The sequence below is a fragment of the Pristiophorus japonicus genome, chromosome 28 (genome assembly GCF_044704955.1).
Source record: "Pristiophorus japonicus isolate sPriJap1 chromosome 28, sPriJap1.hap1, whole genome shotgun sequence".
Taxonomy (NCBI): Eukaryota; Metazoa; Chordata; class Chondrichthyes; family Pristiophoridae; genus Pristiophorus; species Pristiophorus japonicus.
The window spans coordinates 116,758-188,846 of record NC_092004.1 but is presented as its reverse complement, the minus strand read 5'-3'; the positions used below and the strand labels follow the sequence as shown (position 1 = coordinate 188,846).

Here is a 72,089-nt window from a genome sequence, read left to right as displayed (position 1 = left end):
AACAAGAGGCTATCCAGCCTAATCTCACTTTCCAGCTCTAGGTCCATAACCCTGCAGGTTATGGCACTTCAGGTGCACATCCAAGCACTTTTTAAATGTGGTGAGGGTTTCTGCCTCTATCACCCTTTCAGGCAGTGAGTTCCAGACCACCACAACCCTCTGCGTGAAGAAATTTCCCCTCTAAACTTTCGACCAATTACTTTAACTTTATGCCTCCTTGTTGTTGACCCCTCTGCAAAGGGAAATAGGCCCTTTCTATCCACTATATCTCGGACCCTCATAATTATATACACCTCAATGAGATCTCCCCTCAGGCTCTGTTCCATGGAAAACAAATCCAGCCTATCTAATCTGTCTCATGGCTAAGATTCTCCACTCCCGGCAACATCCTCATAAATCTCCTCTGTACCCTCTTCAGTGCAATCATGTCCTTCCTGTAATATGGCGACCAGAACTGCACGCAGTACTCCAGCTGTGACCTAACCTGCCCCACCGACCCCATCTCTTGTATTCTATACCTCCGCTAATAAAGGCAAGCATTCCATATTCCTTCTTAACCACCTTAGCTACCTGGCCTGCTACTTTCAGGGATCTGTGGACATGAACTCGCTGGATTCTGGGGAGGAGCCAGCAGATTGGAAAACAGCAAATGTAATGCCCCTATATAAAAAGGAGGCAACAAAAAGCAGGAAACTACTGACCAGTTAGCCTTACATCTGTGGCTGGGAAAATGTTGGAATCCGTTATTAAAGAAGCAGTAGCAGGACACAGAAACATAGAAACATAGAAAATAGGTGCAGGAGTAGGCCATTCGGCCCTTCGAGCCACACCACCATTCAATAAGATCATGGCTGATCATTCAGTTCAGTATCCCTTTCCTGCTTTCTCTCCATACCCCTTGATCCCTTTAGCCATAAGGGCCACATCTAACTCCCTCTTGAATATATCTAACGAACTGGCATCAACAACTCTATGCGGCAGAGAATTCCACAGTTTAACAACTTCTGAGTGAAGAAGTTTCTCCTCATCTCAGTCCTAAATGGCCTACCCCTTATCCCTTAGACTCTGACCCCTGGTTCTGGACTTTCGCAACATCGGGACCTGTCCAGTCCCGTCAGAATTTTATATCTTTCCATGAGATCCCCTCTCATTCTTCTAAACTCCAGTGATCTCTCGATCCCTTGATTCCCCGAGACTCCAAAAATCTATCGAACGCAGCCTTGAATATATTCAGAGACTCAGCATCCACAGGCCTGTGGGGCAGAAAATTCCACAGATTCATAACCCTCTGAGTGAAGAAATTCTTCCTCATCTCTGTCTTAAATGGCCGACCCCTTAACCTGTGATTGTGCCCCCTGGTTCTAGACACTCCAGCCCAGGGGAAACAACCTCTCAGCATCGACCCCATCAATCCCCTTCAGAATATTGTGTGTTTCAATGAGATCACCTCTCATTCTTCTGAACTCCGGAGAGTATCGGCCCATTCTACACAATCTCTCATGACAGTCCTCTCATCCCAGGAATCAATCTGGTGAACGTCTGTTGTACCACCTCCCAGGAAAGTGTATCCTTCCTCAGATAAGGAGACCAAAACTGTGCGCAGTACTCCAGGTATGGTCTCACCAGGGCCCTGTACAATTGTAGCAAGACTTCCTTACTCTTGTACTATGGGCTATATATTAGGTACTGTGGGGCGAGTGCCCTGTTTTTTTGCTGATTCGATGGTTGTATAAAAAGTTATTAAAATTTGACAGTTGCTCGGCAAACATATTTGTATTTCCCTCAGTGTGCTCCTTACTATTTAAGGGCTAGATTTTCCCCAAGCAGTTTTGTCGGCGCACTGACCTCAAGCGCACCGACATTGCGCGCTGGAAACGGCTCGGGGAAAAACTCGCCCCATCCTGGCCGCTGTGTACAGTCCCCGGAGTCCTGGCGTGGTGTCGATGGTGAAGTGGGGGGCGGAGCCAAATGCCTGCGCCGAAAACACTGCCGGCACGTTCGTGCATGGGCAGTAGGGAGAGAAAACTTGGCACTCTGCCATTTTTAAACAGTGTCAAACCCGACGAAAAGCACAGCAGCTTCTCAGCTTCTCCGGTCGCTCGGCGGGCTCTCCCCCCGTCCCTCCCCGATAAAACGCACAACTCCAGCAGCTGCAACTTCTCCGGTCCACAAGCTCACACTTCTCCGGTGTGTCTTCCCTCCCCTATCCCAGGGATATCGGGACCGAGTGTAATGGAGCTAAGTTTGCTGATGATACAAAGATGGGTGGGAAAGCAAATTGTGAGACAGCAAAGAAAATCTCAATTCCGGAAGAACAATATGGAAAAGTACAGTGACCCCGTCGTGATATAAACACGCAGCCTTCTGATCTGGAGTCAGACACACGACCGTTGTACCACGAGGTCGACAGTGCAGAGTGCCCATGTTTGTATACATGAAGGTTCCTGAAACACAATTTCATTTACCCTGCATTGGTGCAATGAAAGGGCTTTAAAATCCCCGGCCACTTCCACTGTGGGTCAGACAGCATCAGAAGCAGTGCCCACCTGTCACTCACCCTCTCACGCCCGCTTTCATCACCTGCTGCCCGCGGACTGCAGCAAATCCAGTTCATCATCATCATAGGCAGTCCCTCGAAGCGAGGATAACTTGCTTTCACACCAAAAAAGGATGAGTTCACAGGTGTTTCAATGATGGAGCTAATATTCCAGGTCCCGAACTGCATGTTGAAGGGTGGAAGATGCCTGTGCGTGGATTTTTTTAACGTGTGGTGGCCGTTGCACCCCGGCCATCACACGGGCTTTACAGAGCGAGGTCTTGGTCCAGTGGCAAGGGTTATCAAAGACGACTGGAGACCAGCTCTGCTGCACGGACCGAGTGCCCACACATATCGCAGCGTGGGCTGGCCCGTGCTGCCCCTGGGCCCCTGGCCCTGAACTCACACCACCCCTGGGCCCCGATCACATCCCTCCACAGCCTCTCGCTGCTCCTGCTGTACCTGCCCACGCTCCAATCACCGACCTGGACTTTGATGACATCACTCTTCGCTGCCGTCGCCCTCCTGCACCAGCTCGCGCTATACCTTGCCGTGGTACACCACCACGCTGCTCCCAGGCCACCGCTCACCACTTCTTTTATGGCCCCGAACTGCCGCTGGTGTTCTCACGCAGGTCGGGGCCTCCACGCTGCTCCCAGCAAATCCAGTGACACCCCGTGTCACCGCACAATTCTCAGCTGTGATTGTAAGCTGACTATATTTAAAGCTATCGCAGAGGCTGCAAGCAATATTCCCTGGTAGTCTAGTGGTTAGCATTTGGTGCTCTCACTGCCGTGGTCTGGGTTTGATTCCTGGTCAGAGAAAGCATTTTTACAGCGCAAGTTGACAAAAATAATTAAAGTCTGTGAGATACTGAATAATTGTTTCAATCATCATTAATCCACCCACATGTGTTGCACACTGAAGGAAATACAAAAATGTTTGGTGAGCAACAATCGAATTTCAATACCTTTTTATACAACCGGAGAATCAGAGGAAAAACAGGATATTCGGCCCATAGTACCTAATATATAGCCCATAGTACAAGAGTAAGGAAGTCTAGCTACAATTGTACAGGGCCCTGGTGAGACCGCACCTGGCGTACTGCACACAGTTTTGGTCTCCTTTTCTGAGAAAGGATACACTTGCCTTGGAGGTGGTACAACGGAGGTTCACCAGATCGATTCCTGGGATGAGAGAACTGTCCTTTGGTTCGAGATTGTGTAGAATATGCCGATACTCTCTGGATTTTAGAAGAATGAGAGGTGATCTCATTGAAACGGACAATATTCTGAAGGGGATTGACAGGGTAGATGTTGCGAAGCCTGGCTAGCCCAGTCGGTAGAGCATGAGACTGTTACTTGCAGGGTCGTGGGATAGAGCCCCAACGTTGGGCGATTACTTTTCCTTAAACTTTTATGTTGCTTTCAGAGGAAAACATCATTAATGAACCCATGATCTTCTTTTGCACAATGAAAAAAATGCAAACTGAGGGACAGTTGATAATTTAATCAAATAATGAAAGCAGCGCCTGAGATCGCTTGGCCATCCTGACTGTTCGATGCTGAAGTTGCAAGTTATTACTCTGGAACGTTTCAGATCGGGCGCTTATTCACTGCTGCTGGAAGGCCCAGTGACCGTGATACCATCTCCCCCGGGGTTTTCCTGAGCCTGTGCTCGGTGCACGGGGAGCTTTGGCCCGGGTCTGAGGTAGCTTGTATCCCAGGGATGGACAATAACCCTCTGAGCTCTGGAACTGGAGAAGAGCGAATAATTAATGAGTTGTTTGCAGGTTTCAAATACAGCTTAGAGCTGCTGGTATAAACTGATCGTGTTGTTTCATAGAATGAAAGAAATGCGAATAGAGACAGTTGAAACATCAATAACTGAATTTCAATAATTCATGAAACTTTAATCCTTGAAGAAGTTTATCCCTTTTCTGATTTTACACACTCTGTATTTGAGGAGACTGGTTTTAAATGTTCATTGGTCATGCAACAAGGTATTCAAAACAAGTTTTCTTCAATTTTATTGCACACAAGTTTTTGTTTGAGAAATCATGTTTCTGCCCAGGCTTGAACCAGGAACTTTTCACGTGTGAGGCAAATGTGATAACCACGACACGACAGAAACTGCTGCTGTGCTCAGTGCCCAGAGAGAAGTGTTCACCAAAAAGTTCCTTTCACAAACATTTCAAACCCACGTATTTCAGAAGAGACTGCGATCTGAACACAGCATTTTAGACCGCTCGGCCATCCTGACTGTTGGCTGCGACAGTTACAAGTTGTTACTCTGGAAAGTTTCAGACTGGGCACTTGTTCATTGTTGCTGGAAGGCCCAGTGACCGGGATATCCTCTCCCCCGGGGTTTTCCTGAGCCTGTGCTCAGTGTACGGGGAGCTTTGGCCCGGGTCTGAGGTAGCTTCCATATCAGGGATCGAAAATAACCCTCTGAGCTCTGGAACTTGGGAAGAAATAACAATTAATGAGTTGTTTGCGGGTTTCAAATGCAGCTTAGACCTGCTGGTATCAACCGAAAGCGTTGTTTAGCAGAATGAATGAAATGCTAACAGGCACAGTCGAAACTTCAACAACTGAACTTTTATAATTCGTGAAACTTTAATTATTGATGAAGTTTTATCCCCTATCTGATTGTACACACTGTGCATTTGAGGAGACTGGTTTTAAATGTTCATTGCTCAAGCAACAATGTACCCGGACTGCTTTTGTTCAATCCTATGAAGAATTGTGTACGCTGATCCGGGAGCATCTAAATCCTAAAGAAAGCGCTCTGATGGCGAGGTATCGGTTCTACATGTGCCAACGGTCGGAGGGCCAGGATGTGGCGAGATATGTCGCCGAATTAAGGCGCCTCGCAGGACATTGCAAATTTGACAGATTCCAAAACGAATGCTGAGAGACTTTTTGTGCTTGGCATTTGCCATGAGGTAATCCTTCGCAAACTGTTGACTGTTGAAACTCAGAATCTGAGCAAAGCCATAACGATAGGTCAGACAATTTCCACCAGTTTCTTAAACACAATAACGTAATTTATTTCTGGTGGACTGGATGGAGGAACATGATCCATGTAAAAAATTGTCATCATTTTACTTGAAACTGAATGTTCATAAAAGTATTAGAGTGGGAACTCACTGGATAACAGCACAGCTGGCAATGTTTGCGGAATATATTCCTGCAGCCAAAACGCAAAATGACAACCTGGAACTGTGCGGCACCGAATCCTCGGCGAAAAACAGTTAAAGGCTTCGCCCCTGGGTGGGCACAAACCACCAATGTTAAGGTTAAAAGCAGAACGCGCAAACCCATTGCGCCACTAACTTAAATATACATTGCAAGACACCCCAAAACAGGGTGTCATTCAGTTAAAGCTTCAGATTGCTCCGACCGGGATGGAACTTGTCCACTCTCAGTTGTACTTTTCCCAAATAAATGGAGGGACATTCATTGTGGATGTGTGGAAGCAGTCTGGTCCCGCACAATGCAGACACTTCCATGTCACCACCAACCAGCTCTCCCGCAACCGGTGTGATCTACCTTCCAGCCTTCCGGTGCCTTGTATGTGACAAAGTATTCTGATTGTCCCGAAGTCGGTCGTAGGTTTTAATTCCTTTTCAGCTCCTGACTGCAGATATTCCTGTAATTAAACCCGAACAAAATGCTTACAGGAACAGTTGGACTCAACATATCTTCGCTTGGTGAAATTTCAAAGATTGAAAGCGACACACATCAACCCCAAATCTCGTCACCTACTCGCTAACCGCGAAACGCTGCTCGCGTGAGATGGAAGCCCAGTTGCTGTTTCAAGCTTGAATGCAGGTACAAGCAGAACTCATTCAAACAAAGTCCAAGTCCCTGAGGCACCTGATTATTTGCACCGAACTCCGTCGCAAAGAGTTGAGGTTCGTATGGGGTGATTTGGGCACATCTTTCCCCACACTGCAACACTTCAAACATAACTCAACGGCTGTAAAGCGCTTTGGGGTGACATGAGTTCCTGAAAGGCACTGCAGAAATGCAAGTCCTTCTTTTAACTGTTCTTCCCCGAGTATTCAGTGCCGCACAGTCCCAGGTTGTCATTGTGCGTTTTGGCTGCACGAAACTATTCCGCAAATGTTGCCAGCTGTGCTATTATCCAGTTGGTTCCCACTCCAATAATTTTATGAGCATTCAGTTCAAGTAAAACGATAAAAAAATTTTACATGGATCATGTTCCTCCATCCAGCCCACTGGAAATAAATGAATTTATTGGGTTTAAAGAAACTGGTGGAAATTGATTCTATTGATACATATATAGAACTGGAACTCTGGTCTCAAGTACTCCTCCTATCAAGAATAGACACACACACAATCAATGGTTTTACAACTGAGTCATAAACACTTATAATTTTAAACCATTCTCATACAGTGTGTAAATGAGATAGGGATAAAACTTCATCACATGTGAAGAGAAAATGAATGATTGAGGATACCACTGTTCCTCAGTCATTATATTATTATTTATTTGATTCTGAATAAGGTTATCGGCTAATTAACGGTGATTAAAAGAATTCTTACTTTTGCACGTTGGCTGCAAGTCGTCATTTTATAAGGTTTTGAATTTAAAAATGGTGTTACAAAAGTTATCGCCGAGACCTGGAAACAAAGCTGTTTTTCGGTGGCATAAGGAGTGGTTTTACCCAATCATTAAAAGGTGATTTCAAAGAATCACGTGGCGATAAATTCACATCACGGTTACCATTTGTTTCGGTGTGAAACAAGTGAATTGAAAAGGACAATAATGTTAAATACAGAGTAAAGCGACCACGACACAGTCACATCAAAGTATCCCAGGGCAGGTACAGTACGCGTTAGACACAGAGTAAAGCTTCCTCTACATTGTCCCATCAAACGTCGGCGAGAGGTGCATGGAGAGGCGTCGGGAATTCGTTGGTGAGGCCTATAAAAGGCACAGCAGGGAGTCCGGGGCCCAGCGTCGGCGGCAGTCGGGAGCAGCATCGAGGAGGTCCGTTGGTGAGGCCTATAAAAGGCACAGCAGGGAGTCCGGGGCCCAGCGTCGGCGGCAGTCGGGAGCAGCGTCGAGGAGGTCCGTTGGTGAGGCCTATAAAAGGCGTGACTTGTGAAGCTACAGTGAGAGGGCAAAAAAGAAGAAGAAAGAAACATAAAGATGACGTCACAGCCAAGGGGGAAAGTGATTGGCTGGTGATTGGTGAGTCGTTTTTCTTTTTTCTCTTCCATAACATTGAGTAAACTTTAACATTGTTGTTGCCTATCTAAGGGTTAAGTCATGGCAGGAGAGCTCGGTCACGTGTTATGTTCCTCCTGTACCATGTGGGAACTCAGGGACGATTCCAGTGTCCCTGACGACTACGTGTGCGGGAAGTGCATTTGCCTCCAGCTCCTGACGGACCGCGTTGCGGAGTTGGAGCTGAGGGTGGATTCACTCTGGAGCATCCACGATGCTGCGAATGACGTGAGTAGCACGTGTAGCGAGTTCGTCATACCGCAGGTGAAGGGTCCACAGCCAGATAGGGAATGGAAGACCAGCAGGAAGAGCAGTGCAAGCATGGTCATCCCCCTGCAAAACAGATACACTGCTTTGAGGACTGTTGAGGGGGATGACTCATCAGGGGAGGGTAGCAGCAGCCAAGTTCATGGCACCGTGGCTGGCACTGTTGCACAGGAGGGCAGGAAAAAGAGTGGGAGAGCGATAGTGATAGGGGATCCAATTTTAAGGGGAAGAGATAGGCGTTTCTGCGGCCGCAACCGAGACTCCAGGATGGTATGTTGCCTCCCTGGTGCAAGGGTCAAGGATGTCTCGGAGCGGGTGCAGGACATTCTAAAAAGGGAGGGAGAACAGCCAGTTGTCGTGGTGTACATTGGTACCAACGACATAGGTAAAAAAGGGATGAGGTCCGAAGAAACGAATTTAAGGAGCTAGGAGCTAAATTAAAAAGTTGGACCTCAAAAGTCGTAATCTCGGGATTGCTACCAGTGCCACGTGCTAGTCAGAGTAGGAATCGCAGGATAGCGCAGATAAATACGTGGCTTGAGCAGTGGTGCAGCAGGGAGGGATTCAAATTCCTGGGGCATTGGAACCGGTTCTGGGGGAGGTAGGACCAGTACAAACCGGACGGTCTGCATCTGGCAGGACAGGAATCAATGTCCAAAGGGGAGTGTTTGCTAGTGCTGTTGGGGAGGAGTTAAACTAATATGGCAGGGGGATGGGAACCAATGCAGGAAGACAGAGGGAGACATAAAGGAGACAAAAACAAAAGACAGAAAGGAGATGAGGAAAAGTGGAGGGCAGAGAAATCCAAGGCAAAGAACAAAAAGGGCCATTGTACAGCAAAATTCTAAAAGGACAAAGGGTGTTAAAAAAACAAGCCTGAAGGCTTTGTGTCTTAATGCAAGGTGTATCCGTAATAAGGTGGATGAATTGACTGTGCAAATAGATGTTAACAAATATGATGTGATTGGGATTACGGAGACGTGGCTCCAGGATGATCAGGGCTGGGAACTCAACATCCAGGGGTATTCAACATTCAGGAAGGATAGAATAAAAGGAAAAGGTGGTGTGGTAGCATTGCTGTTTAATGAGGAGATTAATGCAATAGTTAGGAAAGACATTAGCTTGGATGATGTTGAATCTATATGGGTAGAGCTGCAGAACACCAAAGGGCAAAAAACGTTCGTAGGAGTTGTGCACAGACATCCAAACAGCAGTAGTGATGTTGGGGAGGGCATCAAACAGGAAATTAGGGGTGCATGCAAAAAGGGTGCAGCAGTTATAATGGGTGATTTTAATATGCACATAGATTGGGCTAACCAAACTGGAAGCAATACGGTGGAGGGGGATTTCCTGGAGTGCATAAGGGATGGTTTTCTCGACCAATATTTCGAGGAACCAATGACGGGGGAGGCCATCTTCGACTGGGTGTTGTGTAATGAGAGAGGATTAATTAGCAATCTCGTTGTGCGAGGCCCCTTGGTGAAGAGTGACCTTTATATAGAAACATAGAAACATAGAAACATAGAAAATAGGTTCAGGAGTAGGCCATTCGGCCCTTCTAGCCTGCACCGCCATTCAATGAGTTCATGGCTGAACATTTAACTTCAGTACCCCATTCCTGCTTTCTCGCCATACCCCTTGATCCCCCTAGTCGTAAGGACCTCATCTAACTCGTTTTTGAATATATTTAGTGAATTGTCCTCAACAACTTTCAGTGGTAGAGAATTCCACAGGTTCACCACTCTCTGGCTGAAGAAGTTCCTCCGCATCTCGGTCCTAAATGGCTTACCCCTTATCCTTAGACTGTGACCTCTGGTTCTGGACTTCCCCAACATTGGGAACATTCTTCCTGCATCTAACCTGTCTAACCCCGTCAGAATTTTAAATGTTTCTATGAGGTCCCCTCTCATTCTTCTGAACTCCAGTGAATACAAGCCCAGTTGATCCAGTCTTTCTTGATAGGTCAGTCCCGCCATCCCGGGAATCAGTCTGGTGAACCTTCGCTGCACTCCCTCAATAGCAAGAATGTCCTTCCTCAGGTTAGGAGACCAAAACTGTACACAATACTCCAGGTGTGGCCTCACCAATGCCCTGTACAACTGTATCAACACCTCCCTGCCCCTGTACTCAAATCCCCTTGCTATGAAGGCCAACATGCCATTTGCTTTCTTAACCGCCTGCTGCACCTGCATGCCAACCTTCAATGACTGATGTACCATGACACCCAGGTCTCTTTGCACCTCCCCTTTTCCTAATCTGTCACCATTCAGATAATAGTCTGTCTCTCTGTTTTTACCACCAAAGTGGATAACCTCACATTTATCCACATTATACTTCATCTGCCATGCATTTGCCCACTCACCTGACCTATCCAAGTCGCTCTGCAGCCTCACAGCGTCCTCCTCACAGCTCACACTGCCTCCCAACTTAGTGTCATCCGCAAATTTGGAGATACTGCATTTAATCCCCTCATCTAAATCATTAATGTACAGTGTAAACAGCTGGGGCCCCAGCACAGAACCTTGCGGTACCCCACTAGTCACTGCCTGCCATTCTGAAAAGTACCCATTTACTCCTACTCTTTGCTTCCTGTCTGACAACCAGTTCTCAATCCATGTCAGTACACTACCCCCAATCCCATGTGCTCTAACTTTGCACATCAATCTCTTGTGTGGGACCTTGTCGAACGCCTTCTGAAAGTCCAAATATACCACATCAACTGGTTCTCCCTTATCCACTCTACTGGAAACATCCTCAAAAAATTCTAGAAGATTTGTCAAGCATGATTTCCCTTTCACAAATCCATGCTGACTTGGACCTATCATGTCACCTCTTTCCAAATGCACCGCTATGAAATCCTTAATAATTTATTCCATCATTTTAACCACTACCGATGTCAGGCTGACCGGTCTATAATTCCCTGTTTTCTCTCTCCCTCCTTTTTTAAAAAGTGGGGTTACATTGGCTACCCTCCACTCCATAGGAACTGATCCAGAGTCAATGGAATGTTGGAAAATGACTGTCAACGCATCCACTATTTCAAAGGCCACCTCCTTAAGTACTCTGGGATGCAGTCCATCAGGCCGTGGGGATTTATCGGCCTTCAATCCCATCAATTTCCCCAACACAATTTCCCGGCTAATAAGGATTTCCCTCAGTTCCTCCTCCTTACTAGACCCCCCGACCCCTTTTATAACCGGAAGGTTGTTCGTGTCCTCCTTCGTGAATACCGAACCAAAGTACTTGTTCAATTGGTCCGTCATTTCTTTGTTCCCCGTTATGACTTCCCCTGATTCTGACTGCAGAGGACCTACGTTTGTCTTTACTAACCTTTTTCTCTTTACATATCTATAGAAACTTTTGCAATCCGTCTTAATGTTCCCTGCAAGCTTCTTCTCATACTCCATTTTCCCTGCCCTAATCAAACCCTTGTCCTCCTCTGCTGAGTTCTAAATTTCTCCCAGTCCCCAGGTTCGCTGCTATTTCTGGCCAATTTGTATGCCACTTCCTTGGCTTTAATACTATCCCTGATTTCCCTTGATAGCCACGGTTGAGCCACCTTCCCTTTTTTATTTTTATGCCAGACAGGAATGTACAATTGTTGTAGTTCATCCATGCGGTCTCTAAATGTCTGCCATTGCCCATCCATAGTCAACCCCTTAAGTATCATTCGCCAATCCATCCCAGCCAATTCACGCCTCATACCTTCATAGTTAGCCTTCTTAATATGGTGGAATTCTGCATTAGGATGGAGAATGAAACAGTTAATTCAGAGACCATGGTCCAGAACTTAAAGAAGGGTAACTTTGAAGGTATGAGGCGTGAATTGCCTAGGATAGATTGGCGAATGATACTTAAGGGGTTGACTGTGGATGGGCAATGGCAGACATTTAGAGACCGCATGGATGAACTACAACAATTGTACATTCCTGTCTGGGGTAAAAATAAAAAAGGGAAGGTGGCTCAACCATGGCTATCAAGGGAAATCAGGGATAGTATTAAAGCCAAGGAAGTGGCATACAAATTGGCCAGAAATAGCAGCGAACCCGGGGACTGGGAGAAATTTAGAACTCAGCAGAGGAGGACAAAGGGTTTGATTAGGGCAGGGAAAATGGAGTACGAGAAGAAGCTTGCAGGGAACATTAAAGCGGATTGCAAAAGTTTCAATAGGTATGTAAAGACAAAAAGGTTAGTAAAGACAAACGTAGGTCCCCTGCAGTCAGAATCAGGGGAAGTCATAACGGGGAACAAAGAAATGGCAGACCAATTGAACAAGTACTTTGGTTAGGTATTCAAGAAGGAGGACACAAACAACCTTCCGGATATAAAAGGGGTCAGAGGGTCTAGTAAGGAGGAGGAACTGAGGGAAATCTTTATTAGTCGGGAAATTGTGTTGGGGAAATTGATGGGATTGAAGGCCGATAAATCCCCAGGGCCTGATGGACTGCATCACAGAGTACTTATGGAGGTGGCCTTAGAAATAGCGGATGCATTGACAGTCATTTTCCAACATTCCATTGAATCTGGATCAGTTCCTATCGAGTGGAGGGTAGCCAATGCAACCCCACTTTTTACAAAAGGAGGGAGAGAGAAAACAGGGAATTATAGACCGGTCAGCCTGACCTCAGTAGTGGGTAAAATGATGGAATCAATTATTAAGGATGTCATAGCAGCGCATTTGGAAAATGGTGACATGATCGATCCAAGTCAGCATGGATTTGTGAAAGGGAAATCATGCTTGACAAATCTTCTGGAATTTTTTGAGGATGTTTCCAGTAAAGTGGACAAAGGAGAACCAGTTGATGTGGTATATTTGGACTTTCAGAAGGCTTTCGACAAGGTCCCACACAAATGTTTAATGAGCAAAGTTAAAGCACGTGGGATTGGGGGTAGTGTGCTGACGTGGATTGAGAACTGGTTGTCAGACAGGAAGCAAAGAGTAGGAGTAAATGGGTACTTTTCAGAAAGGCAGGCAGTGACTAGTGGGGTACCGCAAGGTTCTGTGCTGGGGCCCCAGCTGTTTACATTGTAATTAATGATTAAGACGAGGGGATTAAATGTAGTATCTCCAAATTTGCGGATGACACTAAGTTGGGTGGCAGTGTGAGCTGCGAGGAGGATGCTATGAGACTGCAGAATGACTTGGATAGGTTAGGTGAGTGGGCAAATGCATGGCAGATGAAGTATAATGTGGATAAATGTGAGGTTATCCACTTTGGTGGTAAAAACAGAGAGACAGACTATTATCTGAATGGTGACAGATTAGGAAAAGGGGAGGTGCAACGAGACCTGGGTGCCATGGTACATCAGTCATTGAAGGTTGGCATGCAGGTACAGCAGGTGGTTAATTAAGCAATGGCATGTTGGCCTTCATAGCGAGGGGATTTGAGTACAGGGGCAGGGAGGTGTTGCTACAGTTGTACAGGATTTTGGTGAGGCCACACCTGGAGTATTGTGTACAGTTTTGGTCTCCTAACTTGAGGAAGGACATTCTTGCTATTGAGGGAGTGCAGCGAAGATTCACCAGACTGATTCCCGGGATGGTGACCTATCAAGAAAGATTGGATCAACTGGGCTTGTATTCACTGGAGTTCAGAAGAATGAGAGGGGACCTCATAGAAACGTTTAAAATTCTGACGGGTTTAGACAGGTTAGATGCAGGAAGAATGTTCCCAATGTTGGGGAAGTCCAGAACCAGGGGTCGCAGTCTAAGGATAAGGGGTAAGCCATTTAGGACCGAGATGAGGAGAAACTTCTTCACTCAGAGAATTCTGAACCTGTGGAATTCTCTACCACAGAAAGTAGTTGAGGCTAATTCACTAAATATATTCAAAAGGGAGTTAGATGAAGTCCTTACTACTCGGGGGATCAAGGGGTATGGCGAGAAAGCAGGAAGGGGGTACTCAAGTTTCATGTTCAGCCATGAACTCATTGGATGGTGGTGCAGGCTAGAAGGGCTGAATGGCCTGCTCCTGCATCTATTTTCTATGTTTCTATGTTTCTATGAGTTCCTGAAAGGCGTTGCAGAAATGCAAGTTCTTCTTTGCTAAAGTTCGATCCAATTTCAAAATTCACGGCAGAATAATGGGCTCGGCTGGGATCTCTCGCAAATTTGAATTAACAACCCAGAAGCGAGAATAGTACCCCAAGACCAACGAGCTAACTTTTTGACAAACCTGGAGATAAGGTGTAACTTTTAAAAAAGCATTTTTCTTGGCAGAAGGAGCACATGAGATCGAATCAGTGACTTTGCTTTTTCGACCTGTCTTCTGAAGCGCCGCACGGTCCCACTCCGACAGTCAATGAGATGTTGGGACGTTTGTGTATCCAGGCTGCGGGTGGCCACCCCGAGCGCAGCAGAGTGGTTTCTGTATTAGTTCTGGGTGGGGACAGTATTTCCCCTTTTCTGTTCCTCTTGTCTATATCCCTCTGCTTTGTTTTCTGCACTTATTCCCCCGGCCTTATTTTATGTGTTTAAAGGAAACAAAAGATGAGGTGGGCGACATTCTGGAACAATTTCTCTCACTCATATGTATCTATTTAGTGAAGTGAAATAAAGAGCAATTAAAGAATAAGGGAGAAGCCACTGTCGCCCTTTTGACAGGAGAATAAACTCGCTCATGGCTGTTCATCCACAGCAAGTTTAAAAATAATCTTCCTGCGTGGGATCCTTTCGCGTGGAAAGCAAACGTGATAACGGCTCCACTGCGGAAACCGCTCTGACCAGAAGTACAGCAGAGGGCAGCTGACCAGTGAATGACTTTTGTGCTGATCAGGAATGTGTTGGCTCACCTTAAACAGCTTCTGTCCCTCACTGACAGCTGTCAATCCTTCTCCTGCGCTGCCTTTTACACAAACATGTCACTGATCCCCACCCACAACCCCACAGCCCCATCGTGTTATCTTCCATGTTAGCACAGTGGGGCCGCGGAGGCACCTGCTCTCTCCCCACGGTTAGTGAACTCAGTCAGTCTGTAAAATTAAAGGGGAACAAGTGTCCCGCAAAGGGCAGGGGAAGGAAGAGCGTCTGTAACCTGTGTTTCATTGTTGGTCAAAGGCTACCCGTCCTGTTGAGTATTTCCAGCAGTTTCCTCTTTCACAGGTGGAGATACCGGGGCTGGAACATGTTCCTAAAATACAATGAGGTCGGGCTAAAAGTTCCTCACGTACTCAGGGCAAAATAAATGATTGAAGTTCTACAATGGATTAAATAATGATGTTTAAATCAATGAATCTTTTTTTTCCACATGAGATGCATGTAACATTTTCTGCTCAGGTTTTAATTTTAATGGAAGTGCAATTTCCCTGGCCGGAAATCGACCCAGGGCCGCGGTGGTGAGAGCGCCGAATCCTAATCACTGGACCACCAGGGAACGCTGCATTGCTGCATCGCTGCATCGTAATGCTTGGTGTCATTATTGTCCTTTTCAATCCACTTGTTTCACACCGAAACACATCGTAACCTTGATCTGAATTTAACGCCACGTGATTCTTTGAAATCACCTTGAAATGATTGGGTAAAACCACTCCTGAAACCACCGAAAAACAGCTTCGATTCCAGGTCAGGGCAGTAACTTTTGTAACACCGTTTTTAAATTCAAACCATATAAAATTGACGACATGCAGTAAATGTGACAAAATAAGAATTCATTTAATCACCATTAATTAACCGATAGCATTTTTCAGAATGAAAGAAATAATAATATAGTTACTGAGGGACAGTGGTATCATCAATCATTCAATTTCTCTTTACATGTGATGAACTTTTATCCCTATCTCATTTACACGCTGTATTTTATGAGAATATTTTAAAATTATAAGTGTTTATGACTCAGTTGTAAAACCATTAATTGTGTGTGTGCCGATTCTTGATAGGAGGAGCACTTGAGACCGAAGTTCCAGTTCTATATATGTATCAACAGAATCAATTTCCACCAATTTCTTGAAACCCAAGAACTTCATTTATTTCGAGTGGACTGGATGGAGGAACATGATCCATGTAAAAAATTGTTATCGTTTTACATGAACTTAAAGCTCAGAAATGTATTGGAGTGGGAACTCACTAGATAACAGCACAGCTGTCAATGTTTGCAAAATATATTCGTGCAACCAAAACGCAGTCCAAAACCTGGAACCTTGGGGAAAAATAGTTAAAGGAGTTTCTGGCTGCGCTTGAACCAGCAACTTTTCAGTTAATAGCCAAACGCACTAACCCATTGCCCCACAGAGACTGACGCACACGTTTCGTGCAAGACATCCAAAACCAGGGTGCCAGTCAGCTAACGATTCAGATTGCTCCAACCGGGATGGAACTTGTCCACTCTCAGTTGTCCTTTTCCAAATTAAAGGGTGGGACATTCATTGCGGATGTGTGGAAGCAATCTGGTCCCGCACACTGCAGACACTTCCATGTCACCGCCAACCAGCTCTCCCACAACCGGTGTGATCTACCTTCCAGCCTTCCGGTGCCTTGTCTGTGACGAAGTATTCTGATTGTCCTGAAGCCAGGATTAGGTTTTAATTCCTTTTCAGCTCCTGACTGCGGAATTTCCTGTGATTAAACGTGAACAAAATGCTTACAGGGACAGTTGGATTCAGTGATTCTTTGCTTGGTGAAATTTCAAAGATTGAAATTGATGCACATTAACCCCAAACCTCGTCACCTACTCGCGAACCGCTACAGGCTGCTCCCGTGAGATGGAAGCCCAGTTGTTGTTTCAAGCTTGAATGCAGGAACAAGCAGAACTCATTCAAAGAAAGTCCAAGTCCCTGAGGCACCTGATTATTTGCACCGAACTCCGTCGCAAAGAGTTGAGGTTTGTGTGGGGTGATTTGGGCACATTGTTCCCCACACTACAACACTTCAAACATAACTCAACGGCTGTAAAGTGCTTTGGGGCGACATGAGTTCCTGAAAGGCACTGCAGAAATGCAAGTCCTTCTTTTAACTGTTTTTCCCCGAGTCTTCAGTGCCGCACAGTCCCAGGTTGTCATTGTGCGTTTTGGCTGCATGAAACTATTCCGCAAATGTTGCCAGCTGTGCTATTATCCAGTTGGTTCCCACTCCAATAATTTTATGAGCATTCAGTTCAAGTAAAACGATAACAATTTTTTACATGGATCATGTTCCTCCATCCAGCCCACTGGAAATAAATGAAGTTATTGGGTTTAAAGAAACTGGTGGAAATTGATTCTATTGATACATATATAGAACTCGAACTCTGGTCTCAAGTACTCCTCCAATCAAGAATAGAGACACACACAATCAATGGTTTTACAACTGAGTCATAAACACTAATAATTTTAAACCATTCTCATACAGCGTGTAAATGAGATAGGGATAAAACTTCATCACATGTGAAGAGAAAATGAATGATTGAGGATACCACTGTTCCTCAGTACTTATATTATTATTTATTTCATTCTGAAGAAGGTTATCGGCTAATTAACGGTGATTAAAAGAATTCTTACTTTTGCACGTTGGCTGCAAGTCGTCAATTTTATCAGGTTTTGAATTTAAAAATGGTGTTACAAAAGTTATCGCCGAGACCTGGAATCAAAGCTGTTTTTCGGTGGCATAAGAAGTGGTTTTACCCAATCATTAAAAGGTGATTTCAAAGAATCACGTGGCGTTAAATTCACATCACGGTTACCATTTGTTTCGGTGTGAAACAAGTGAATTGAAAAGGACAATAATGTTAAATACAGAGTAAAGCGGCCACGACACAGTCACATCAAAGCCTCCCAGGGCAGGGACAGGACGCGTTAGACACAGAGTAAAGCTTCCTCTACATTGTCCCATCAAACGTCGGCGAGAGGTGCGTGGAGAGGCGTCGGGAATTCGTTGGTGAGGCCTATAAAAGGCACAGCAGGGAGTCCGGGGCCCAGCATTGGCGGCAGTCGGGAGCACCGTCGAGGAGGTGCGTGGTGAGGCCTATAAAAGGCACAGCAGGGAGTCCGGGGCCCAGCGTCGGCGGCAGTCGGGAGCAGCGTCGAGGAGTTCCGTTGGTGAGGCCTATTAAAGGCACAGCAGGGAGTCCGGGGTTCAGCGTCGGCGGCAGTCGGAAGCAGCGTCGAGGAGGTCCATTGGTGAGGCCTATAAAAGTCACAGCAGGGAGTCCGGGGCCCAGCATCGGCGGCAGTCGGGAGCAGCGTCGAGGAGGTCCGTTGGTGAGGCCTATAAAAGGCACAGCAGGGAGTCCGGGGCCCAGCATTGGCGGCAGTCGGGAGCACCGTCGAGGAGGTGCGTGGTGAGGCCTATAAAAGGCACAGCAAGGAGTCCGGGGCCATGCGTCGGCGGCAGTCGGGAGCAGCGTCGAGGAGTTCCGTTGGTGAGGCCTATAAAAGGCACAGCAGGGAGTCCGGGGCCCAGCGTCGGCGGCAGTCGGAAGCAGCGTCGAGGAGGTCCATTGGTGAGGCCTATAAAAGGCACAGCAGGGAGTCTGGGGCCCAGCATCGGCGGCAGTCGGGAGCAGCGTCGAGGAGGTCCGTTGGTGAGGCCGATAAAAGGCACAGCAGGGAGTCCGGGGCCCAGCATCGGCGGCAGTCGCGAGCAGCGTCGAGGAGGTCCGTTGGTGAGGCCTATAAAAGGCACAGCAGGGAATCCGGGGCCCAGCGTCGGCGGCATTCGGGAGCAGCGTCGAGGAGGTCCGTTGGTGAGGCCTATAAAAGGCGTGACTTGTGAAGCTACAGTGAGAGGGCAAAAAAGAAGAAGAAAGAAACAGAAAGATCATGTCACAGCCAAGGGGGAAAGTGATTGGCTGGTGATTGGTGAGTCGTTTTTCTTTTTTCTCTTCCATAACATTGAGTAAACTTTAACATTGTTGATGCCTATCTAAGGGTTAAGTCATGGCAGAAGATCTCGGTCACGTGTTATGTTCCTCCTGTACCATGTGGGAACTTAGGGACGATTCCAGTGTCCCTGACGACTACGTGTGCGGGAAGTGCTTCTGCCTCCAGCTCCTGACGGACCGCGTTGCGGAGTTGGAGCTGAGGGTGGATTCACTCTGGAGCATCCACGATGCTGAGAATGACGTGAGTAGCACGTGTAGCGAGTTCGTCATACCGCAGGTGAAGGGTCCACAGCCAGATAGGGAATGGAAGACCAGCTGGAAGAGCAGTGCAAGCATGGTCATCCCCCTGCAAAACAGATAAACTGCTTTGAGGACTGTTGAGGGGGATGACTCATCAGGGGAGGGAAGCAGCAGCCAAGTTCATGGCACCGTGGCTGGCACTGTTGCACAGGAGGGCAGGAAAAAGAGTGGGAGAGCGATAGTGATAGAGGATTCAATTTTAAGGGGAAGAGATAGGCGTTTCTGCGGCCGCAACCGAGACTCCAGGATGGTATGTTACCTCCCTGGTGCAAGGGTCAAGGATGTCTTGGAGCGGGTGCAGGACATTCTAAAAAGGGAGGGAGAACAGCCAGTTGTCGTGGTGCACATTGGTACCAACGACATAGGTAAAAAAGGGATGAGGTCCTATGAAACGAATTTAAGGAGCTAGGAGCGAAATTAAAAAGTTGGACCTCAAAAGTAGTAATCTCGGGATTGCTATCAGTGCCACGTGCTAGTCAGAGTAGGAATCGCAGGATAGCGCAGATAAATACGTGGCTTGAGCAGTGGTGCAGCAGGGAGGGATTCAAATTCCTGGGGCATTGGAACCGGTTCTGGGGGAGGTGGCACCAGTACAAACTGGACGGTCTGCATCTGGCAGGACAGGAATCAATGTCCTAAGGGGAGTGTTTGCTAGTGCTGTTGGAGAGGAGTTAAACTAATATGGCAGGGGGATGGGAACCAATGCAGGAAGACAGAGGGAGACAAAAAGGAGACAAAAGCAAAAGACAGCAAGGAGATGAGGAAAAGTGGAGGGCAGGGAAATCCAAGGCAAAGAACAAAAAGGGCCACTGTACAGCAAAATTCTAAAAGGACAAAGGGTGTTAAAAAAAACAAGCCTGAAGGCTTTGTGTCTTAATGCAAGGAGTATCCGTAATAAGGTGGATGAATTGACTGTGCAAATAGATGTTAACAAATATGATGTGATTGGGATTACGGAAACGTAGCTCCAGGATGATCAGGGCTGGGAACTCAACATCCAGGGGTATTCAACATTCAGGAAGGATAGAATAAAAGGAAAAGGAGGTGTGGTAGTATTGCTGTTTAATGAGGAGATTAATGCAATAGTTAGGAAAGACATTAGCTTGGATGATGTGGAATCTATATGGGTAGAGCTGCAGAACACCAAAGGGCAAAAAACGTTCGTAGGAGTTGTGTACAGACATCTAAACAGTAGTAGTGATCTTGGGGAGGGCATCAAACAGGACATTAGGGGTGCATGCAATAAGGGTGCAGCAGTTATAATGGGTGACTTTAATATGCACATATATTGGGCTAACCAAACTGGAAGCAATACGGTGGAGGGGGATTTCCTGGAGTGCATAAGGGATGGTTTTCTCGACCAATATTTCGAGGAACCAATGACGGGGGATGCCGTCTTCGACTGGGTGTTGTGTAATGAGAGAGGATTAATTAGCAATCTCGTTGTGCGAGGCCCCTTGGGGAAGAGTGACCTTAATATGGTGGAATTCTGCATTAGTATGGAGAATGAAACAGTTAATTCACAGACCATGGTCCAGAACTTAAAGAAGGGTAACTTTGAAGGTATGAGGCGTGAATTGCCTAGGATAGATTGGCGAATGATACTTAAGGGGTTGACTGTGGATGGGCAATGGCAGACATTTAGAGACCGCATGGATGAACGACAACAATTGTACATTCCTGTCTGGGGTAAAAATAAAAAAGGGAAGGTGGCTCACCATGGCTATCAAGGGAAATCAGGGATAGTATTAAAGCCAAGGAAGTGGCATATAAATTGGCCAGAAATAGCAGCGAACCCGGAGACTGGGAGAAATTTAGAACTCAGCAGAGGAGGATAAAGGCTTTGATTAGGGCAGGGACAATGGAGTACGAGAAGAAGCTTGCAGGGAACATTAAGACGGATTGCAAAAGTTTCTATAGATATGTAAAGAGAAAAAGGTTAGTAAAGACAAACGTAGATCCCCTGCAGTCATAATCAGGGGAAGTCATGACGGGGAACAAAGAAATCGTGCACCAATTAAACAAGTACTTTGGTTCGGTATTCACTAAGGAGGACACTAACAACCTTCCGGATATAAAAGGCGTCAGAGGGTCTAGTAAGGAGGAGGAACTGAGGGAAATCCTTATTAGTCAGGAAATTGTGTTGGGGAAATTGATGGGATTGAAGGCAGATAAATCCCCAGGGCCTGATGGATTGCATCCCAGAGTACTTAAGGAGGTGGCCTTAGAAATAGCGGATGCATTGACAGTCATTTTCCAACATTCCATTGACTCTGGATCAGTTCCGATCGAGTGGAGGGTAGCCATTGTAACCCCACTTTTTAAAAAAGGAGGGAGAGAGAATACAGCGAATTATAGACCAGTCAGCCTGACATCGGTAGTGGGTAAGATGATGGAATCAATTATTAAGGATGTCATAGCAGCCCACTTGGAAAGAGGTGACATGATAGGTCCAAGTCAGCATGGATTTGTGAAAGGGAAATCATGCTTGACAAATCTTCTGGAATTTTTTAAGGATGTTTCCAGCAGAGTGGACAAGGGAGAACCAGTTGATGTGGTATATTTGGACTTTCAGAAGGCTTTCGACAAGGTCCCACACAATAGATTAATGTGCAAAGTTAAAGCACATGGGATTGGGGGTAGTGTGCTGACATGGATTGAGAACTGGTTGTCAGACAGGAAGCAAAGAGTATGAGTAAATGGGTACTTTTCAAAATGGCAGGCGGTGACTAGTGGGGTACCGCAAGGTTCTGTGCTGGGGCCCCAGCTGTTTACACTGTACATTAATGATTTAGACGAGGGGATTAAATGTAGTATCTCCAAATTTGCAGATGACACTAAGTTGGGTGGCAGTGTGAGCTGCAAGGAGGATGCTATGAGGCTGCAGAGCGACTTGGATAGGTTAGGTGAGTGGGCAAATGCATGGCAGATGCAGTATAATGTGGATAAATGCGAGGTTATCCACTTTGGTGGTAAAAACAGAGAGATAGACAATTATCTGAATGGTGACAGATTAGGAAAAGGGGAGGTGCAACGAGACCTGAGTGTCATGGTACATCAGTCTTTGAAGGTTGGCATGCAGTTACATCAGGCGGTTAAGAAAGCAAATGGCATGTTGGCCTTCATAGCGAGGAGATTTGAGTACAGCGGCAGGGAGGTGTTGCTACAGTTGTACAGGGTCTTGGTGAGGCCACACCTGGAGTATTGTGTACAGTTTTGGTCTCCTAACCTGAGGAAGGACATTCTTGCTATTGAGTGAGTGCAGCGAAGGTTCACCAGACTGATTCCCGGGATGGAGGGACTGACCTATCATGAAAGACTGGATCAACTGGGCTTGTATTCACTGGATTTCAGAAGAATGAAAGGGGACCTCATAGAAACGTTTAAAATTCTGACGGGTTTAGACAGGTTAGATGCAGGAAGAATGTTCCCAATGTTGGTAAAGTCCAGAACCAGGGGTCACATCTAAGGACAAGGGATAAGCCATTTAGGACTGAGATGAGGAGAAACTTCTTCACCCAGAGAGTGGTGAACCTGTGGAATTCTCTACCACAGAAAGTAGTTGAGGCCAATTAACTAAATATATTCAAAAAGGAGTTAGATGAAATCCTTACTACGAAGGGGATCAAGGGGTATGGCGAGAAAGCAGGAATGAGGTAGTGAAGTTGCATGTTCAGCCATGAACTCATTGAATGGCGGTGCAGGCTGGAAAGGCCGTATGGCCTACTCCTGCACCTATTTGCTATGTTTCTAAGTTTCTAAAATTTCCCAGGACAGGTACAGCATGTGTTAGATACAGAGTAATGCTCCCTCTGCACTGACCCATCAACACTTCCAGGGCTTGTACAGAACGAGTTAGATACAGAGTAAAGCTCCCTCAACACTGTCCCATGAAACTCTCCAAGCTCAGGTACAGTCCGCGTTAGATACAGAGTAATGCTCCCTCTGTACTGACCAATCAACACTTCCAGGGCTGGTACAGAACGAGTTAGATACAGAGTAAAGCTCCCTCAACACTGTCCCATGAAACTCTCCAAGAGCAGGTACAGCATGCATTAAATACAGAGTAAAGATTCTTCTAAACTGTCCCATCAAACGCTCCTAGGGCAGATGCACCACGGGGTTAGATCCAGAGGAAAGCTCCCTCTACATTGTCCCATCAAACTCTCAGGGCATGTCCAGTACAAATTAGTTACAACATTAATTTCCTGCTACACAGTCCCATAAAACTCTTCCAGTTTGCAATAACTCAGTAGGCTTACTACCGTGAACTCAATCAGGTGCATCCTGACCGTACTTTTCTAGCTCTCGAACAAAGGATTAAACATGGAGGCTTCCTTTATATACAAGAGTTGCATGTGTGTGCCTGTGGCCCAATGACCTTCGACGGTCGGTCCCCCTGGTGGCAGGTAAACCCGGGCATATATACATTACAGTGCAGCACGTGTTTAAATCTCCCTCTACACTGTCCCATCAAACCCTCCCGGGGCAGGCACAGCACAGGATAGATACAGAGCAAAGCTCCCACTATCCTGTCCCATCAAACATGTCAGGGCAGGTACAGTACGGATTAGATACAGATTAAAGCCCCCTCTACATTGTCTCATCAAAGACTCAGAGGGCAGGTACAGACTAAAGCTTCCTCTACACTGTCACATCAAACCCTCCCAGGGCAGGTACAGTATGTGTTATATACAGATTAAAGCTCCCCCTATATTGTCCCATCAAAGACTCACAGAGCAGGTACAGCCCATCGAAAATATACAGTAAAGCTTCCTCTCACCTGTCCCCTCAATCTCTCCCAGGGCAAGTACAGCATGGGTTAGATATAGAATAAATCTCCCTCTACACTGTACCATCAAATCCTCCCAAGACAGATCCAGCACGGGCTAAGATACAGAGTAAATCTCCCTCTACACTGTCCCATCAATCTCTCCCATGGCAGATCCAGCACGGGGTTAGATACAGAGTATAGCTCCCTCTACACTGTCTCATCAATCTCTCCCAGGGCAGATCCAGCACGGGGTTAGATACAGAGTAAAGCTCCCTCTACACTGTCCCATCAATCTCTCCCAGGGCTGGTACAGCACGGGTTATGTTAGCACAAATGTTTTCCTGGAAGAATCACTCGACACTCAGGGTCGGTTCCAACGCCAAAATGCCTTTATTGCACCGGCGGGGAGAGAGCATCTGGTCCAACTCCAGGCATTCCACTTCATCGATATTTACATGTTTTACAACAGTTCATTACAATTACTTAGCCCATGTCGGCTGGACACAATCCAATCATAACGACTATAAATTACAAATCGATTCCACTGGGCCAATGGAATTGGCCCCCAGGCACCAGGGGACTGTGTGATCACCTCATGTTTTAGCTGGGGCTTATTCATGGCCTCGTGATATTCTCCAGATCCCCTAATCTCTACTGTCCTTGGGTTCTGTCTGCACCTAACCACCTTATCCTTACACAGTCACAGGAATTTCTTTGTTCAGTATTCTGCTAGGACATCTTTCTGTGGTTTGTTGATTAAGGACGTTCTGCTGAGCTCGCTCTTTCCAGTGTTCCTGTACATGGAACTGCAGTGTCATCAGCTACCCAAAAATGTAGTCAAGCTAACTGTTAGCTGAATTCCCCTAGTGCTTTGCAGAATCCCTGGCAGCCATTTTATATCTGGTTACCATTTTACACATACATATATGCATACATATATTCAGCAGGTGCCTTTGCCTTTGCCCGACAACAATCCCCCCTTTCGGTAATGGACTAATCCTAGTTTCCTTTAACCGACCAAATAATTTGTTACTCGACTTATATTTTTATGTACCACCCGGTACTTCCTGTCACAACGTGCTGGCCAGTCACGTGGTGTCAGAAGTCCCAGTTGCTTAGATCAAATTGATATAGTTCAGATTCCCCTGTCCCTCTGCTGAACAAGTCACTTTATTTACTTGAGCCCTTGTTCTGATACTCCTTTGTCGTGCATAATGCCTGCAGGATCGACAGGCCATGACTCTCCATGTTAGTGCTAAGACTCGCCGTATCTCTACCAGTATGTGTGATATTATTCCAATCCAGAGGTGGATGTTTACGTTCATGCCCCAGTCCCAGACCCTCCTCCACCAACTCTGGTTTTGTAACTCTTGGTCAGTATCCTTCTCCAGTATTTCAATCTTTGTCTGTAGTTGGTGGTAGAGTCTGACACACTGGCCTACTCTGAGTCTTAGTCCCCTTAATACTGCAACTAAATGTGGGATAGGGGCCTGCTCTGGCTCGTCATAATCCTGCAGGTGATCGTGGAGCTGACGATGGCGTTAATGATTTTGGGCCTCGGCGTCTAACCTGGATAATGTGGGCTTGTCCTATTGTGAGGTTGTTGGACTGTGAAGCAAAAGTTTGGGTTGCGAGATCTGGCATTGTAAGCCATTGTACCGATATGAATGTGCCGTTGTAGAGACACAGTATTTTCCTTTGCCCCCGTAACCTGTTCTGGCAAAATGTGTGGGGGCAGGTGCTATTTCCAATACACATCCATCAGTTGGATTAAATCCACATTCGACTAGTTCTCCCTGTCCCACCGGGTGAGGGCACACCGTAATGTCACCCGTCTGCTTGCATCCCGTCAGGGAGATCCCATAGAGTGTGTTGTCTCTGCGGACAGCAGGGGCTGCGGTCAGATAGTAATGGAGGGAGGTGTTTTCCCGTATGATCCCGATATTCTACAGTTGATAAAGAGGAAACGGTCCTGAGTCTTGTATGACTATAGGTATCATCAGGGCTATTCCCACTCCGGCAGCTTTGCCCATTCGGCAGTTTGGGATCACTGGGCATACTCTGGTTAGTCCCTTCAGAGTGCAATTATCCAGTGTCCCCTTCAGTTTGGCCAATTGAGCCAGATGTGGGCTGTCTATCCAGTCTGGCAACTCACCCCTTTGGATATGATCGAGGTTGTGCCGTATCTGTCCCACCATCCATAGGCCATAAGCGTGACAGAGTTGTCCCTGTCTCAGTTTTGCGGTATCTTCTCTCTCTCTGTCGATAAGGTGATTGATTGTTTTTGCCTGAGCATCCAGGACCGAGAGGCCATCCAATTGGATTTCGGCACCCTCTCTTCCGAGTTCGGCTTGATCTTCCTGGTTCCGCTCTGCCCTTTCTAATAATCCCTTCATCACCCCTTTAAGCTGCTCTACCCTTTCATTTAGCCTTTGTATGTCCAGTGAGTTTACTATGGAGGTTCCGGCATTAAAACCGGTCGCAACATCATTAACTATTTCCCTCTTAGTCCTATGAACTGGCTCCTGTCCTCGGAATCTACTGGCACCCATGGCATCGGCAGCCTGCTGCATTACAACTTTACTGAATACATTATACATATTTCTTGCCTGCTCTGTACAATATTCCGGCATCTGTATACCTGAGATATTATCAGGACAGGCAAAATTTCATGCTTGACATTATCATATAATAGTTCACCCTCGGTGGACAGCACGATTCAATTTTCCGGTCCCCTTGTAATTGTTGGACATGATAATTCCATGGGCAGTGTGGTGGTTCTTATGGGGCGCGGTGTCGGAGGGGGTGAGAAGCATACATACAATGATATTGCGGCAGCCTCTACCTCCTCATAGTATCCCCACAGCCCCACCCGCTTTTTGTGGGTGACTAACGGTTGTGGCTGGGCAGGAGGCGCGCAAATTATTCCAAAGGTACATTCATCGGGCCCCCCCGGCCTCACTTCGTCTAATGCAACTGCTTCTTGTACCCGTGGAGCATCGCACACATACTCTATTCTTATCCGGATTCATTTGCAGCCACGCGTTAAAATAAGTTCTATCCTTGCTCCAGTCCTTGGCTGCTGGAATGCATATTCCGTCAGTCAAAGCAAACAAAACCCCATAGTTGATACAGTTGTGTCTTTCTTGCGTGTGCTGTATCTCTCGTAGTCGGTCTGTATTATCCAGTGCTTGTGTGGGCCTCAAGGTTCCCAGTATCATGAGTCCCCAGAGTCGAAGTCACCACTGCAGTCCCATTTCGGTGATGGTTTTATCTGCAAATTTTAAACAGATAGCCTGGTCGTCACCAAGTGTTAGGTTCTGGTCTACTTGTGTCGCGGTCACTCTGTTGAATCGGAGGTAAGGGTTAGGTTATCCATATTCTTTATAGTCGTACCACCTCGATCACTTCATGTCCCTGTCTGGGCTGCAGTCGGTTTTGTATTTGGGCCTGCTGTGCTCGAGCCTGCACGATGATCCATCTAAATATTATCCAAACTCTAATCAACACCAATGCCACCACTATTCCTCCAAACATCGCAGTGTGCTTTACTGTTAGGTTGGGTTTGTGGACTACACCTACCCACCGTGGGATACATTGGCTCGATTGCCATAGGTGATGGTGCTTTGGCTGCACACTGTTTTTTAAAATCTCTTCCAGCTTATTTATCTTAGCTTTTAACTCTTGACCAGCTAGTTCTGTTTTATTTTTATTCTGACTATCCCACCATTTCCACAGTCTGCCAGGTGAGGCTTCTTTATTTTAGTAAGAAATTCAAATTAGTCAGGTCCAGTGTAAAACAGCTGTCAATGGAAAGGGTTTGTAAGAAGGCCTGATGTCATTACGTAACTTCGTGTAATCATCCAAATCTTTGTGCCTTCAAACCTTGCTTAAAAATTAGGAATCCGTTAAAATAGCAGAAATCATTAGTAAAGTGGTCATAATAAAAATCTTCTCATCGGGAAAGACAGCATTTTGGATTAAACTCAACTTTTTTCCTTAACATCGAATTCAAGTACTTGCCAAAGTTTATTTTTAAATGAGAGCACACATTTTTAATAGCTATTTTGTTTACTGAAATACAATTTTCACACAAGCTGCATACATGCCAAAATTTCGTTTTTTTTTTAACGGTCCCGTTCAATGGGCCAATCTTGTGTTTTATTTCTCTCTCTGCTGAGTTCGCATAGCTTAGATCTTTTCTCCTCATTATTTTCAAAACCCTCCTGCTTGTTTAGACTGTTCAGGACTTTTCTTGATTAACAACATCTATTCTGGAAATCTTTTCAAACTGCATTGAAACTTTCTCGTAATTTAAAATCATTATCAATGGAGAGTGTCTTTTACCTCCTCCAATTTTTTTATCCTTTTCCCAATTAAACCAATATCGTTTTCACAGCCAATATCAGCTAGTATTTAGTAAGTTATGTCTTTTTCCATTGCAATCACTTTTTTTCAGCACTTATTTAGTACGTTACGTCATTTTTTCCAAACCTTTTAGTTTTATTTTTTAAAAGAGATCAGATTTCACTTTTTGTTTTAAATATATCGCATTTTGTTGTGCCTTTTCGTAACCAGTGGTACTTGAAACCTTCACAACAAAATTAACTCTTCGCTGTTCCCATCCTAATTTCTGCTCCCCTTTTGTAGAATTTGTATTTATTGTTGAATTACAAAATATCAAATATGGTATTACTGGATTTTTTTGCCTAAATTCCATTTTAGAAGCTGATCAAAAACTCTGATCTTTTGCTCTGTAACTTCAATTTTGTGGTACTCTATCTCATTAATTACATCTTTTTTAAGCTTCAGTTCCTGACGCAGTACGTGTACTTTTATTAAAAAGGCTTCCAAACCCAAGATTTTCCTATACAACCAAAATGTTTATCAATGAGAATCACCTGAAATATCTCAAAATCCCAATTCAAATATTGTACTGCCAATCTGTAATTTAAAAATCTCTTTCCTGAGCGAAAAGCTTTCGCGTCAAGGTTTTACACAAAGGAAAAATGGGAGCGTACTTCCCCAGCCTCCAGAGACACAGGCTTTCTTTAAAGGCATTACAGCTTCCCTTCTCCATTTTTATCTCATTCCTAGACAGACATTCACAAAAGTCTCTTTACATTCAACAAAGTTTATTGTTTGGCAGGCTCTATTCTTGGATCCATACTTCACTTAAGATAATCACTATCAGGTTTTTTTTTATTTCTTACATATTGATTAACTTCCTCTGTTAATTTTATGTGCGTTTGAAGAATCAAGACCACGGCTTTCTCATCTTTATCTTTCCTTTCCTTCTACCACCATTCCTGTTGATTTGCTGGCGGGTCCTGGGGGTTCCATCCTGACTTAAACATCTTCTCAATTAGTTTCTTTTGTTTTTACGCCAGGTGGTGGGTAAGCGAACCTTCTAGTCCCCACTCGAGATTACTTGATTTATTGGCCATTCCTGGGTAGGACTAGAACCGTTTGGAATCGACTCTCAGAGGTCCACTTTCTTCCTAGCATAACTTGTAGCAGACCGTCCCCTGGCTACTGTCAGGTCACAAGTTCTGCAATTACACAAACTTATACAATTCTTAAAACGCGTTTAAGCAATTCCCGCAGTGCCCCACGCCTCCTTAACAACTACCTACCACCGTTTTGTCTGTCGGTCCGACCTTGTTCACAGGTTTGGTTTCCTTTCGTCGCTGTGCACCGCCTGGTCTCCGGGATCTATTTTCAAAATATAGTACTGGGTCCGGGAGATGTCGCTCGGTATCATGATCCCACGGTCTAAGTGCGTTCCCTACGCCTACTTAGTTCCTGTCCGTCACGTGGGACAAAAGTCCTCTTAATTCAGGCTCAGGCTAGGCGTTTGAGATATTAGACCGTCTCGTCGTGTCGATCAACCGGCCTCCACCTTCCGCACCCTTTATAACTAAATTTTTTTCGACTCACCTGGGTTTTTCCAAGGACGTCCAGCGACTCCGGGAAATCCTGTTCGTGACACCACTGTTAGCGCAAATGTTTTCGTGGAAGAATCACTCGAGACTCGGGGTCGGTTCCAACGCCAAAACGGCCTTTATTTCGCCGGAGGGGAGAGAGCCTCTGGTCCAACTCCAGGCACTCTACTCCGCAGAACAAAGAAATTCATCGATATTTAAATGTTTTACAATAGTTCATTACAGTTACTCAGCCCACTTCGGCTGGAGACAATCCATTCATAATGATTATAGATTACATATAGGTTAAAATGGGCCAATAGAATAAACCCCGGTACATCAGGGGGCTGCATGATCAGTTCGTGACAGTTGGGGGCTGATTGATATCCGTGTGATGTTTTCCAGATCCCTCTTATCTTCGTTAATCATGGGTTCCACCGGGGCATAGCTCCTTTTCTCCGTGGTTGCTAGGCACCCCATCTGGGGGTCACTGACTTGATGACATTCCGTACTAGGTACCGCAGTGTTCTGTATACTATCTTGCCTCAAGTTGTTGATTCAAGACATTCCTGGTACCAGGCTCTGCAGGGTCAGCGCTCAGTCAGCAGTTTTAGCTAACTTGGCTTACCGAGCCCCCATCATGCTTTGCTAAGCCCCCTGGCAGCCATTTTATATTTGACTAACATTTTAAACATACATACATTTATATATTCAGCAGGTGCCTTTGCCTTCCTACAACAGTGTCTTTCAATTTGTATATTTACCCCTTTTACCTGCATGTTTCCTCTCTCTTTCAAACTCACTTTCTTTATTTTTGCTTTCTAATTCCAGCATTACTTCCCTCCCGACTGAATCTATTCTCAGGTTCCCATCCCGCTGCCAAGCTAGTTTAAACCCTCCCCAACAGCACGAGCAAACCCCCCCGTGAGGATATTGGTCCCGGCTCTGTTTAGGTGCAAACAGGTCCCACCTCCCCCAGAAGTGGTCCCGAAGCCTCAGGAAACTAAAGCCCTCCCGCCTGCACCATCTCTCCAGCCACGTATTCGTCTCTCTATCCTCCTATTTCTGTACTTACTAGCTCGTGGCACCGGGAGTAATCCGTCGATTACTACCTTTGAGGTCCTGCTTTTTAATCTCTCCCCTAGCTCCCTAAACTCTGCCTGCAGGACCTCATCTCTCTTGCTACCCATGTCATTGGTCCTGATATGGACCACGACCTCTGGCTGTTCACCCTCTCGCCCGAGAATGGAGGTGATGGTGTTCCCATGCGCCTGCTGCCCTTGTCCTTCTAGGCGGTAGAGGTCGCGGAATTGGGAGTAGCTGCCGAAGAAGCCTTGGTGAGTTGCTGCAGTGCATCTTGTAGATGGTACACACTGCAGCCACGGTGCGCCGCTGGTGGAGGGAGTGAATGTTGTAGGTGGTGGATGGGGTGCCCATTAAGCGGGCTGCTTTGTCCTGGATGGTGTCGAGCTTCACGAGTGTTGGAACCGCACTCATCCAGGCAAGTGGAGAGTATTCCATCAAACTCCTGACTTGTGCCTTGTAGATGGTGGAAAGGTTTTGGGGAGTCAGGAGATGAGACACTCGCCGCAGAATACCCAGCCTCTGACGTACTCTTGTTGCCACAGTATTTATGTGGCTGGTCCAGTTAAGTTTCTGGTCAATGGTGACCCCCAGGATGTTGATGGTGGGGGATTCGGCGATGGGAATGCCGTTGATAGCCGAGCCTGCTTAAGTTGCATGTTCCTGTCGCTGATTGCTGACAGGCGACTTTTGGCTCCGCCCCGTGGGTTTACCTCGAACTTCAAACCACGAAATCGGTTCTCCTGAATCCCAAGGTGTGTACGGAAATCAATCATCAAATGCCCTGTCATTAACCACAGGGGTTCCGGCAATTTTCTGATCACAAAGCGCTTTCAGTCCTTGTCCATGTCCAGAAAATTGCAGACGTGGAAATTCGGGAGTTTAATGACTTTGAAAGGAGTCAGAGAAATGTTTGTGAAAGGAACTTTTTGCAGAGAGAGGGATTGAGCATTTCAGCTTGTTGCTGAACACTTCTCTCTGGGCACTGAGCTCAGCAGCAGCTTGCGAAGTGCAGTGGTGATCACGTTCGCCTCACATGCGAAAAGTCTGCAGTTCGATCACGGACAGAAACATTGTTGTTGAAACAAAAACATGCCTGCAATAAAATTGAACAAAAGCATTCCAGCGTACATTTACACATGATGCAAACTACCTCAGGCTTGGGCCAAAGCTCCCTGTACACCGAGCACAGGCTGAGGAAAACCCCAGGGAAGAGGATATTCCGGTCACTGGACCTTCCAGCAACACTGAACAATTGCCCAGTCTGAAACTATCCAGAGTAATAACTTGTAACAAAAACATTCAATAGTCAGGATGGCCAAATGGCGCTGTGTTCAGGTTGCAGTCTTCTCTACAGGCATGGGGTTCAATTTCACTCCAAACATTCATTGTGTTTAATTACAAAATCATTTGTTTTGACACCACTCTGACGTGCTTTGGGACATCCATCTAACTTAATAAAATTACTCCACTTCAATTAGAAACGGTGATATCAAATTTACTTCCCAAACCAGGAATCGATCCCAGGTGGCTGTAGCGAAAGGAATAGTTTTGTGAAGCATTGAAAGGTGCCCTCTAAATATCTCGCACTGCTAATTCAAAAACATAGTTAGAATTTGTTTCGGTGCAAAAGAAGGCAGGCTCGAAGGGCCAAATGGCAGACTCCTGCTCCTGGTTCTTGTGTTCTTATGCAGATCACAGAACAAATGATAAATTATCAACTCTCCCTCAGTTCGCATTCCTTTTATTGTGCAAAGAAGATCATGGGTTCATTAAAGAGGTTTTCCCGTGAAAGCAACATAAAGTTTAAGGAAAATAATTCGCCCAACTTGAATCCACGACCCTGAGATTATGAATCTCATGCTCTACCGACTGAGCTAGCCGGGCTTCTCAACATCTACTCTTTCAATCCCCGTCAGAATATTGTCCGTTTCAATGAGATCACCTCTCATTCTTCTAAACTCCAGAGAGTATCGGCATATTCTGCACAATTTCTCACCATAGGACTGTCCTCTCATCCCAGGAATCAATCTGGTGAACCTCTGTTCTACCACCTCCAAGGCAAGTGTATCCTTCCTCAGATAGGGAGACCAAAACTGTGCGCAGTACTCCAGGTGTGGTCTCACCAGGGCCCTGTACAATTGTAGAAAGACTTCCTTACTCTTGTACTATGGGCTATATATTAGGTACTATGGTCCGAATAAACTGTCTTTCTGCTGATTCTCCCGTTGTATAAAAAGTTATTAAAATTCGGCCGGCGCTCAGCAAACATATTTGTATTTCCTTCAGTGTGCAACACATGTGGGTGGATTATTGATGATTGAAACAATTATTCATTATTTCACAGACTTGAATTATTTTTGTCAACTTGCTCTGTAAAAATGCTTTCCCTGACGAGGAATCAAACCCAGACCACGGCAGTGAGAACACCGAATCCTAACCACTAGACTACCAGGGAACACTGCTTGCAGCCTCTGCGATAGCTTTAAATATAATCAGCTTACAATCACAGCTGAGAATTGTGCGGTGACACGGCGTGTAACTGGATTTGCTGGGAGCAGCGTGGAGGCCCCGACCTGCGTGAGAAAACCAGCGGCAGGTCGGGGCCATAAAAGGAGCGGAGAGCGGCGGCCTGGGAGCAGTGTGGTGGTGTACCACGGCAAGGTACAGCGCGAGCTGGTGCAGGAGGGCGACGGCAGCGAAGAGTGATGTCATCAAAGTCCAGGTCGGTGATTGGAGCGTGGGCCGGTACAGCAGGAGCAGCGAGAGACTGGGGAGGTATGTGATCGGGGCCCAGGGGCGGCGTGAGTTCAGGGCCAGGGGCCCAGGGACAGCACGGGCCAGCCCACACTGCGATATGTGTGGGCACTGGGTCCGTGCAGCAGAGCTGGTCTCCAGTCGTCTTGGATAACCCTTGCCACTGGACCAAGACCTCACTCTGTCAAGCCCGTGTGATGGCTGGGGTGCAACGGCCACCACACGTTAAAAAAATCCACGCACAGGCATTTTCCACCCTTCAACATGCAGTTCGGGTCCTGGAATATTAGGTCCATCATTGAAAAACCTGTGAACTCATTGTTTTTTGGCGAGGAAGCAAGTCATCCTCGCTTCGAGTGACTGCCTATGATGATGATGAACTGGATTTTCTGCAGTCCGCGGGCAGCAGGTGATGAAAGCGGGCGTGAGAGTGTGAGTGACAGGTGGGCACTGCTTCTGATGCTCTCTGACCCACGGTGGGAGTGGCCGGGGATTTTAAAGTCCTTTCATTGCACCAATGCAGCGTAAATGAAACTGTGTTTCAGGAACCTTCATGTATACAAACATGGGTACTCTGCACTGTAGACCTTGTGGTGCAACGGTAGTGTGTCTGACTCTAGATCAGAAGGCTGCGTGTTTATATCACGTCGGGGTCACTGTACTTTTCCATATTGTTCTTCCGGAATTGAGATTTACTTTGCTGTTTCACAATTTGCTTTCCCACCCATCTTTGTATCATCAGCAAACTTGGCTCCATTACACTCGGTTCCTATATCCCTGGAATAGGGGAGGGAAGACACACCGGAGAAGTGTGAGCTTGTGGACTGGAGAAGTTGCAGCTGCTGGAGCTGTGCGTTTTATCGGGGAGGGACGGGGAGCGAGCCCGCCGAGCGACCGGAGAAGCTGAGAAGCTGCTGTGCTTTTCATCGGGTTTGACACTGTTTAAAAATGGCAGAGTGTCAGGTTTTCTCTCCCTACTGCCCATGCGCGAAGGTGCCGGAAGTGTTTTCGGCGCAGGCATTTGGCTCCGCCCCCCACTTCACCATCGACATCACGCCAGGACTCCGGGGACTGTACACAGCCGCCAGGATGGGGCGAGTTTTTCCCCGAGCCGTTTCCAGCGCACAAAGTCGGTGCGTTTGAGGTCAGTGCGCCGACAAAACTGCTTGGGGAAAATCTAGCCCTTGAAGAGCAAGGAGTACACTGAAGGAAATACAAATATGTTTCCAAAGCAACTGTCAAATTATAATAACTTTTTATTCAACCGTCGAATCAGCAAAAAAACAGGGCAATCGCCCCATAGTACCTAATTTATAGCCCATAGTACAAGAGTAAGGAAGTCTTGCTACAATTGTATAGGGCCCTGGTGAGACCACACCTGGAGTACTGCACACAGTTTTGGTCTCTTTATCTGAGGAAGGATACACTTGCCTGGGAGGCGGTACAACAGAGGTTCAACAGATTGATTCCTGGGATGAGAGGACTGTCTTAAGTTGAGAGATTGTGTAGGATGGGCCGATACTCTCCGGAGTTTCGAAGAATGAGAGGTGATCTCATTGAAACACACAATATTCTGAAGGGGATTGACAGGGTAGATGCTGAGAGGTTGTTTTCCCCGGGCTGGAGTGTCTAGAACCAGGGGGCACAGTCTCAGGTTCAGGGGTCGGCCATTTAAAACAGAGATGAGGAGGAATTTATTCACTCAGAGGGTTGTGAATCTGTGGAATTCTCTGCCCCACAGGCCTGTGGATGCTGAGTCTCTGAATATATTCAAGGCTGCGTTAGATAGATTTTTGGAGTCTCGGGGAATCAAGGGATCGAGAGATCACTGGAGTTGAGAAGAATGAGAGGGGATCTGATGGAAACAAATAAAATTCTGACGGGACTGGACAGGTCCTGATGTTGGGGAAGTCCAGAACCAGGGGTCAGAGTCGAAGGGATAAGGGGTAAGCCATTTTGGATAAAGATGAAGAGAAAATTCTTCACTCAGAGAGTTGTTAACCTATGGGAATTCTCTGCCGCAGAGAGTTGTTGATGCCAGTTCGTTCGATATATTCAAGAGGGAGTTAGATGTGGCCCTTATGGCTAAAGGGATCAAGGGGTATGGAGAGAAATCAGGAAAGGGATACTGAGCTAAATGATCAGCTATGACCTTAGTGAATGTTGGTGCGGCTCGAAGGGCCGAATGGCCTACTCCTGCACCTATTTTCTATGTTTCTATTTTTCTGTGTCTTTAATAATGGATTCCAACATTTTCCCAACCACAGATGTTAGGCTAACTGGTCAGTAGTTTCCTGCTTTTTGTTGCCTCCTTTTTAAAATAGGGGCATTACATTTGCAGTTTTCCAATCTGCTGGGTCCTCCCCAGAATCCAGCGAGTGCTGGTCCACAGATCCCTGAAAGTAGCAGGCCAGGTAGCTAAGGTGGTTAAGAAGGAATATGGGATGGTTGCCTTTATTAGCCAAGGCATAGAATACAAGAGATGGGGTCGGTGGGGCAGGTTAGGCCACAGCTGGAGTACTGCGTGTAGTTCTGGTCGCCATATTACAGGAAGGACATGATTGCACTGAAGATGGTACAGAGGAGATTTACGAGTCTGTTGCCGGGCGTGGAGAATCTTAGCCATGAGGACAGATTAGATAGGCTGGATTTGGTTTCCATGGAACAGAGCCTGAGGGGAGACCTCATTGAGGTGTATAAAATTATGAGGGGCCCAGATATAGTGGATAGAAAGGACCTATTTCCCTTAGCAGAGGAGTCAACAATAAGGAGGAATAAATTTAAAGTAATTGGTGAAAGTTGAGAGGGAAAATTTCTTCACGCAGTGGGTTGTGGGGGTCTGGAACTCACTGCCTGAAAGGGTGGTAGAGGCAGAAAGCCTCACCACATTTAAAAAGTGCTTGGATGTGCACCTGAAGTGTCGTAACCTGCAGGGTTATGACCTCGAGCTGGAAAGTGGGATTAGGCTGGATAGCCTCCTGTTGGCCGGCGCGGACATGATGGGCCGAAATGGCCTCCTTCCGTGCTGTAAACTTCTATGATTCTATGAACTTCTTTGCAAAGAGTTGAGGTGCGTGTGGGGTGATTTGGGCACATCTTTCCTCACATGACAACACTCCAAAGGTAACTCAATGGCTGTAAAGCACTTTGGGGCATCAGGAGTTCCTGACAGACGCTGCAGAAATGCAAGTCCTTCTTTGCAAAAGTCCGATGCAAATTCAAGGATCGTCTAGGATTTGAGCCCAGAATCTCTCACAAATTTGAATCAGCAAACCCAAAGAAAGAATCAGACCCCTGGACCAACAAGCCAACTACTTAACACAGGTGGAGATAAGATGTAACCATTATTGAAGCATTTTTTGGTGTTTGTTGCAATTCTTGATCGGAGGAGCACATGAGACGGAATCAGTGACTTTGCCTTTTCGACATTTCTTCTGAAGTGACGCACGGTCCCACTCCTGCAGTCAATGAGCTGTTGGGATGTTAATGTATCCATCATCATCATCATCATAGGCGGTCCCTCGAAACGAGGATGACTTGATTCCACGCTGAAAAAGGATGAGTTCACAGGTGTTTCAATGAAGGACCCGATCTACATCCCAAAGGGTGGAAGATGCCTGTGCGTTGATTTTTTTAACATGTGGTGGCCGTTGCAACCGAGCTATCACACGGGCTTGACAGAGCGAGGTCTTGGTCCAGTGGCAAGGGTTATCCAAGATGACTGGAGACCAGCTCTGCTGCACGGACCTAGTGCACACACATATCTCAGTGTGGGCTGGTCCGTGCTGCCCCTGGGCCCCTGGCCCTGAACTCATGCCTCCCCTGGGCCCTGATCACGTCCCTCTACAGTCTCTCGCCGCTCCTTCACCCCTATCTCGCCGCTCCTGCTGTATCTGCCCACGCTTCAATCACCGACCTGGACCTTGATGACGTCACTCTTCGCTGCCGCCGCCCTCTTGCACCAGCTCGCACTGCTCCCTGGAGTAGTATCCCGGGACCTCCAAGCTGCTCCCAGGGCCGCTCGCCGTTCCTTTTATGGCCACGACCTGACGCTGGTGTTCTCCCGTTAGTGTATCCAGGCTGCGGGTGGCCACCCCGATCACAGGAGAGGGGTTTCTGCATTAGTTCTGGGTGGGGACAGTATCTTTCCCCTTCTCTCTTCCTCTTGTCTATATCCCTGTGCTTTTATTTCTCTATTTATTCCCCCTGTCTCAGTTTCTTGTGTTTAAAAGGAAACAAAAGATGAAATTGGTGTCTCTGTGGAACAACTTCTCTCACTCAAAGTAAGATGCACTACTGTTGCACGATGAGGTCTAGGTAGCTAGCCGTTGATATTCAGTGTCATATATAAATATATATAAATATATCTACATGTATCATAACTGTTCCCTGGTGGTCGAAGGATTAAGATCCGGTGCACTAACCTGGTTTCAATTGTCGATCAATTCGTCGCATAAAAATAATTGAGGACTGTGAGACGATTAATAATTGCTGCATTCACCATGAATACCAATACTTTCTGTGATCGACCGAGCTTACAGACTATCTGGCTTCTCCTGCCCTTTGCCGGGCACGTGTTCCGGGTTTAAATTTGTAAACAGGGCGAGTTCACTGATCGCGGGGAGATGGTAGGAGCCTCTGTGGCCCCACTGTGAGGATGTGGAAGTGAACACGGTGGCTGGGTGATCCGTGACATTTCTGTAAATGGCAGCGGAGGAGAAGGATTGAGAACATTCAGTGTGGGACAGAAGTTGTTTAAGGTGAGCCAACACATTGCCGATCAGCACAGAGGGAGCTCATTGGTCAGCTCCCCTCTGTTGGGGCTGTTGTGCCAGAGGTTTCTGTCGTGTCGTTGTTATCACGTTTGCTTTATATTCAAAAGGTCTTTGCTTCAATCCCGGGCAGAAACATTATATTTAAACTTGCCTTAAGGAAACAATCGGAGCTGAGTTTAGTCTCCTGGCAAATGCTGCCTGACCAGCTGAGATTTCCAGCATTTGCTGTTTTTATTTGCTATTTACTCTCATGGCAAAAGGGCTCCCTTATTCCTGAAGTGCTCTTTATTTCACTTCAATAAATAGATAACTTTCAGTGAGAGAAAACGGATCCACCGGGGACCTTTCGCGTGTGAGGCCAACTTGATATCCGCCACACTGCAGCCCATCAAAGGGCGAGAAACGACTGAATATAAAGGATGAGCTCACAAATATCAGGGGCAGTGCAGTCTGGTCAACGTCAAACCCTCCTTTCTTATTCAGCAGAGGCATGAACGGGAGTCAGACGCCACAAATTTTAATTAAAGTCAGAAATACAAGTAACACTTCCAAATCTTTTCACTGTAAAATTATTTCACTTTATTTGAAATCCTACTGCGTTGAATCTGAAAATGAGCACCATGGGATTTTATCTTCACTACTGATTCTATTTTCTGTGCACGGTAGGAATAACTGGTGCTGTTAAAGTTGACAAAAGTTGCCCCAGATTCCTGATGTCATCAGCAATGAAGATTTTAAACCAGACTCCTAAAGTACAGTGTGTAAAATTGGTTAACATGCACAAGAACATAAGAAATAGGAGCAGGAGTCGGCCATGCGCCCCTCGAGCCTGCTCCGACATTTACTACGATCATGGTCGATGCGATCATGAACTCAGGTCCACTTCCCTGCCCGCTCCCCAAAGCACAGGACAAATGGTTGAAGTATCGACTGTCCCTCAGTTAGCATTTTTTTCACTGTGTAAAAGAAGGTGAGGGGTTAATTAATGATGCTTTCCCGTGAAAGCAACACAAAAGTCTTCGGAAAAAACACACGGTGACTGGCAGCTGAGCGTTGCTTCTGATTCCTGGTGGGAATGTGCAGGGATTTTAAGCCCCTTGTATTGTGAAACCTTCATATAGACGGACATCTGAGGCTCCCTGCGTAGGCCTCGTGGTGCAACGGTAGTGTGTCTGACTCCAGATCAGAAGGTTGCGTGTTAAAATCACATCTGGGTCACTGTAATTTTTGATATTGTTCTTCGAGAAGTAACACATTCTTTGCTGTTTGGCAATAACCAGACCCTTGCTCCAAGATTTGTCTCACTGTTTCCCCGGTGTCAGGCAGAGATGCGCCTGCTGCCCTCATTTATTCATGTGACAGGACACAAAAGTTCAAAATCAACCTGCAGGTGGCCAAATACAGCATTAAATAGTCAGGATGGCCGAGCGGTCTAAGGTGTTGTGTTGAAATTGCAATCTGCTTTGTAAAGCTTGGCTTCTCATCCCACTTCTGACATATTTTATTTTTACTCATTAAGCAAAACTCATTTGACACCACAACGAGCTCCTAAAAACTGGGATTCAGCAGTTCACCTGCTCGCTTAACATTTCTGTCTGACCGCGTGCTGAAAGTGGAGATGTTTCCGCAGTGTAGTGGTTAACACGTTTGCCTCACACGCGAAAGCTCACCGGGTGGGAATATTTTCTGGAGCTTTCTCCTCATGCATGCTCAGGGGCGAGTTTGTTCTCCTGTGAAACGTCATAAGGTCATAAACATGTCAGGATTCGGCCCCTCGAGCCTGGTCCACCATTCAAGAAGATCCTGGCAGTTCCTCGACAGCAAGTTTAAACATCTGGGGCGGAGCCAACAGGTGCCTGGCTGCAATCAGTGACAAAAACGTGTATTTGGGCAGAAGCCCCGTGAGATCAATCGGTAGATCATGAAACTCTTAATCTCGAATTTGTGGGTTCGAACCCCATGTTAACTGTTGAAACATGTCCCATTTTGCACAATGTGTTTCCGGGGTCTGGTTCAAAATGTTCATTTTTGGTAACATTAACAGGAGACTGGGGAAACACTGCGACTGACTTTAGAGCAAGAATCTGGTTATTGTGAAACACCAAAGGAAATATAAATTCTCGAAGAATGACGTCGAAAAGAAATGTGAACCCGACACCCAGAAAGAAGTGTTAAGGCAGAAGATTAAATGCTGCATTCCTCTGTGCAAAAAATTCCTTTCACAACATTTCATTGACAGAAACTGCACAAAACAAAAATGTTCCTTTCAAAGTTATTAAACTTCCGAATTTCTGCGCCCCCCGTATCTCCTGAATCAAATGCCTCTAGTTTTGCTGACTCAATCCATGTCCCTTTGCAATGTTCTGCTTCCACCCACACTCTGAAATGTGCCGCTAACTTATAGAATCATGGAACGGTTACAGCACGGAAGGCCATTCGGCCCGTCGGGCCCGTGCCGACTCTCAGCGAGTCCCACTCCCCCGCCCTTTCCCCGTAGCCCTGCAATTGTTTTTCCTTCAGACACTGATCCAGCTCCCGTTTGAAAGATAAGGTTGAGTCTGCCTCCACCACCCTTTCAAGCAGTGCATTCCAGATCCTAACCACTCGCTGCTCAATGGTCACCTCCTGTTCCGATGTGTCAAGTCTGGGAAACACGAGATCAATTCCTGCCACACTCACAGCCTTCCTAAATATAGCACCGTCATTCTATTCTTGTAAAACCAGCTCCTGAAGTATAGGCCAGCAGTATAGGTTAAAGCTCTGGTGATGTTCCTGACATTGCTGTCGTGTTTCCGTAATGTAGTGGTTATCAGCTCACACGTGAAATGTCCCTGGTTCGAAACTGGGCAGAAGCATTTTGAAAACTTGTTGAATTAATTTTTATAAAAAATTGATTTATTCATATTAGTGGTTCAATATTAACAAAACACAATGTCCCACAGCCTTGTTAAATTTTCTGATATCTCTGTACAGTTCTGTATACACTCAAACTCTACACGTGAACTGAATGCTCATAAAAGTATTGGAGTGGGAACTCACTGGATAACAGCACAGCTGGCAATGTTTGCGGAATATATTTGTGCAACCAAAAGGCACAATGACAACCTGGAACTGTGCGGCCCCGAATCCTCGGGGAAAAACAGTTAAAGGCATCGTCCCTTGGTGGGCTCAAACCACCAACCTTTCTGTCAACAGTTGAACGTGGTAACCAATTGCGCCACAGAAACTTATGCAAATGAACATCGCAAGACATCCCAAACCAGTGTGTCAGTCAGTTAAAGCTTCAGATTGCTCCGACCGGGATGGAACTTGTCCACTCTCAGTTGTACTTTTCCCCAAAAAAGCGTGGGACATTCATTGTGGATGCGTGGAAGCAGTCTGGTCCCGCACAATGCAGAAACTTCCATGTCACCGCCAACCAGCTCTCCCGCAACCGGAGTGATCTACCTTCCAGCCTTCCAGTGCCTTGTCTGTGACCAAGTATTCTGATTGTCCCGAAGCTGGTATTAGGTTGTAATTCCTTTTCGGCTCCTGACTGCAGATATTCCTGTGATTAAATGTGAACACAATGCTTACAGTGACAGTTCAATTCACCGTTTCTTTGCTTGGTGAAATTTCAAAGATTGAAAGCGACACACATCAACCCCAAACCTCGTCACCTACTCGCTAACTCGACAAAACGTTGCATTTTCTTTTCATGCCAAGCATTTTGCATTAATGCATTGCAATGCCAACGCACTTTTTACCTGGCAAGACTGAAGTACAAGCTGTGATGAACAGTGTGGAACAGAAACAGCTACTTGAGAACCCATAGCCTCGACGGTATCTGTGTGAATTGGTCTGCATCGATAATTAGAGAGGAAACTGATGGTGTGGATGAGGAAAGGCCGAGCCAAAGTGTAATGTTGGAGATGACCTTGTTGTTTTTGAGAAATGTTTCAAAGATTTTACATTATCTGTTCAATGGTGTAATGGTGAGCACTCTAGACTCTGAATCCAATGATCTGAGTTTAAATCTTTGTGGGACCTGAATAATTGTTGTCCCAGCTGCTGAAAATTTGGGACAAACAAGTGACAGACACCTGATGCTGGTGGGCAGTTTTGTTGCCTTTGTCATTGATGCTTGATCTACAAGTCTAGTTGTTAAATCGTGTGCTCAACCATCAGTTACCTGTTACAAAATGTTCTAAACGGCTGTCTTGCTCTTTTCACTTCGTTGCTTTTAATGTCGAATTACCCGCACACACTCCATTTTAGTAAAGGCAGGATCGGGTCTTTTATTTAAACATTCATACCAATCAAACCAAGAATGAAAGTTACTGAGAACACTTCACAAAGGCAGCTTGCTTCGATTTCCGTGGCTGCTTGAGACACACACCTTCCGAATGTCCAGTGTCTCTGGTGTCTGCGTGTGTGAGTCTCATCTTTATACTCTTATTTCTTTGCATTTAGATAATCACAGCTAACTGCTTTGTGAATTGTTTAACATACAGACTTAATATTACTAGTTTAACCTATAGATGGCATTAAATAGTAACAAAGGTACAATCAAATATTTAACATACAGACAATGACCAGTTACTCATTTCAATGGCTGAAGGCACCACTTTGTCTAACAGTCTCTTTCGATCCAAACTTCAATCTTCCTGTTTTTTAATCCAAACTTCAGACCACGTGCTGAAGCAAAGAGTTCAGCATGCGGGACTGTGCTCCCACATTTCTCCACTTCTTCTCCTCGTCTCTCTGCAGGTCTTATCTGGGTAATATACATTTGCATGGTGGCTCGAGCTCGTTCAACAGCATTGTCCAGTTGTTGTCCTTGTTTTCCAACACAACATCCACAGTAAATCAAAATGACCAGCACGACCAGCTGAACCAGCACCAGCATAAGGACAGGGTGTATCATTGTGTTCATCACACCTGTTGCCGTCGAGCTCCATCCCAACAATGACTCCCACCAACTCACATATTCAATCTGCTCCAAAGTTGTGTGAACCTTCTTGATTTCTGCAGTGTGATGGTTAATGTCCACAACGATTTCTTGACTCAAACTCTGCAGCTGTATTTCCTTCTTCCAAATAGCAGCGCGCTTAGGGTCAAAGTAGGGTTGTTGTAGATTCAGATTCTCAGGATGCCATTTTAAAGTCCGTTGGTCTGTGATCACCATATCCATTTTTACTTAAAAGTCAATTTTCAATTTTTGATGTTTCCAACTGAATTCCATGCTGTTTACATTCAGAAATATAAACTCACAATCGGTGTCTTCGACCAAGTCTGTTAACCTCTGCACAGGTTTTAACAATTTCCTCTGCTTTGTGGGAGAAGTGTAACAACATGCAGTAAAGGATGACGGAAATGCTGAATAGTGAGTCGAGAGACCCAGTCCTTCTATTGAGGGAGTGCAGCGAAGATTCACCAGACTGATTCCCGGGATGGTGGGACTGACCTATCAAGAAAGACTGGATCAACTGGGCTTGTATTCACTGGAGTTCAGAAGAGTGTGAGGGGACCTCATAGAAATGTTTAAAATTCTGACGAGTTTGGACAGGTTGGATGCAGGAAGAATGTTCCCAATGTTGGGGAAGTCCAGAACCAGGGGTCACAGTCTAAGGATAAGGGGTAAGCCATTTAGGACCGAGATAAGGAGAAACTTCTTCACCCAGAGAGTGGTGAACCTGTGGAATTCTCTACCACAGAAAGTAGTTGAGGCCAATTCACTAAATATATTCAAAAGGGAGAAGATGAAGTCCTTACTACTCGGGGGATCAAGGGGTATGGCGAAAAAGCAGGAAGGGGGTACTGAATTTGCATGTTCAGCCATGAATTCATTGAATGGTGGTGCAGGCTAGAAGGGCTGAATGGCCTACTCCTGCACCTATTTTCTATGTTTCTATGTTTCTATGTTTCTCTCAGTTCACCCTTCGGAACTGCTGTAATTCACTCTCTCGACATTTGCAACGATCCAACTTCTATTTCACAACCTTTAAGATCATGTTTGTAACCCCCACATTTGAGCTTTTCACTGAACATCTCATCAGTTCTGAGACAGCCCATTCCTGTAGAAACTTTAAATGTTTCTGAACAAGCTTCTCCCACTGCTTTCATCTCTGCCTGTTCAGTAACTTCTCCTCGTGTATCTGGGGTGTTGGGGAACTGTCTCTGAAGAGGGGAATCCCCTTCCTCCAGTAGCACCTTCATTTGTCCGGCTGACCCGGTGTCCATTTCTGCTGCCCTTCCACACAAGCCTCGATAAGGGTATGGCCACCCCTATCCTGAAGTAAGGGTCCTAAAGGAACGACATGTGTGGTTGAGGCGCGGCATCCCTATCGGGATCCTCCCTCACCTGCGGAATCTACCCCCAACCTCAGCAACTGAACCGAGGTATCATTCCTGTCTGTGACTCTAGCTTCTCTTTCCTGATTCTTCAACTTTTCTTTTAACTTTTCTAATTCTTTAGCCAGTCTATCCCTGTCCTCTATCAACTGACGGCCACCACCTGGTCCTGCTCCTTTTATGTGACTCCTCGCGGGATTCATCCACTCAGGCCCTTCTGTCTTCCATCGCTGTAACCCCTGTCTCACTTCCATGACTGAAATTCCTGCAGCTCCCTGATACAAGCTTTCTACCCTTGCCAACCATTTATCAAAACGATCGTCCCCACCCCAGGCATCTACTTACAGAATTACTGACGGGGGTCAAAATGATCTCTCTATGTGTACCATCCCCGTAATGACTGATATCAATCCAATTACTTCCCAAACTTTTACACAACTGGAATATACGTTCCCCAGCTTCCCTGGGTCCTTCCCCTGGTAATAATGCAAGCCGCTTTATTAACTGTGGCCCTGAGTGAGTAACAAAGATTGCAGCTATTATTCTACCAAGCATGAGACCTGGAAGTTGTTTCAAAACCTACTACCTTTCCCCGGTGATTCCCTAAAGTTCACAGAACTATGTGAACCCTCGGTTTCTCTGATATGTTCCCTGAGTGCCACCATCCCAGAATATTACACCACCATTGGGCAAACTTTTTAAGATCCTGAAGAGGTGCAGGTCCCAATTCACTAAGGATAGCTCTCATGTCCTGTAACTGTACCCCTCCTCGCTCATACCAGGTATCCCCAAAACCACTTAAGGTCGTGTTCCCTTCACGAGCTCCAGAGGGAGCAGAGGAATCATGATCCTGCTCTCGTCTTGTCCGCTCGAGCGTGCTTCCCCCACTCTCCACATTACCGGAAGGTCGTGTGTAATGTTGTGGGGTGTTAAGCGTCTGAGCAACCGAAGAGGCATCAAACTGCTCCGCCTCCGATCCTAACGTTGCCACGCGAACCACACGGGTTCGAGGCTCCGAAGTCAGAGAAGACAACGGAGCTGTCGATGGGAACAGTGGGCATTCTCCCTGTCCCTTAATCCCCTTTTCAGCTGACAGACCCGGGGAATCCTCCGAATACCACCCAGCTTTATTAATTGCTGTCTCCGTGGGCAACCTAATACCACCATCTGCTGCAGCTTAGATATTCCTTTCTCTAGATCTTGTTTACACTTCTGTTCATCAGCAAGATGCTGATCCAGTGTCAGAACAGTCCTGGCCGCCTCGAGTGCCTGAAATCACCAATTCTCTACTTCTTTACACACTGCTGTTAGCTGCTCTCTGAGTTCTGAGACTTCCCTATCTCGAGCCTCAGCCTCTTCTCCTAACGTTTGAATCCCCAGCATGAGACACTGCAACACGAACGCTTTTCTCTTTTTATCACTTATTAAACCAAACACTTTAATCTTTTTTAACTGGACACTCTCCACTAAGGACTGCCGTGTCTCTCTCCATCCTCCTGTCATTGTTTCCTGTCTTATTCCATAAGGTCTCCCTTTCGACTCAATCCACTCATTAAGAAATGACCGGACTTCAACTGGAATATTCCCTGAGCCTCCCATTACTAACTGAAGATCCCTTTAATCACGACAACTAAGAGAATGCTCACCCCTCGAACTGATGTGTGGGAAACACTTCTTCCAACAACTCAGCCAACTTTCTGCTTCACGTCGGGGGCTTCGAATGAGCTAACGAACTTTTGAAAATCACGTCGGGGTCACCAAAATGTTGTAAACGGCTGTCTTGCTCTTTTCGCTTCGTTGCTTTTAATATCGAATTACCCGCACACACTCAGTTGTAGTAAAGGCAGGATCGGGTCTTTTATTTAAACATTCATACGAAACAAACCAAGTATGAAAGTTACTGAGAACACTTCACAAAGGCAGCTTGCTCCGATTTCCGTGGCTGCTTGAGACACACACCTTCCAAATGTTCAGTGTCTCTGGTGTCTGTGTCTCTGCAGTCCATAAAAGTCTCATCTTTATACGGAAAAAGCCTTTGAACTCTTATTCTTTGCATTCAGACAATCCTGACGAACTGCTTTCTGAATCGTTTAACAGACAGACTTAAAGTTGCTTGTTTAAACTACAGATCTCATTTAATAGTAACAAGGGAACACTCAAATACTGAATATAGTCAAATCGTTTAGTCCTGAATTTCCATTATTCCCACCGTAACAAGGTACTCAAATATTTAACATCCAGACAATGACCAGTTACTCATCTCACTGGCTGAAGGCACCACATTGTCTAACAGTATCTTTTCCATCCAAACTTCAATCTTCCTGTTTTTTAATCCAAACTTCAGACTGCGTGCTGAAGCAAAGAGTTCAGCAATGCAGGACTGTGCTCACACAGAGCACACGATTTGACAACGAGACTTGCAGATCAAGCATCAATGAAAAAGGCAACACAATTGTCCAACAGCACCAGGTGTCTTTCATTTGTTTGTCCCAAATTTGCAGCCACTGGGACAACAAGAATTGAGGTTCCACTGAGATTTGAACTCAGATTGCTGGATTCAAAGTCCAGAATGCTGGATTCAAAGTCCAGAATGCTTACCATTACACCATGGAACCAACCACACAAAAATCTTTGAAACAGTTCTCAAAAACAAAAACAATAATCTCCAACATTACACTTTGGCTCGGCCTTTTCTCATGTTTCGCGTCAATTCCCAATATTGGGGATGTCCAGAACCATGGAACACAGTCTAGGAATAATGGGTAAGCCATTTAGGACCGAGATGAGGAGAACCTTCTTCACTCAGAGAGTTGTTAACCTGTGCAATTCACTACTGCACAGAGAGTTTTTGATGATAGTTCATTGGATATATTCAAGAGGGAGCTAGATGTTGCCCTGACGGCTAAAGGGATCAAGAGGTATAGAGACAAAGCAGGAATTGGGTACTGAGGTGAATGATCAGCAATGATCTTACTGAGTGATGGTGCAGGCTTGAAGGGCTGAATGGCCTACTCCTGCAAGTATTTTCTCTGTTTCTATGAAGTGCCTGCATTTCAAAAAGCGTTGCTTTTATTCATCCTGCGGAATTCATATTGCACAGATAATCTCAGCACACATTGTGCAGGCAAAGGCAGCATTCGACAACAAACTGATTTCTCCTCCGCTGATTTGTAAAATGTAACTGATTGTTGAGCAGACGATTTGACAACGAGACTTGTGGATCAAGCATCAATGACAAAGGCGACAAAACTGCCCTCGAACACCAGGTATCTTTCACTTGTTTGTCCCTAAATTTCAGCAGTTGGGACAACAAGCATTCAGGTTCTACTGAGATTTGAACTCAGATAATTGGATTTAAAGTCCAGAGTGCTCGCCATTACAACATGGAACCAACTACACCAAAATCTTTGTAACATTTCTCAAAAACAGCAAAATCATCTCCAACATTACACTTTGGCTCGGCCTTTTTTTTTTATCTCTCGTGGCAGTGCCTGCATTTCAAAAAGCGTTATTTTTGTTCATTTTGCTGAATGCATATTGCACAGATAATCTCAGCACACATTGTGCAATAAAGGGAGCATTTTAAACAATAAACTGATTTCTCCTCCGCTGATTTGTAACAGGTAACTGATGGTTAGCAACATAGAAACATAGAAAAAAACAGGTGCAGGTCCTTCAGTACCCCTATCCTGCTTTCTCTCCATACCCCTTGATCCCCTTAACCGTAAGAGCCATATCTAACTCCCTCTTGAATATATCCAATGAACTGGCATCAACAACTCTCTGCGGCAGGAAATTCCACAGGTTAAGAACTCTCTGAGTGAAGAAGTTTCTCCTCATCTTGGTCCTAAATGGCCTACCCCTTATCCTAAGACTATAACCTTTGGTTCTGGACTTCCCAAACATCGGGAACATTCTTCCTGTATCTAACCTGTCCAGTCCCGTCAGAATCTTATACGTTTCTATGAGATCCCCTCTCATCCTTCTAAACTCCAGTGAATGAACACACGATTTGCCAACGAGACTTGTCAATCAAGCATCAATGACAAAGGCAACAAAACTGCCCACCAGGTGTCTTTCATCTGTTTGTCCCAAATTTTCAGCAGCTGGGACAACAAGCATTCAGGTTCCAACAAGATTTGAACTCAGATCGCTGAATTCAGAGTCCTTACCATTACACCATGGAACCAACAATGCAAAAATTATTTGAAACATTTCTCAAAAACAATAAAATCATTTCCAACATTACACTTTGGCTCAGCCTTTTCTCTTCCATCGTGTTCCCCTCTTTACGTTCTGCTAATTATCGATGCAGACCAATTCACACAGATGCTGTCGAGGCTATGGGTTCTCAAGTGCCTGTTTTTGTTTCACACTGTTCATCACAGCTTGTACTTCAGTCTTGCCAGGTAAAAAGTGCATTGGCATTGCAATGCATCAATGTAAATGCTTGGCATGAAAAGAAAATGCAAATTTTTTCGAGTACAAAACAAGCAGTGCCTGCATTTCAAAAAGCGTTGCTTTTATTCATCCAGCTGAAAGCATATTGCACAGATAATCTCAGCACACATTGTGCAGGTAAAGGCAGCATTAGATAAAAAACTGGTTTCTCCTCCGTTGATTGGTAACAGGTAACTGATGGTTGAACACACGATTTGACAACTAGACTCGCAGATCAAGCATCACTGACAAAGGCAACAAAACTGCCCACCAACACCAGGTGTCTTTCACTTGTTTGTCCCAAATTTTCAGCAGCTGGGACAGCAAGAATTGAGGTTCCACTGCAATGTAAACTCAGATCACTGGTTTACTGAGTACAGAATGCTCACCATTACACCATGGAACCAATCATGCCAAAGTTTTTGAAACATAGAAACATAGAAAATAGGTGCAGGAGTAGGATTGCAAAAATTAATTGGACAACCCCCCAGTGAGTGGACTCATTGGAAAGGAAATTTAATTTGGAACTATCAACCAGAAAGTTTGGGATCCTAAAGTGCACATGGAAGAATCTTCAAGTTTTAATCGAATTTGGAATTTTACAAGGCAGATTGGGTCCGTGTGGAAAGGGCTGAGAACTAAAGGATCGTTCAAATAAAGCAGTTTGGGTATTGAAGCTGTCTGGGATATTGAAGCTGAACAAATTTTCTGGGGAATTGTGTAAACTCGAAAACCCATCTCCCCGGGAGACATTAACACAGCAACAATCAACCCAGAGATAGCCAGCCATCACTCTGAGCAGGAAACCCATCCAGCGTATACATAATGACAATGGCCCATCCAGCCCGTATGGAAAACCCAGGCCTCGGCTGACATTGCAAATACCAAAAATCTAATTTTCCCGATCAAGAAACAAATTCAAAAGATCAACACATCCGAGACAGGTTACCATTAATGGGCCCGCCAAAATATAACAAAGAGATATCAAGCCCGACAATATTAAAACAAAGAATCGGGGCTCATTTGGCACGCAGATTAGAACGGCTCCCAAAGTATAACTGGGGCCTTGTTTTTTAACGAAAGAAGGAGAAGGGGAAGGAGGGAAAAAGGAGAGAGATCGCCGCAGCAGTTTGTAACAAGCCTTCCAGAGAGCTTGCTACACAGCCTCCTATGCAGCTCTTCTGAGCTCCGACATCTTCAGCCTCGACGACACTCCTGGACCACACTGCCCTGCTCTCGAAGGAGAAGGAAGAACATCATCACAGCAGAGAAAGCAGTTCCCTGTAACTTCGGACATCATCATCGCGGCAGCAACTGACCACAGCCAACGTGGTAACATCGAAAACACCGCGATCGGCAAATTCTAAGAACAAAAGTCCTCAAGAAGAAACCGAAGCTTCGAAAGTTTCCCCTCTACAATCTGTTCCTCGATACCAACAGGTGAAACATTACCCAAATGAACTTTAAAACCTACTGCTGACGAAAGAAAGTGGGTACTCACCCCATAAATCCAATACGCACCCTACCGCATCAGCGGACACCACCCAACTGAAGACTATGCAGTAAGAAGTCTTCCACGATGTTCGGGGTACGGCAAGCAGAACTTACAGAGTCCAGCGAACCTCGAAACTGCAAACCACCGCCAACTGACAATAAGAGGATTGGTGAGCATAATCCCTGTTTGCCCTCGAGTTTCACCGAATCAGAGTTAGGCATTGGGAGGTGGGAGGTGTATTATTTTTCTGTAACCCCTTTAAAGTGTGATAAGTGTTTTTTTATTCGAGTAATTACAAGCTCGACATTTTACGTTCTTGCACTTAATAAAATTGAGGTTCTTTGCACCAAAACCAATTGTCTCTTGCACTTTGTCACATCCCCAAATAAATCCAAAGTCTAGAACCCAGATAGTGCGAGCGATTCAAACCGCTCAGAAGGTCAGAGGTGAACCTCACCCCACACACCACGCCCGACAGAATGGCGACCACGGCAGGACTTTGGTGTAAAGGATGTGATGCAGAGATTGCTGTTTTGGAGAAAAGAACAAAGGTGGAAGAGAGGGTTTCCTCCTATGTGTATAAGAAAGTGAATGTCACTAAGGAATGGGTGCTTGGTCTGTTGCGCGCTGAGCGTTCAGGAGACGCTGCGGCCCAGTGGACAGCCAGCAAGTACCATAAGGAATCAGTAGAAAAGGCAATTTGGTTGTCCTGACGACAGCAACAGGTCCAACCCCTAGATAAGAACATTAATCACTGCAGGCAGAACAATGTGAATGTGCAGAAACATCACATGTCAGGGCTATGGCAGAAGAAAGGTGTGGGGGGAACTCCGTAAACTAAAACATGGAAAGACACAGCGAATGGAAAGGTTCAAAAACAGCCAGGACTATTTTCAGTTACCGAGGCTAAGAATAATGAAAAGATACTGTTGGAGGAAAACAGTCGCCTCACCCTTCAAGTAAAAGAGCTGGAGGATAAGTTAAGAGACGGACAGCAGCTTATAAAGTAGCCAGCACTAATGGGTTTGAGTCAGGAGACCACGGTCCCTGCCAGCAGCAAACAAAAGTTTAACCCTTGCTCTGTGCAAGGCAAAAGGCAAGGTATTCCTAATAAACCCGGGTAAACCTGGAAGAGAAGGAGGAAACTGTTCAACCACCACCTGTGGTGCCGGTGACTATACCGGTTCGGCAGCAGGAGGGTGAACGAGTTGTGGGGCGGACAGGGACAGCGGACCACCACCACCTGTGGCACCGAGTTTCAGCTTGGCTTGGCAGCAGGGAGGAGGGGTAGGCGAGCCAGAACAGGAAGGGCCAGAACCAGGGCCAATGTGCCCGGTCCGGCAACAAACGTTTGGCCCGCCCACCGGTGCTGGGGGTCTGGGGCCCCTGGAAAGTCAGTTTGTGGTTCCCCACACAACCCAACAACTCAGGGCTATGATAAGTCACCTGGGAAAGCTCACCCCAAAGGGGGACACCTCGGTCCACTTTATGGAAGTGGAACAGGCAGGGGATATGAACGGTTGTGATGATGCTGAGATAGCAAATATGCACCTCCTCTCACTGGACGGCAAGCTGTACCAGTCCCTCTCTGCCGAGAGCAAAAGGGGGCAAAGGACATGTGCCGCTGTCCAGGAAGATATTCTAGAAGCCATGGACTGTAATGATGGGAGTCCCAACAGTGCAGCTCACAGGGAAAACCCGACAGGTTTTCGCAGACAGGCTGTGGCCTGTGTACCAGAGCGTCTGTGGAGGGGACCTCGACCGGAATCACTTAAGCCGGGATGAGAGAGCCCACTGGCTCCGAAGCCTGATGGCAAACAATTTACCACGTATAAGGACAAAGGCTGAGGCCTGGTTTGACACGAGAGATCCCCAGGCCACCGAACAGGGAGTGGTCAGGGAACTGACCCGAGCCTACTGGAACGGCAGGGGGATGGAAGAGCAGCCACCCAAGGGAAGGGTCCTCGAAATCAGACCTAGTCAGGACAAGAGGGAATGGTGCCACGAGGGGGGCAAACCCTCCGGTACAAAACGTAGCTGTTTTGGGTGCGGAAAGAGTGGGCACTGGAGAAAGGATTGTAGAAACCCATGGAAGAGTAGCACAGGAAGAGTTCTCCTGCCCCTGCCCAAAAGACCGAGACCGAGAAGCCAGCCCCTCCCCACACGTTTGATACCTGTCTGACTGTGCTGCGAACAATGCTGGATGGCTCTGGGAGGGTAGCCACCGCCACCGGTACCGAAATCCCATCTGCCCCATCCCAGCCAAAACAGTGACTAGAACAGACACAGCCTGTTCATCTGTGTTCCCTCGAGTACGATGCGTGGGGGAGACCGACCGTTCAGATGGAAGTGGAGAAGATGAAAGGGACTGACCTGCTGGATACCGGTGCATCAAGCACCCTTGTCTATGTAAATAACCCCGCCGCCTCACCTCTGTCTAACGGGGTCCCCTCGAGCTTGGTGGGTTTCACAGGCACCGAGCAGGTTGGCTCATTCTCCTTTCCGCTCTCTGTTCATTTAGGAACACTCCACACCAAGTGGACTTGTGTCCTGATGAAGTGGGAACAGGAAGGGAGAGGGATCCTGGGGGCTGACTTTATTCTAGGCCACGGGGTCCGAGTGGATTTAAGAAACGACTGTCTTTGGGGGTCAGTCTGTACGGGACAGGAGAGTGAGGTAATGGTTATCCCAGAAAAACGGGGAAAGGGGACAGTGTGTACCATGAAGCTAAAGCAGTGTGACGACCGTGAATCACTGGTCAGTAACACTCCGATGGAGTACCAAGAGTATGTAAGTACAAACCTTGCAGCTTTTGCCACTCACAAACACGACTGTGGGAGGATAAACGTTGTCGAGGTTAGCATAGAGGGTGACCCTATGACCCGACCGTAGAAACAGTATAACTTCCCCAGGGAGGCGGAGGCAAACATGGAAACAGCCTTGGGTTCTTCAGTGAAACAAGGGGTATTGAGACCAATAGCTACCCATGTGAACTCTCCATTGTGGCCGGTTAAGAAACAGGACAACTCCTGGAGAGCCACGGTGGACTATCGAGTACTCAACCGTAACATCCCCGCCTGTGCACCCACTGTTGCTGCTGTCGCCGACCTCATTGGACGTATCCCAGCCTCCGCGACCACCTTCACAGAGCTGGACATTTCCAACGGGTTTGGTCCATACCTTTAAGAAGAGAAGATCAGTACAAGTTTGCTTTTACCTTTAAAGGACAGCAATACACTTGGAACTGTCTCCCTCAGGGCTTCCACAACAGCCCCAGTATTTCCATCAATGTATGGCCAACTGTTTAAAGAGCTTCAGCAGACCCCAGCAGCTGGTACAGTATGTGGACGACCTGCTTCAATTCACCGATGAGGGGGAGGAGCATGGCCCACTGCTGGCTGAGCTGCTGGAGCTGCTGAAAGAAGAAGGGTTTAAAGTGAATCCCACAAAGGCACAGATCGGACTGAAGGAAGTAAAATTCCTGGGACTGGCTGTGGGCGCTGGGGAAAGGGCCATTGACAAAGCTAGAAGGGAAGCAGTGCAGAAGTTACCAGCTCCCGACACAGTAACAGAAGCAAGATCTTTTCTCGGGCTAACCGGGTACAGCAGAGATATCATTGAGGATTATGCAGCCACAGCAGCCCCTCTGCTCCGACTCCGACACAAGGGAGTGGAGTGGGAATGGGACGAAGGCTGAGAGGCAGCATTTATCCAACTCAAGACAGACCTGCAGATCGCACCAGCTCTAGGGGCTATTGATGGGGGTAAAGAGTTTTTCCTGGAGGTAGCAGCCAGTGAAGGGACAGCCTGAGTGCAGTACTGCTCCAAGAGTGGCATGGCCGGCTGAGACCAGTGGTCTACTCCTCCAGGATACTCACGGATGTGGAGAAGGGACACTCCAACTGTGAGCGGCATCTCCTATCCACTCACTGGGCTGTGAAAAGTTCACTGATTTTCACAGGGGGGTCCCCTATCACAGTCCTTCCCCACCATACGCCCACCCAAATGCTCCTGCATGGTCGGATCAAGGACGGGACAGAGAGCAGTGCCTGCATTGCTCGCTGGACCCTACTCCTCTCCCAGATGGACCTGAGGGTAAAGGGTCTCTGCGAGCCAAGACTTGCAGCCAACATGATTTATCCAGGGAACGCCCACCGGTGTACGGTGGGAAATTAACATCGGTTTTCGGGCTGGGTTACACCGCAGAGGCCGAGAGATCCTTGTGGACGGTTCAAGCACGGATCTGCGGGTGAACGATTCACAGGCTGCTGAGTTTATGACCCAGAGGCAGGCACTGCCCTGGTGATTAAACGCCCCAGTACGATGAGTGCCCAGCACGCTGAACTGTCTGCAGTGGTATATGTAGTCACACACCCCGAAGAACTCCTCAGCCCATACACGATTTTCTCGGACAGTATGTTCACATGCAATTCGTGTCTGGAGTACTTGGCTATCTGGTTCCGTCGCGGATACACATCTGCAGACGGGAGACCCCTGGCAATTAAGCCCCGACTGGAAAAGATCATGACAGCTGTGGGGGAGGAAGGGAAGATCTATATACATAAAGTGAAGGCACATTCCACCACTGAACCCCGTAGCGAGGGAAATCAGCAGGCTGACATGTTGGCCAAGCAAGGTGCGCGCACGGGCAAGCTCTGGGATCCGTACAACCCAGGGCCCATCGCAGCAGTCAGGGGCAGTATTGGGATGACAGGGAGGGCAGGGGTAGCATTGTCCCTGGACCTAAAAACGGTTCAGATCCAAGACCCCGTCCACAAAACTGTCCTGAACACGCTCGAAAAAGGGGATAGTGTAGACGGCCCGTACAGAAGGAATGCTGTTCAGGGGGGAGCAATGGGTAGTACCCCAACAACAGCGGAGAGAATTCCTCCAGCTGGCCCACGAGGGTCCAGGAGCAGGACACCCTGGACCTGAGACCACTTAGCAACGGGTGGATCAGGCAGGGTGGTGGCCAGGACTCAGGGAAGACGTCCGCGAGTTCTGTGCCAGCTGTCTGGTGTGCGCTGCCAACAACCCCGACCCCCAGAAAAGGAAGGTGTCTATGGGACATATCAGGAGAGTAGAGGGATCCTGGCAATCGATCCAGGTCGATTACATTGGGCCCCTACCCACTGCCCAGGGAGGTTACAATTACTGTCTCGTGTTGGTGGATGTATTCACCAAATGGGTGGAAGCCTTCCCATGCCGAACAGCCACTGCCCTGGGAACAGCCAGGATCCTGGTCAGGGATGTGTTCTCCCGATGGGGACTACCCCAGTACTTGAAGTCCGACTAGGGGAGCCACTTCACCAGGCAGGTGATGCAGGAGACCATTAAGGTGCTCAGCATTAAAGGTAAATGGCATGTCGCCCACAACCCGCAGTCATCCGGGCCTGTGGAGCGTATAAACCGCAACATCAAAGAAAGGCTGCGCAAAGAGACAGGGGACTCACCCAAGAGGTAGGTACAGGTCTGACCACTGGTGCTCATAGGGATCCGGGCCAGCCAGTCAAAGATCACGGGGTACTCCCTGTATGAGCTCATGACCAGCAGAGCCAGGCGAACCCCCACCCATGTATTAGCCCCGGTACTCACGGAAGGTCAGCTTAGGGAAGCGAGCAGGGACAGCTTTGTCAGGAACCTGTTTGAACACATTAAACAGATTCACTGGCAGGCTGCTGACAATATGGGAAAACAGCATCGGAGCAACTGACTGCTGTTAGATCCCCGCGAACACCACGAATGGAAGGTAGGGGACCAGGTTATGGTATGGAACTATGCTCGAGTAGGGTTTATGAGGCACTGTATATGGGGCCGTACCACATTGTCGACAAGGCAAGCCCCATGGTTTGTGCCGTGAAAATGCCTCTCCGTACAAAGTGGTTCCACATAAACCAGTGCAAACTTTTCAACCCCGGGACAGCAGCAAAACGTCAGGGACAGCCAGGAACAGGGAACCGTGTTAAAGGTAGGGACCCTCAGCCAGCAGCCTCCGACTGTGGAAATCCCACAGGGGACGTGGCAGACCCACAGACTGTACCCAGAGGGGCGATGGACTGAGTTACTGGAGGAGCTATCCCCCAATCATTTGGGACTTGGACGCACCCCCAGGGGTCAATACTCTGAGAAGGACTCTCCGCACACCACGGCCTAAGGCACCGTGGTCACCAGCGCCCCAATTTAAGTGGTTCAGCCCCGGGAGAGGGACCTGCCGTGAAAGGGTACCTAAGATCAGGGACCAGCCTGCGAGCAGGGACACCCAGCCGGTAGCCTCGGGCGACGAGGGACCCACAGAAGAGATAGTGGTGGACCAGCCACTAATTGGGGTTCCCCAGCCCACGGCCCTCAACCAGGCAGAACCCCCAGGGGACAAAATGAACCAGGCAGCCACCCCCAAAGGAGCGGTGTGCTGTATCACCGGAGGGGACATTCCCCCAATAGTTTGGGACTCAGACCCACCTCCGGTCAGGACACTCCAGGTCCTGCGGTACAGTCCGACCTACTACCGGCCCCGCTGGAAACTCAGAGGCCAGGGAAGAAAAGAGAAGGACAGGAATTAACCTGGCCACCCGGAGATGGGTGGCAGATGTACATAAATAATACAATATGTGTTAAGGTATGTTTAGTAAGGATCTAGCGCAGTGTAGATTATGCGTGTAATGATTTCAGGGCACCACAACCGAAAAGAAACCACACGTATGGAAGGTGTGAAACGAGTAGAATAGGATAAGGATGTTTATATGAATATAGAAGTTAAGAGTTTCAGCCGACAGCCGGTGACTAAATAGTGACATATGTATTGGGGAAAGGAAAAGACCCCACCTTGTCGGCAGTAAAAGAGGCACTACAAGATCGATAACAACATGAACAGCGTACTGTTCCTGCTCACCCTGATAAGGATGAGCAGTGACAGCTGAGGAGACGTGGAAGAATCCCCCATTTATGGTCTCAGGAGAGAGAGCACCGATCGTGACTGCAGGGGGTGGCACCCCGGGTGTGGAAGAGCTCGCCGTGTACGCCCACGAGGGAAGGTGGCCAGGGTGGATGGGGTCTCATTCCACCCACTACTCCAGCCAGGAAGGGTTTACATCTGGGGAGGCCTCCGTTCCATGCCCCAGGATACGGGTCGTTGCTGCGTAGGTCAGTGTCACGGAGGGAAAACGTGTATGTTTGACTTGTAAAGGAAAGATTCCCCTGGGTAGATGGTGTGGCTCAGGAAGCTGAGCAAGGATGTGGGGGATCAGCACTCTGACTGGGAAAGACTCGGGAATGACACGTACCGTACCATCACGGGGACACGGGGAGGAGTGAAGGTGTGTTAGAACAAGTGGTGGGAGTCTGAACAGGGAATTTACGTCTGCATGTGTTGGTCAGAGGAGATCTGTCCTGCAGACATATCAATCGCCTTTGCCAGGCAATGGCAAGATGACGGGAAGGGATGGGGTGGGATTCCAGCCTACACGGGTGTGTGGTCCCACACTCCCCACTCCCAATTAACACCACCGAACTTATAGCACACATTAAGAAACCCCTGCCCACGACCCCGCCAGTGAGAACAATAATAGGAAGGTGTCCGACCAGCACCAAGTGACCAGGGAACAGATTAGTATTGGTACCAACCGAAAAGGTGTTATACCAGGGGCTACATTATGCAGTAGCTTAGGTTATTTTAAACTTTACCGAGGTGCAAATACCTGACTGGTGCCCGAAGGAAACAGAGCAGCTATACCAGGCCCGACTCAGAGAAATGTTCAAGAACTTTTATGAGTTAGAATTTGAGAATGTGGACAAAACAGATATATACATCCTATACGCTAGGGACACCATGGGCACGGGAAGACCTAGAAGGGGCACCTTGAACGACATTTTAACTGCATATCATGCAGGATCCTCTGTGATAAATAGCCTGGACGATATAGAACTACACATGCAGATAAATGGTCTAAAGATCCAACTGAGAAACATCATGAAAGAAGAAAACACAGGAGAAGGCTCAGAGCTACACGAGGACCAGGCTATGATGATCCATTGAAAGGAAATCGTGGCTGAGCTGGAAAAACATGCACAGACAGGGAATGCATTCATACGGGATGATAGGAATGCTTCTGACCAGGTTGCACAGAACGAGGTGTGTGTGCTGTACGGGGCATGGTTGTTGGGCGAGGGCCGCAACAACCTGGAGGATTTAACACAAGGTTTAGTCCCCTACTGGATCAGTAACAAGCACCTCGCAGCCCTCCACCCGTACAGTAACTCACTAAGCCCGTGCCAGCTCAGCCTAGCTTCTGAAACTTACCCTGTCCCAGTCGATCGCGATGTTCTAATCACACCATCATGGGGATAGTACTAAGGATGTCGGTCATGGGTGGGACAGCCCTTCCCACACTGTATACAGGGTGGAGAACATTGGAGTCATTCAAGGAGGTGCACATGTTCATTTCACAGCAGTCCCACCCTATGTCATAAAGTGGGAACACGCTGTGACGGGTACTGACCTCTCCGGGTGCACACATAATACTGTGTCCCCAGCACTTGAACACCTATTCTAATCCACAGTGTGGGTTTAAAGCTGCTGGCGCACAGTCTATCAACTGTACCATGGAGGTAATGGCACAAAACCATGTCCCTCCACAGGGAGCATACATCGGGGGTGGAACATATTGTGTCACCACCAGTGCGCCCCACTACCAACATGGTCACTTCTGGTGTCCGGTCAGTGACAGCAGTTTTTGCTTTAAACCCGAGGCAGAAGTTCAAGTGTCCCAGGAACGGATTGTCCCCATTCCTGAACCCTCCTCTGTTCACCTCACTGTGAGAGAAAACATCACAAACCTGCAGGATTGTGTTGTACATTTGGCGATGAAATTCCCCCACTACCCGAACAACTTACTGCTCTGCTAGCAGCTGTAGTAATCTCACAAAAACATTTTGATTCTCGAGAACAGAAAACAATTGAGATAGGGAGAAAGATTCTAGAGATCACAATTCCACCTTGGTGGGACATTTTCAGAAATATAGAATTTCCTGCCGGGATCAGAATAGCTTCCCACTTTTTGGTTGTCTGTCAACTCGCGATTATTCTTTACTTATGGTGTCTCACTTGTTGAGTGAAACGCAGAGGCCGTCAGGTCAGGCACCAAAGGTGCTGTACGCTCACTGGCCAAACTTGGGGATCGCACAGGGAGGAGTAAAACCATACTACCATGAACTAATCCTTTTTTGGCGTGGAAGCAAGTCATCCTCGTTTCGAGGGACCGCCTATGATGATGATGATGATGGATACATTAACGTCCCGACAGCTCATTGACTGCAGGAGTTGGACCGTGTGGCGCTTCAGAAGACATGTCAAAAAGACAAAGTCACTGATTCCGTCTCATGTGCTCCTCCAATCAGGAATAGCAACAAACTAAAAATGCTTAATAATGGTTACACCTTATCTACACATAAAATGCATAGTTGCCTTGTTGGTCTAGAGGTATGATTCTTGCTTCGGGGTTGTTATTTGAAATATGCGAGAGGTCCCGGGTTCAAATCCCGGACTAGACCTCCTTTTATCGCGAATTTTGAATTTGCATCGAACTTTTGCAAAGAAGGACTTGCATTTCTGCAGCGTCTGTCAGGAACTCATGATGCCCCAAAGTGCTTTGCAATCGTTGAGTTGCCTTTGAAATGTTGTCACGTGAGGAAAGATGTGCCCAAGTCACCTCACACGCACCTCAACTCTTTATGAAGGAGATCATAGAATCATAGAAGTTTACAGCACGGAAGGAGGCCATTTCGGCCCATCGTGTCCGCGTCGGCCAACAAGAGGCTATCCAGCCTAATCCCACTTTCCAGCTCTAGGTCCATAACCCTGCAGGTTACGGCACTTCAGGTGCACATCCAAGCACTTTTAAAATGTGGTGAGGGTTTCTGCCTCTACCACCCTTTCAGGCAGTGAGTTCCAGACCCTCACAACCCTCTGCGTGAAGAAATTTCCCCTCGAAACTTTCTATCAATTACTTTAAATTTATGCCTCCTTGTTGATGACCCCTCTGCTAAGGGAAATAGGCCCTTTCTATCCACTATATCTAGGCCCCTCATAATTTTATACACCTCAATGAAGTCTCCCCTCAGGCTCCGTTCCATGGAAAACAAATCCAGCCGATCCAATCTGTCCTCATGGCTACGATTCTCCACTCCCGGCAACAGACTCGTAAATCTCCTCTGAATCCTCTTCAGTGCAATCATGTCCTTCCTGTAATATGGCGACCAGAACTGCACGCAGTACTCCAGCAGTGGCCAAACCTGCCCCAGCGACCCCATCTCTTGAATTCCATTCCTCGGATAAGAAAGGCAAGCATTCCATATTCCTTCTTAACCACCTTATCTACCTGGCCTGCTACTTTCAGGGATCTGTGGACATGCACTGCCTGGATTGTGGGGAGGACCCAGCAGATTGGAAAACTGCAAATGTAATGCCCCTATTTAAAAAAGGAGGAAGACAAAAAGCAGGAAACTATAGACCAGTTAGCCTAACGTCTGTGGTTGGGAAAATGTTGGTGTCCATTATTAAAAAATCAGTAGCAGGACATAGAAACATAGAAACGTAGAAAATAGGTGCAGGAGAAGGCCATTCGGCCTTTCGAGCCACACCACCATTCAATAAGATCATGGCTGATCATTCAGCTCAGTACCCCTTTCCTGCTTTCTATCCATACCTCTTGATCCCTTTAGCCATAAGAGCCACATCTAACTCCCTCTTGAATATATCTAACGAACTGGCATCAACAACTCTCTGTGGCAAAGAATTCCACAGGTTAACAACTCTCTGAGTGAAGAAGTTTCTCCACATCTCGGTCCTAAATGGCTTCCCCCTTATCCCTTAGACTCTGACCCCTGGTTCTGGACTTCCCCAAACATCGGGAACATTCTTCCTGCCTCTAACCTGTCCAGTACCGTCAGAATTTTATATGTTTCTATGAGATCCCCTCTCATTCTTCTAAACTCCAGTGAATGCAGGCCAGTCGATCCAGTGTCTCCTCATATGTCAGTCCTGCCATCCCATGAATAAGTCTGGTGAACCTTCGCTGCACTCCCTCAATAGCAAGAACATCCTTCCTCAGATTAGGAGACCAAAACTGAACACAATATTCCAGGTGACGCCTCACCAAGGCCCTGTAAATCTGCAGTAAGACCTCCCTGCTCCAATACTCAAATTCCCCAGCTATGAAGGCCAACATGCCATGTGTCTTCTTCACCGCCTGCTGTACCTGCATGCCAACTTTCAATGTTTGATGTACCATGACACCCAGGTCACGTTGCACCTCCCCTTTTCCTAATCTGTCACCATTCAGATAATATTCTGCCTTCACGTTTTTGCCACCAAAGTGGATAACCTTACATTTATCTACACTATACTGCATCTGCCATGTATTTGCCAACTCACCTAACCTGTGCAAGTCACCCTACAGCCTATTAGAATCCTCCTCACAGTTCACACCACCACCCAGCTTAGAGTCACCTGAAAACTTGGAGATATTACAATCAATTCCGTTGAATCCATCTAAATCGTTGATGTATATTGTAAATAGCTGGTGTCCCAACACTGAGTCCAGTGGCATCCCACTCGTCACTGCCTGCGATACTGAGAAGGACCCATTTATCCCTGCTCCCTGCTATCTGTCTGCCAACCAGTTCTCTACCCATGTCAATAAATTACCCCCAATACCACATGCTTTAATTTTGCAAACTAATCTCTTGTGTGGGACCTTGTCAAAAGCTTTTTGAATGTTCAAACACATTACATCCACTGGTTTTCCCTTGTCCACTCTACTAGTTGCATCCTAAAAAAATTCTCGAAGATTTGTCAAGCATGATTTCCCTTTCATAAATCCATGCTGACTTGGACCGATCTTGTCACTGCTTTCCAAATGCGCTGCTATTTCATCTTTAATAATTGATTCCAGTGTTTTCCCCACTACTGATGTCAGGATAACTGGTCTATAATTATACATTTTCTCTCTCCCTCCTTTTTTAAAAAGTGATGTTACATTAGTTCCCCTTCCAGTCCATAGGAACTGATCCAGAGTCGATAGACTGTTGGAAAATGATCACCATTGCATCCACTATTTATAGGGCTACTTCCTTAAATACTCTGGAATGAAGACTATCAGGCCCTGTGGATTATTGGCCTTCAATCCCATCAATTTGTCTAACACAATTTCCTGATTATTAAAGATTTCCTTCAGTTCCTACTTCTCGCTAGACCCTCGGTTTCCTAGTATTTCCGGAAGGTTATATGTGTCTTCCTTCGTGAAAACAGAACTAAAGTATTTGTTCAATTGGTCTGCCATTTCTTTGTTCGCCATTATAAAGTCATATGATTCTGACTGCAAGTGACCTACGTTTGTCTTCACTAATCTTTTTCTCTTCACATATCTACAGAAGCTTTTGCAGTCAGTTTTTATGTTCCCTGCAAGCTTCCTCTTATACTCTATTTTTCCGCTCCTAATTAAACTCATTGTCCTCCTCGACTGAATTGTAAATTTCTCCCAGTCCTCAGGTTTGCTGCTTTTTCTGGCCAATTTATATGCCTCTCCTTGGAATTAACACTATCCCTAATTTCCCTTCTTAGCCACGGTTGAGCCACATTCCCCGTTTCAGTTTTTTCTCCAGACAGGGATGTACAATTGTTGAAGTTCATCCATATGATCTTTAAATGTTTGCCATTGCCTATCCACCGTCAACCCTTTAAGACTGATTTGCCAGTCTATTCTAGCCAATTCACATCTCATACCATTGAAGTTACCTTTCCTCAAGTTCAGGATTCTCGTCTCTGAATTAACTGTGCCACTCTCCATCTTAATAAAGAATTGTACCATATTGTGTTCACTCTTCCCCAAGAGGCCTCGCACAACAAGATTGCTAATTAGTCCTTTCTCATTCCACATCACCGAGTCTAGGATAGCCAGCACTCGAGTTGGTTCCTCGACATATTGGTCAAGAAAACCATCCCTAATACACTCCAGGAAATCCTCCTCCACTGTATTTCTACCAGTTTGGTTCGCCCAATCTCTATGTAGATTAAAGTTGCCCATGATAACTGCTGTACCTTTACGCATCCGTAATTTCTTGTTTGATGCTTTCCCCAAACTCACTACTACTGTTTGGTTGTCTGTGCACAACTCCCACGAGCGTTTTCTGCCCTATGGTATTCCGCCGCTCTATCCATACAGATTCCACACCATCCAAGCTAATGTCCTTCCTTACTGTTGCGTTAATTTCCTCTTTAACCAGCAACGTTACCCGACCTCCTTTTCCTTTCTGTCTATCCTTCTTGAATGATGAATACCTCTGGATGTTGAGTTCCCAGCCTTGGTCACCCTGGAGCCATGTCTCTGTAATCCCAATTATATAATATTTGTTAATTGCTGTTGATGCAGTTAATTCGTGGACCTTATTACGAATACTCCTCGCATTGAGGCACAGAGCCTTCATGCTTGCCTTTTTAATACACTTTCTCCCTTTTGAATTTTGCTGTAATGTGGCCCTTTTTGATTTTTGCCTTGTGTTTCTCTGCCCTCCACTTTTATTTTTCTTCTTTCTTTCTTTTGCTTCTGCACCCATTTTACTTCCTTCTATCTCCCTGCATAGGTTCCCATCCTCCTGCCATATTAGTTTAACCCCTCCTTAACAGCACTAGCAAACACTTCCCCAAGACATTGGTTCCGGTTCTGACCAGGTTCAGACCGTCCGCTTTGTACTGGTCCCACCTCCCCCAGAACCGGTTCCCAGGTCCCAGGAATTTGAATCCCTCCCCCCTGCACTACTCATCAAGCCACATAGTCATCTGAGCTATCCTGCAATTCCTACTCCGACTAGCACGTGGCACTGTTAGCAATCCTGAGATTACTACCTTTGAGATCCTACTTTTTAATTTAACTCCTAGCTCCCTAAACTCAGCTTGTAGGACCTCATCCCGTTTTTTTCCTATATCGTTGGTACCTATATGTACCACGACAGCTGGCTGTTCACTCTTCCCCTCCAGAATACACTGCAGCCGCTCCGAGACATCCTTGACTTTTGCACCAGAGAGGCAACATACCATTCTGGAGTCTCGATTGCAGCCGCAGAAATATCTATCTTTTCCCCTTACAATAGAATCCCCTATCACTATAGTTCTCCCACTCTTTTTCCTGCCCTCCTGTGCAGCAGAGCCACCCCTGGTGCCATGGACTTGGCTTCTGCTGCCTTCCCCTGATGAGTCATCTCCTCCAACAGTACCCAAGGTGGTGTATCTGTTTTGCAGGGTGATGACACCAGGGTACTCCTGCACTACCTTCCTTCCACTGCTCTTCCTGATGGTCACCCATTCCCTATCTGCCTGAGTAACCTTTACCCGTGGAGTGACCAACTCACTAAACGTGCTATTCACGACATCCGCAGCATCGCGGATGCTCCAGAGTGACTCCATGCGCAGCTCCAGTGCCGCAAAATGACCTGTCAGGAACTGCAGCTGGATACACTTCCTGCACATGTAGTCATCAGGAACACTGGAAGCGCCCCTGACTTCCCACATAGCACAGGAGGAGCATGACACGTGTCCGAGCTCTCCTGCCATGACTTAACCATTAGATTACTTAATTTGGGGTGCATGCAATAAAGGTGTAGCAGTTATAATGGGTGACTTTAATATGCACATAGATTGGGCTAGCCAAACTGGAAGCAATACGGTGGAGGAGGATTTCCTGGAGTGCATAAGGGATGGTTTTCTAGACCAATATGTTGAGGAACCAACTAGGGGGGAGGCCATCTTAGACTGGGTGTTGTGTAATGAGAGAGGATTAATTAGCAATCTCATTGTGCGAGGCCCCTTGGGGAAGAGTGACCATAATATGGTGGAATTCTGCATTAGGATGGAGAATGAAACAGTAATTTCAGAGACCATGGTCCAGAACTTAAAGAAGGGTAACTTTGAAGGTATGAGGCGTGAATTGGCTAGGATAGATTGGCGAATGATACTTAGGGGGTTGACTGTGGATGGGCAATGGCAGACATTTAGAGACCGCATGGATGAAGTACAACAATTGTACATTCCTGTCTGGCGTAAAAATAAAAAGGGGAAGGTGGCTCAACCGTGGCTATCTAGGGAAATCAGGGATAGTATTAAAGCCAAGGAAGTGGCATACAAATTGGCCAGAAATAGCAGCGAACCTGGGGACTGGGAGAAATTTAGAACTCAGCAGAGGAGGACAAAGGGTTTGATTATGACAGGGAAAATGGAGTACGAGAAGAAGCTTGCAGGGAACATTAAGGCGGATTGCAAAAGTTTCTATAGGTATGTAAAGAGAAAAAGGTTGGTGAAGACAAACGTAGGTCCCCTGCAGTCAGAATCAGGGGAAGTCATAACGGGGAACAAAGAAATGGCGGATCAATTGAACAAGTGCTTTGGTTCGGTATTCACTAAGGAGGATACAAACAACCTTCCGGATATAAAAGGGGTCAGAGGGTCTAGTAAGGAAGAGGAACTGAGGGAAATCTTTATTAGTCGGGAAATTGTGTTGGGGAAATTGATGGGATTGAAGGCCGATAAATCCCCAGGGCCTGATGGCCTGCATCCTAGAGTACTTAAGGAGGTGGCCTTGGAAATAGCGGATGCATTGACAGTCATTTTCCAACATTCCATTGAATCTGGATCAGTTCCTATGGAGTGGAGGGTAGCCAATGTAACCCCACTTTTTAAAAAAGGAGGGAGAGAGAAAACAGGGAATTATAGACCGGTCAGCCTGACCTCAGTAGTGGGTAAAATGATGGAATCAATTATTAAGGATGTCATAGCAGTGCATCTGGAAAATGGTGACATGATAGGTCGAAGTCAGCATGGATTTGTGAAAGGGAAATCATGCTTGACAAATCTTCTGGAATTTTTTGAGGATGTTTCCAGTAAAGTGGACAAAGGAGAACCAGTTGATGTGGTATATTTGGACTTTCAGAAGGCTTTCGACAAGGTCCCACACAAGAGATTAATGTGCAAAGTTAAAGCACATGGGATTGGGGGTAGTGTGCTGACGTGGATTGAGAACTGGTTGTCAAACAGGAAGCAAAGAGTAGGAGTAAACGGGTACTTTTCAGAATGGCAGGCAGTGACTAGTGGAGTGCCGCAAGGTTCTGTGCTGGGGCCCCAGCTGTTTACATTGTACATTAATGATTTAGACGAGGGGATTAAATGCAGTATCTCCAAATTTGCGGATGATACTAAGTTGGGTGGCAGTGTGAGCTGCGAGGAGGATGCTATTAGGCTGCAGAGTGACTTGGATAGGTTAGGTGAGTGGGCAAATGCATGGCAGATGAAGTATAATGTGGATAAATGTGAGGTTATCCACTTTGGTGGTAAAAACAGAGAGACAGACTATTATCTGAATGGTGACAGATTAGGAAAAGGGAAGGTGCAACGAGACCTGGGTGTCATGGTACATCAGTCATTGAAGGTTGGCATGCAGGTACAGCAGGCGGTTAAGAAAGCAAATGGCATGTTGGCCTTCATAGCGAGGGGATTTGAATACAGGGGCAGGGAGGTGTTGCTACAGTTGTACAGGGCCTTGGTGAGGCCACACCTGGAGTATTGTGTACAGTTTTGGTCCCCTAACTTGAGGAAGGACATTCTTGCTATTGAGGGAGTGCAGCGAAGGTTCACCAGACTGATTCCCGGGATGGCGGGACTGACCTATCAAGAAAGATTGGATCAATTGGGCTTGTATTCACTGGAGTTCAGAAGAATGAGAGGGGACCTCATAGAAACGTTTAAAATTCTGACGGGTTTAGACAGGTTAGATGCAGAAAGAATGTTCCCAATGTTGGGGAGGTCCAGAACCAGGGGTCACAGTCTGAGGATAAGGGGTAAGCCATTTAGGACCGAGATGAGGAGAAACTTCTTCACCCAGAGAGTGGTGAACCTGTGGAATTCTCTACCACAGAAAGTAGTTGAGGCCAATTCACTAAATATATTCAAAAGGGAGTTAGATGAAGTCCTTACTACTCGGGGGATCAAGGGTTATGGCGAGAAAGCAGGAAGGGGGTACTGAAGTTTCATGTTCAGCCATGAACTCATTGAATGGCGGTGCAGGCTAGAAGGGCTGAATGGCCTGCTCCTGCACCTATTTTCTATGTTTCTATGTCTATGTTTCTTGCTGCTAAGAACAAGAAGAAATATAAAGAAACAGAAAACTACTCACCACTCAACCAGCCAATCACTTACCCTCTTGGCTGTGACGTCACCCTTTGATTACTTGTGACTTCTTTCTTACTTTTGACCCTGCACCAGCTGTAGCTCGCTGCTCGCTGCTCCTCCAGCCGCTGCTCCTCCGACTGCCGCCGATCCCCGGACTCCCGCTGGGCCTTTATAGGCCGCTGCTCACACCTCCTCCGGTCACTGCTCCTCTGACTTTTGGAAAAAAATAATTCAGTCAGGCAGAGTCTGCATGGATTTATGAAAGGGAAGTCATGTTTGACAAATTTGCTGGAATTCTTTGAGGATGTAATGAACAGGGTGGATAAAGGGGAACCAGTGGATGTAGTGTATTTGGACTTCCAGAAGGCATTTTGACAAGGTGCCACATAAAAGATTACTGCACAAGGGGTTGGGGGTAATATATCAGAATGGATAGAGGATTGGCTAACTAACAGAAAACAGAAAGTCGGGATAAATGGTTCATTCTCTGGTTGGTAAACAGTAACTAGTGGGGTGCTGCAGGGATCAGTGCTGGGACCCCAACTCTTTATAATCTAGATTAACGACTTGGAAGAAGGGACCGAGTGTAACATAGCCAAAGATGGGAGGAAAAGCAATGTGTGAGGAGGACACAACAAATCTGCAAAACAACATAGCCAGGCTAAGTGAGTGGGCAAAAATTTGGCAGATGGAATATAATGTTGGAAAGTGCAAGGTTATGCACTTTGGCAGAAAAAATCAAAGACAAGTTATTATTTAAATAGAGAAAAATTGCACAGTGCTGCAGTAACAGCGGGACCTGCGGGTACTTGTGCATGAAACACAAAAGGTTAGTATGCAGGTACAGCAATTGATCAGAAGGCCAATGGAATAGAAACATAGAAACATAGAAACATAGAAACATAGAAAATAGGTGCAGGAGTAGGCCATTTGGCCCTTCTAGCCTGCACCGCCATTCAATGAGTTCATGGCTGAACATGCACCTTTAGTACCCTATTCCTGCTTTCTCACCATACCCCTTGATTCCTCTAGTAGTAAGGACTTCATCTAACTCCTTTTTGAATATATTTAGTGAATTGGCCTCAACAACTTTCTGTGGTAGAGAATTCCACAGGTTCACCACTCTCTGGGTGAAGAAATTCCTCCTCATCTCGGTCCTAAATGGCTTCCCCCTTATCCTTAGACTGTGTCCCCTGGTTCTGGACTTCCTTAACATTGGGAACATTCTTCCTGCATCTAACCTGTCTAACCCCGTCAGAATTTTAAACGTTTCTATGAGGTCCCCTCTCATTCTTCTGAACTCCAGTGAATACAAGCCCAGTTGATCCAGTCTTTCTTGATAGGTCAGTCCCGCCATCCCGGGAATCAGTCTGTTGAACCTTCGCTGCACTCCCTCAATAGCAAGAATGTCCTTCCTCAGGTTAGGAGACCAAAACTGTAAACAATACTCCAGGTGTGGCCTCACCAAGGCCCTGTACAATTGTAGCAACACCTCCCTGCCCCTGTACTCAAATCCCCTCGCTATGAAGGCCAACATGCCATTTGCTTTCCTAACCGCCTTCTGTACCTGCATGCCAACCTTCAATGACTGATGTACCATGACACCCAGGTCTCTTTGCACCTCCCCTTTTCCTAATCTGTCACCATTCAGATAATAGTCTGTCTCTCTGTTTTTACCACCAAAGTGGATAGCCTCACATTTATCCACATTATATTTCATCTGCCATGCATTTGCCCACTCACCTAACCTATCCAAGTCACTCTGCAGCCTCATAGCATCCTACTCGCAGCTCACACTGCCACCCAACTTAGTGTCATCCACAAATTTGGAGATACAAATTTAATCTCCTCGTCTAAATCATGAATGTACAGTGTAAACAGCTGGGGCCCCAGCACAGAACTTTGCGGTACCCCACTCGTGACTGCCTGCCATTCTGAAAAGTCCCCATTTACTCCTACTCTTTGCTTCCTGTCTGACAACCAGTTCTCAATCCATGTCAGCACACTACCCCCAATCCCATGTGCTTTAACTTTGCACATTAATCTGTTGTGTGGGACCTTGTCGAAAGCCTTCTGAAAGTCCAAATATACCACATCAACTGGTTCTCCCTTGTCCACTCTACTGGAAACATCCTCAAAAAATTCCAGAAGATTTGTCAAGCATGATTTCCCTTTCACAAATCCATGCTGACTTCGACCTATCATATTACCTCTTTCCAAATGCACTGCTATGATAACCTTAATAATTGATTCCATCATTTTACCCACTACCGATGTCACGCTGACTGGTCTATAATTCCCTTTTTTCTCTCTCCCTCCTTTTTTAAAAAGTGGGGTTACATTGGCTACCCTCCACTCCATAGGAACTGATCCAGATTCAATGGAATGTTGGAAAATGACTGTCAATGCATGCACTATTTCCAAGGCCACCTCCTTAAGTACTCTGGGATGCAGTCCATTTATTGCAAAGGGGATGGAGTATAAAAGCAGAGAAGTCTTGTTGCAGTTATAAAGGAGATTGGTGAGGCAAGACCTGGAACACTGCGTGCAGTTTTGGTTTCCATATTGAATACTTGCTTTGCTTGTTTTGGAGATGTAGAATTTACCAATATTTCGCAAAGATTCCTTGTACCTGTTCCACTGCAAAGGAGAAGATTCCCTTTCTGGACTTTTAAAATGGAAGGACAAACTTCAGGACACAAATGAGTTTAAAGAGGAAGACGAGGCCTGCAGGGGATAAAAGGGGATGCATTCATGGAGCCCCCACAGTGTTTTAACTCATAAGAAAGGGAATTTAATTTGGATCTAAATTACAGAAGCCTGAGATCCCCTAAACATCTCTGGGAAGCAGCATATCAATTTTAAGATTCTACAACATTTTGGCTACGAAGAAAAGAGTTACCGAATACATGACATGGGACTAACCTCTGTGAAGCAAATTCGTGTATTAAGGATCTCAGATGTCTGGGGGAACTGTGCAACACCAATTCACCCCCTAAGAGATAATCAAATTACCAACCATTATCTAAACTATACAACTTAATCAAATTACTGCTGAACAAGCCTGACAAATTCTGACAAAGAAGAGAGCTCAAAACTAATGAGCAGCTCCCCTGAAACAAAGAGCTGGGCCAGATTTGGTGGGAGATAAGGAAGCCTTTTATTTGGATATATCTATTCCCAGTTTTACAAGGAAAAGAACACAAGCAGCCAGAGGTGGGGAGTGAAAATGGAGTCGTGGAGAAAAGTGCAAGAAATCATCAAGGACCGACCGAGCATGCAAACAGCACGAGGCCCACGAAACGGAAGGTTGTCAGCAACCAAATTGACAACCCGGGCCACCACAACTAGCGAAACGACCAACCGAAACCAACTCAGCAAAAACCGAAGAATCGACATTTATTTCCACTCTACAATCTACTTCTGAACGACCAACGGGTGAGAAATTACCAAAAAGGACTAACTAAAACTATTCCTAACCAAAGAAAGTGGGTACTTACTCCATACATCCAAAACGCAACTTACTGCATCAGCCCAACTGAAGACTACGCAGTCCGAAGTCCACTCCTCCGTCCGGGATACGGCTCGGCTAGAAGGCCAAGTACAGCGAACCCCGAAACTGCGATTCACCGGCAACTGTCAAAAGGGATTGGTGAGCATAGCTCCTGAACCCCCAGAGCTATAACTTCGTTAGTCAGGGGAATTGGGAGGGGAGAGGCTTGGATAACTTGTGTAAATGTATCTGCATTCTCCTCTTTACCCCATTTGGAGTTTAAGCTGTATTCTTTTCCCCATATGCTGTATGTTGACAATTTATTCAACGTGTTGTACCCTTCGTGTCTATTGATCTTACTAGTCTGTGTGTTGTTAAAGATGTGCCTTTTGCTTCCTTTTAAACACAATAAAGCCATACCTGCTTCCTACCTTGAAACCGATTGTTTGCCTAAGTCTGTCACAGTCCCTTTATAATTCAAGAGTCTCGAACCAAGGGTGTGGGAGCGATTCATTTAAGGGCAGAAGGGAAGGCTGACCCTCCGAAAATCACCCCTTACATAATGGCGACCACCAAGGGACTCTGGGGCAAGGGACGTGATAAGAGAGAGACTGGTTTCATGAAAAGAAGCAAAAAGGAAGAGGGGAT

At 46.5% G+C, this 72,089-nt stretch overlaps 1 non-coding gene across 1 annotated transcript; it reads right to left on the bottom strand.

Moving 5' to 3' along the window:
• Positions 1 to 47,326: 47,326 nt before the first annotated feature.
• trnaq-uug (transfer RNA glutamine (anticodon UUG)) lies at positions 47,327 to 47,419 on the bottom strand. The gene is made up of 2 exons: positions 47,383 to 47,419; positions 47,327 to 47,361 (listed from the first exon to the last, which is right to left on the bottom strand). It is a non-coding gene; the product is annotated as a tRNA-Gln (tRNA).
• Between the last annotated feature and the right edge of the window lie 24,670 nt (positions 47,420 to 72,089).